Here is a 72,089-nt window from a genome sequence, read left to right as displayed (position 1 = left end):
AAGTCTAGCCATTTGCAACCCTACCAATAAATGGCCCCTTTCGGGTAACCACAATGCAATTTATGTCCTCTCACGGGGTGGTTACTGGTCTTGAGCGCCCACAAATCCACACTACTACCACGGGTTGTTCGGTCTCAATGCCATTCCGATTCGAGTCTGATATGATAGGGATATCCTAGCCAAACACACTAGACAAGTCCTATGTATGTCATCCAATAACCCGGGAAAGCGTCGATGGACATCTTCGGAGAACATCCCATACTATTCCCTCCGATGTCCAAGGACAGAAGCACCAGTAGGGTACTCCTTAATCCCAAGTTATACTTAAGCAATCACATGTCCAAGTTCATCATATCAATTCAAAAGATATAACATCATAGTAAACATTCGATTCATGACATTGACATAATTCATCATATATTGAAATTGATAAACATAATAAGACATTGAAATAAAACTAATGTAAACACAAAGCTACTGTTGAAAGACATATGTAACAAGTCTAACATGATAAGAATATGAGATAGAGACTATGTTCATCAGGTTAGGAACACCAAGTCAAAATTTCACATCCTATGTAGTTATGTCGATAACTATCCTTACCTTGAATTTGAGAAGAGGATGGTCCAAGATCACAAGCAAGTGGCCCAAATAGTCTTAAAACCCTAAACAAGCATATATGAAGGGTTAGAGAAGAAATCAGAACAATCAGAGATCGAACAAATCAAAACTAGGCAAAAGTTGCTGACAGCAACTCTGTTGGTCGATACATTGGGTCGATAGTATCGACCAACAAGCATTGACCAAAAGAATTTCGAACAGCAAGCTGGCTTTTTGGGTTTTGGCCCAAATTTGGTCTTCCGGGTCTCGGATCGATACGAAACTTGGGGAACAATCTAAGCACAATATAGAAACACTAATTATCAAGGAATTAACATAATCCAATGGTCCATTTAGAAATCCTCAAATTGGCATATCAAGGTCAAGAGTTGATAATCATGGCATTGGCTACATCTTAAAGCAAATTGGGGGAAAACATAGTGGATTAGGTAGGGAATCACTTAGGAGAAATATTGAAATCATATGCAAGGTATAGATTAGGTTAATCATAGGCTTCATCTCAATTTTGGTAAATAAAGCAAGTTGGTGAATAACAAATCATGGAAATGCATGGTTAATGATCAAGAGGTAAGTAAATCATAGCAAGATTGGAGAAAACATCAATGTATAAGGTATAGAAGGCTCATGGCAAGGTGTTTGCAAGGTTGCAACACCTTGGCCATGGTCCCAACAGTAAAATAAGAGAAAAGATGAGTGAGAAAGTGACTAGGAGAGAGAGTCATACCTTGAGAGTAGAGCAAGAGAGTGGAAGTTAGTGGTTGGCAATGATTAATGGGGAAGATGCTTCACCATTACCAAGGAGGAGTTCTTGAGAGGCTCTTCCACGTTCTCAGATGTTGCAATCGTTGGAATAGGGCTCCAATCTCGAGGAATAAATAAATAGAATGAAGAATATTCCAGAGAATCTTTAAACCTGGGTTCAGCAATACTGTTGATTGATACACTAGGTCGATAGTATCGACCAATTCATGTTTCTGCAAAATTTGTCAGAATAGTTCAGCAACTTTAGGTGTGGACTTGGAGGGCTATACAAGGTCAAATTGCATGGGGTTTTCTCCTACAGTTCACTCAAGAGGTCTAGTTTCAGGGAGTACCTTTGGATTGTGCACAGGAGTCTGTTTGATACCTCAATTGTCTCACTCTTCATCAATGCGCAGATTCTAACTTAACACTGATAATGTGCTCAAGGAAGGAGCAGCATCATCAATGTCCATAGACTGGAGTTCCGACACCACGTCATCAACTAGCAGGGCCCATAAGTCCCTTCTACCACCACTTCGGGTCTTCGGACTTACAAACACAACAATGTCCAGGTCGGGTCAAGGTTAGGTAAAAGCTGGATTGACACATAGTGCCAATCTTTCTTACGATAAAGGACCAGCCGAGATCCTAGACAGAAAGGACAAGCAGTTGTGGAATCGCACCATTCCTTTGGTGAAGATTCGATGGAAGAACCATACCCCTGAAGAAGCTTCATGGGAGAAGGAAGAAGACATGAAGGAGAAGTTTCCTCATCTTTTTGGGAGCACAGGTACGCTTTCAATTTTGAGGACGAAATTTCTTTTAAGGGGGGGAGAATGTAATATCCAGCCCTATTCTAACCCTGACCCCAACCCGGATCCACTGTCGCTTTTAGGTCCGAAGACCCGAAGTGGTAGTAGAAGAGACTTATGGACCCTTTTGATTGATAATTATGAGTCGGAGACCAAGCCCATGGACATTGACGATGATATCGCTTACTTGAGTACATTGTCGGTGTTTAATGAAAGTCTGCGCATCGTAGAAGAATGATTTATTTGAAGTACCAAATGAACTCCCGTGCACAATCCGAAGGTATTCCCCGAAACTAGACTTCTTGATTGACTTGTAGAAGAAAACCCCATTCAATTTGACCTTGTATAGCCCTCCAAGTCCCTGTCTGAAGTTGCTGAACTAAACCTGTTTTTCTGCTGAGAAACATTTTGGTCGATCCTCTTTGGTCGATGCCATTGACCAAGGACCATCGACCAAAGTTTCCCAGTCAGACAAGTTAATGATTCTTTGGAATATTCCCTAATCTATTTATACTAGCATCGTGTTTTGAGCCCTATTGCAATCATTTTCACTCCTGAGAATGTGGGGGGAGCTTCCCAAAGCAACTCCTAGGCATTTGTGAAGGATACTCCACCAAAACTCATTGTTAATCATTGTTTATTGTTTCCATCTACAACTACAAGGTATGATTCATCATTCCACTCTCTATTCTATCTTTTTCTATTCTTTTCTATCCCTCTCTTGCTGTTGAGACCTTGGAGATGGTGCTGCAACCTTGCAACCATCATTCCAAGTGTCCACTCTTGCTTAACCTATGATCCTCTTACCTATCTATTGATGCTATGCCCCCATTTCAAGCCTAGCATATACATTCTTTGATTTTCTTCTTAACATCATGCCATCTTGTACAAAACTGAGATATATAGTATGCTATGTACATGTTTATCACTAGCATATGATCCTAATCAAATTTCTATAAGTTTCCGTAGCTAATGCATGCCTTTTCATTGTCAATGCAATCAATTTCAATTCATGTTATGATGCTTGTCTCTTGAACTTAGTAGCTCAATTTGGGGCTTTCTATTTAAACCATTGGATTATGTTAATTCGTTGATTTGTAGTGTCCTCATACTGTTCTTAAGCATTCCTCCAAGTTCCGGATCGATCCGAACCCCGGAAGACCAATTTCGGACCAAAATACCCAAAACCCACTATTCTGTCACGAAGACATTTTGGTCAATCCTCTTTGGTCGATGCCATCGACCAAAGTTACTGCTGACAGCAACCTTAGCCAGTTTTGACCCGTTTAACATCCGATCTTCCCGATTTCTTCTCTAACTTATTATTGATGTTTATTTAGGGTCTTAACATTACTTTTGGACCAGTTCTTGGTAATTCTCGATTCATCATCAACTCAACCTAAGGTAAGGATGGTTATCTCCATAAACATATAGGCCCTAAACTTATGTTTAGTGCTTATACTTACAGAACATAGTCTCTTGATTGCTTTTAATTATTAAAGGACTGTTATACATGTTTTAGAACAGTAGTATTGTAAATTATTATACTCTTGTTAGAATGATTTATTACTCTTGCTATTTGTATTCATGATGGATCAATTCGATATTATGATTTAACTCTTATCATGAAGATGTATTGAATGTATGAGAAATGATGGACTTGAATATGTGATTGCCTAAGTATAACTTGGGATTGGGGAGTGTCCTATTGACGCTTCTGTCCTTGGGCATCGAAGGGAATAGTATGGGATGTTCTCCGAAGGTGCCTATCGACACTTTCCTGGGTTATTGGATGACATACATAGGATTTTCTAGTTGTGTGGCTAGGTTTGTCCTCGTCGTGTCAAACCCGAATCGGAAGGGCATTGAGACCGAACGACCCGTGGTAGTGTATGGTTTGATGGTCACTCAAGACCGGTAACCAACCCGAGATAGGACATAAACCATGCTACAGATACCCGAAAGGGGCCATTTATTGGTAGGTTTGCAAATAGCTAGACTTGGGCTCACGGGGGCTCAAGACCGGTAACCAACTCGTGAGAGGACGTTAGAGCTTCCCGTTTACTATTTGTGGATGACCAATAGTGTGAAACCCAGCCCTAACCTTGACCCGGAAACCTTGTTATTTGTAGGTCCGATGACCCGAAGTAAAGTAAGAAGTCAGCTTTGGGCCATCCCAGTAGAGGACTTGGTGTCTGGCTTTGAATCCATGAAGGTTGATGATGAGGTTCTATTTATGGAAACAGAATCCTGATGAAGATCTAATTAGTTGATGGACTTGGAGTGATCTCTATCTTGGTTTGAAGGCATTTCTACCTACTAGGTAAGTCACTTGACTTGTGTACAAAACCTCTTTAGGTTTGGATTTGATCTGGGCCTTCAATTCCCTGTTTTGGCCTTGCTGTCTGCATTGGTCGACTGATTGGTCGACTGGGCCAGTCGACCAATCCACTCGACCAATGGGTGCTGTCTTTGGCAATTAGGTTGATTCTTGCTCTATTTAAGTCTAACCTCGAGTCCACTTCGTATTTGCTGCCTCCAAACCCTCTGGAACGAACCAAAGACCTCTGCAAGTCATCTCTCTTGCATCCTTGGAGTTTTCTTGGCGGATCTTCGTCGGAACTCTTCTTTTTGCATCAAAAGGTATGTCTACTCTCTCTTCTTCTCCTACATCTTTGTTTTTCTTTCCTTTTTGAGTTGAGACAGTAGAAGAGATGCTGCATTCTCTGTTGCAAACATCTCTGAACATGTTCTCATGATCATCCTAAGGATTTAAGGCTAGAACAATGATCTTAACCATGATCATTGCAAGCTTTTGAAGGATTCATGATCAAACCATGATTTAATCTTTGTTAATTTCCTAATCTGAATTCTGATCTCTTTGGATCTGCTTTCATTGATCATGTTAGTGGTTAATGGTTGTGTTTTCTTTCTATGATTCATAATCCATAGAATTCTAGTTGTTCTCTTCTACCTTACTATGTGTTCTTCATGATGCATGATAGTACATATATGGTAGGTTTTATTTCCTTATTTAGATTTATGCTTCTAAGCCTTATTCTATGAAGACCTATGCATGTTTTCATGTTTTCATTTCCGAAAGCAATGATCCATCCTCCTATTGTTCTTGTCCTTGTTTTCTATTCCAAAATTCATCAAGATCCATGTTTGATTTATTTATGGTAACTTTTTGTTTCCTAATTTGGATCTTGATACCTTGATTTGATTAGTGTTTTGAGGTCCCCTATATGCTAGAATACTACTGATGTAGTCTACCCCTTGATTAGTACCCTTTTGAACCACCAAATTCGGATTTCATATCTCAAAACTCTGATTTTCTAAGCTATCGTCTCCGCATTGGTCGACTGATTGGTCGACTGGACCACTCGACCAATCCACTCGACCAATGAGTACAAAGCAACTCCAGAATTGGTCTGTTTCGGATGTTTTGCTATATTTTCTGTTAGGGATCTTTCCTAATATGTTGTATATACTTGTTTAGGACCTTCTTCTCAAGTTTGCCAAGATCTTACTTGATTTCTTAGGATTCTTTGCGAGTTATAAAAGGTAAGGATGGTTATTTCCTTAATTACATAGATAGCATGAATCTAGTTTCTATATTTGAATATCATTAATATGTTTCTTAAATTAGATTCTTACAGTGATATACTACTGTTGCATAACTTTGATTACAGTAGCATTACTTATTCATATTGAATTGATTCATGTATGATTTACTTACCAATGTTATACAAATGATTGTAAATATTGATTTCTTTCCATATATGGAGTTACCATATATGTGATGATATGAATTGATGCATGTGTATGCTTACGTATGGTTTGGAAAGGAGAGGTGTCCTTTTGACACTTCTGTCCTTGGACTACTACGGGAATATTATGGGATGTTTCCGGAGATGCCCTCTGGACACCTTCCTAAACCGTTGGATGACATATATAGGATTGTCTAGTAGTGTTTGGCTAGGATGTCCTGTTATGTCGACCCTAATCGGAGGGGTATTGAGACCGAACGACCCGTGGTAGCAATGGGGATTCATGGGCGCTCAAGACCGGTAACCAACCCGTGAGAGGACAGGAATCACATTGTGGGGGCCATTTATTGGTAGGGTTGCATATGGTTAGACTTGGGCTCACGGGCGCTTAAGACCGGTAACCAACCCGTGAGAGGACGTGAGAGCTTCCCGTTTACCATATGTGGACAACCAATAGGGTTGATGAGTCCGTAGTCCGAGTTGGTCGGTGCCATAGGATACGCTGACTCTAGTGTGAAGGATACCGGAAAGGATCGTCAGGGGACGAGGAATGGAAGTATCCGGATCTGACTTGATGTAACCAAGTAGAAGACTTGCATTTGGCTAGGTATTACCCCGACATGCGCCAGTACTTATACCAAATGGTTGTGAGAGAGTGTGTTGACTTAACCCCCCGCCAAGGTTTGTCCCGAGGGATGAAGGACCCATTACCAATCGGCTGCTCAAGACCGGTGAAATGATCCGTGAGAGAATCCAAGATATCTTAAATGGTTGAGGATGTGAGTGGACTTTCCTAAAGAAGTACGGTGCTATGACTTAAAGCATGTCTGCCAATAGAGACCAGCATATATAGAGTTAGAATCATTCATTCATTGTTTGTCTCATATCATATTGCATTTATGATTGTTCTGGAATCCTGCCATTTATGTTATTATGGATTTTAATCGCCTTACCGAGTTTCTTTGAAACTCATTCCTTTATTGTACAATGTTGTTAGACTATCCCTGCAGTACGGAATACTATGACGGTCCCTATGAGGAAGCGCAAGGCGAAGAGACATATCTCCAGGAAGGTGATTGCGGTTACCACAATTACTCTGAAGATTCCACGGGTGGTTATGCTCCGTACGATGCTTAGTCCGACCATTGAGTGGAAGCGTCCTTGTGCTATTTATGAGATCTACACCTACAAGGATGTCGTCTACAAAGTGGAGAATAATTTAGTTACCCAATGTACTTGCTACTGGGATTAGCTTTTATCTAGTTTATTCTTTCGAGCTACTTTCCGCTGGATGTAAAGTGGGATTTTTGCTTCACTTTACTTATCTGTTTGACACTCTGATTATATCTATTATTCCGTTTCGTTTATGATTCATTCTTTCATTATTGGATCTATGATTTATCTTCCGCACTCTTGTTATGGTTGTTCATGATTATGTTATTGTTTATGTGGGAGGTTGATCACTCGATACCTGATCTTCGGGCTGTGGATCACACTCTCGGGTATGCGAGATAGGGTACCGGCTGGGAGGGCGTGACAAATAGGGTTTATGAGTCCGTAATATGCGATTATGCTGACTCTAGTGTGAAGGATACCGGAAAGGATCGCCAGGGGCAAGGAAAGGACGTATCTGGATCTGACTTGATACGACTGAGTAGATGACTTGCATTGGGCTAGGCTTTACTGTGACACGCGCCAGTACTTATACCAAACGGTGATGTGAGAGAGCAGTGACCGATTCCCCTACCATGGTTTGAGAGGACTTTACCCAATTACGATTGCATTCCCAAGATACGGAATGGGTTGAGGGAGAGAGACTGACTACCCAAAGAAGTATGGTGCTATGACTTAAAGCATGTCTACCATAGAGACTAGCATTCATAGAGTTAGAATCATATTTGCATCACATGTCTCATATCACATTGCATTATGTTATGTTTTGAATCTGTATGATTTTAAATTATGGAATAACTGCCTTGCTGAGTTCTTTGAACTCATTCCTTTTGTGAAAATGTTTTTAGATTATCCTGCAGGTACCGAAGATTTCTGATGGCACATTCTTCGAGACGGACTTTGATCCCGCATACTACCCTCCGGGTGGTAGCTTCAGTGAAGATCAGAGTTTTGGTGCCGAAGAGGATTACTCTTCGTACCAGAGTTAGCCCCACGATAGTGCGGGAGCGGCAGAGCTAGGCTTTCTTCATCCACACCTATGAGGAGACGATCATTAGGATAGAAGAAACCCTAGTCTAGTGCCCCATTTCCCTGGTTTATTATGGAACAACTGGTTATGTAATTAACTTTCTCTGGATTACTTTTGAAACATGGATTGTAACTGACTTGATTATTACTACTTTTCCGCTGCTCTGAGAGAGTGATTTTCACTTATCCTCTCATCTTTATGATTATACTTACACATTGATATTATCTATTTCCGCACTCTGATTATTTGAATCTTATCTTATTCATGATATCTATTATCTGTTGCTTTTACCTTGATTATTATTGTTCATGATTGTGTTATCATGTATGTGGGAGGCATGGTCCCTCGATTATTGATCCTTGGACTGTGGATCACATTCCCGGGTATGCCAGATAGGGTACCGGCTGGGTGGATGTGACAGTCATACTCGTCAATACCTGCAGAACAATCTAACAAAGATGTTTGCAAAAATGAGTGAGTTCAAAAGAACTCAGCAAGGCAAGTTATATAGCAACTTAAATAACATGATAACACAACACAACACGATGCAAGATGAGATGAGACAGACAATGCATGTATGAATCTAACTCTATGTATGCTGGTCTCTATTGGCAAACAGGCTTTAAGTTATAGCACCATACTCCTCTGGGTAAGGTCTAAATCACTCTCCCTCAACCATCTTGGTATCTTGGGTTCTACGGTTGGTAATGGGTCCTGCATCCCTCTTGGACAATCCATGGCTGGGGCTTAGGTCACCGCTCTCCCATGCCTCCATTTGGTATGAGTACTGACTCATGTCAAGGTCAAACCTAGCCCAATGCAAGTCTTCTACTTAGTTATATCAAGTCAGAGTCAAATACTTTCATTCCTCGCCCTGGGCGATCCTTTCCGTTATCCTCCTCACTAGAGTCAGCATATCTTATGGCTACAAGCAACTTAGACTATGGACTCATCAACCCTATTGGTCATCCACAAATAATAGACGGGAGGCTCTCATTTCCTCTCATAGATATAACTCACCGGTTTTGAATACCCATGAGCCCAAGTCTACTAAATGCGACCCTACCAATGAATGACCCCCACAATGTGATTCATGTCCTTTCACGGATATAACTCACCGGTCTTGAGTGCGCACAAACCCACATTGCTACCATAGGTTACTCGGTCTCAATACCCTTCCGAATCGGGTTGATATAACAGGGACATCCTAGCCAAACACTGCTAGACAAGCCTTAGGTATGACAACCAATAATCCAGGAAAGCGTTAAAGGGCACCATCAGAAATGTCCTATACCATTCCCACTATTGTCCAAGGACAGAAATGTCAAAAGGACATTCCCCAATCCCAAATCATACCTAATAAATCACAATCCCAAATTCAGTCATAACATTCACAACTGATATCTCATCATATAAAAAGATACATAAAGACATGATCAATTGAATCAGTAACATACATGAATAAGTATTCGTATATGATCAGGTAAATAAAGTAAATGCACGGATAAGGCCTACTGTACTTGCAGCAGTAATATTAATAATAGAAATGCAATAACAGTAGCAAATCCATGTGTTTCCCAAATTAGAAACTAAGATTCACGCAATCTATGTTAATATGGAAACAACTATCCTTACCTTAATTAACTTCGATGAATTTCCGAAGATCAAAAGGAATGGTTCCATAGTTAGCAAATAAACCCTAAACAAACATAGATACATCATTAGAAAAAAGGCCTTGAAGATTAGAGGTCAAATGGATCAAATCGGACAAAGAACAAAGCTACTGTCAGCCTTAGTCGATTGGGTGGTAGCTTGGTCCAATTGACCACATGAACAGTGCGCAGCAGAAATCTGAATTTTGATCTGAAACTCATCTTCGGGGATTCAAAACACTCCGAAATTTCAAAGGAACACTAGGAATAGTAATCTAAGACTAACTAGCATAGATTAAACACTAATCAATGATCAAAATCAATACTTTCTAATTTGAAAACATGACTTTCTAATTTGGTAAAAATCATAGTGATATGGAGAAAATATGATCAAACTTGGTTCATTCTTGGTTCGACCCTCGACTCCGGTCAGGACAAAAGGAATTGACTCGCTTTCGAGCAAGCCGGGTCCAGGAGATAGCTTGCTGAGGAAGAAAACTAACTCAGTCACAAGCACGCCCTAATCCGATACTTTCGGAATAGGTTAATCAACCTAATGACAACTAGTAGAATTCGGCGGCTGTCACTCATCGCTATCATACGGATAACCATCAGATAACAATCGGGTTATCCTAGGAGTCATCTACTAGTCCAAACTAGTAGAAGTCTATCACTCAACGGATCTATCTGTTAAGATCCAATGACTACCCGAAGAAGGCTCAAATACATCCAATGAAGGAGATTCGAAGGTACACTCTATATAAGACATCACCTACCCACAAGGTAGGGACAGACAAAAACACTCAGATGCTGACTATCTGAATCGTATTCTTGTTATTCATTCCTTAGCTCTGTGCTCTAGCAGAGCCATTTGTGATTAAGTTCATCAACTAACTTAGCCTTCGAAGATGGACTCCCGATCCCAGCGGTCGGGCCACATCTGACGCTTTATTTTGCAAGTCACTCAGGAGATCTAAGGGCTGAGCATATTTTGGATGCATCACATAGTTTTCAATGAAAACAACTATGAACTCAAGAGAGGAACTAGAGATGATAGATCTCATTCTAGTAGAACATAAATAGTAGATCATGCATGAATCTAACATGAAAACAGATCTAACATACTAGAGAAATCAAATCAAAAGGATGATCATGTTTTCATGAAGAAATCATAAGAGTTATGGCTAAGATCAAGTATAGAGATCATAGCACCATTAGAATGAATGGAGATTGTAGAAAAGATAATTGCAAGGATGCAGTACCTCTTTCATAATCTCAGTAATAAGAATTTGATAATGGCAAGAGTAAATTTGATAGCAAGTAGAGAAGATTACTAACCTTGATTGGAGAAGATGAAAACTTTGAAAACTTGAAGTAGGTCTTCAACAGGCTTTGAGAGGGGTTCTCCTCATTCTCTAAGGGTTTTAAAAACAAAAGAAGCTAAGAAACACGTACTTCTATTATATAGAGCACCAAAAGACCTAAACAGCTGATCTTCCAAGATTTGGTCTGTTGGTCGATTGGCTGGTCGACTAGCCCAGTCGACCAAGCACGTCAACAAGGCCAAACTAGGGACATTAAAGCCCAAATCTCTTCCAAATCAAATGGGCTTCTCCCAACTCAACATATGGCTTACCTAGTATAGCGAAATGCCTTCAAACCAAGTCCAACTAGGCTTTAAGTCCATCAAGTAGGCTCTTCTTCATCCAGGTGCAGTTTCATTTCCAAGGTCAAACACCATGTCTTCCACTGAGATGGCCTTGACTTCTTCCTTCACTTCGGGTCTTCGGACCTACAAACACAGGGTTTCCGGATCAAGGTTAGGGCTAGATTTCACATTCTCCCCACTTAAAAGAAATTTCGTCCTTGAAATTGAAAGCATACTGAGCTTCCAAAAAGATGATGAAACTTCTCCTTCATGTCTTCTTCCTTCTCCCAAGAAGCTTCTTCAGGGGTGTGATTCATCCACCGAATCTTTACCAAAGGGATGGTTCGATTCCGCAACTATGTGTCCTTATCTAGTATTTTGGCTAGCTCTTCATTGTAAAAAAGATCAACACTAAGTCCTTCAGGTGCTTGCTATAGTATGTGTTCCGGATTCTCTATGTACTTCAGAAGCATCGACACATGAAACACATTATAAACTGTAGCAAGGGATGGAGGTAAGGCCAAACTTCCACCCTTTTTAAGAAGCTCAAAAGGTCCTATTGAAGCGAAGTCTAAGCTTCCCTTTAACATTAAATCTCATCACACCTTTCATAGGCGATACCTTTAGGAAAAATTTCTCCCCAACTTGAAATTCCAAGTCGGTCCTTTTATTTGCATAGGATTTTTGTCTTGACTGAGCAGACTTAAGCCTTTCTCTTACTATATCAACTATTGCACTTGTAGCTTCAATCATTTCTGGAACTAAGACTTTTCTTTCACCGGTCTCAGTCCAATACAAGGGTGTCCTACAAGTGTTACCATACAAAGCCTTGAATGGAGCCATGCCTATCGTTGCTTGGTAGCAGTTGTTATAGGCAAACTCAACCAAAGCTAAGTGTTCATCCCAATTGCCACCCATATCCACAATACAAGATCTAACAATATCTTCCAAAATGTGAATTGTCCGCTCAGATTGTCCATCAAACTGTGGATGATGAGCAGTACTCAAATTCAACTGAGTTCCCAAAGCTTTCTGTAGACTATTCCAAAATCTAGAGGTGAACCGGGGGTCACAATCGAAACAATACTGACCCAGCACTCCGTGTAGATGAACCACATTGTCCACATAAAGTTTAGCTAGCCTATCCAAAGTACGAGTGATCTTCATAGGAATAAAATGGGTTGATTTGGTCAACCTATCAACAATTACCCATACCATATCATTACCTTTGCTTGTCCAAGGTAAGCTTGTCACATCCACCTAGCCGGTACCGTATTTGGCATACTCGGGAATGTGATCCACAATCCAAGGATCAAGCATCGAGGGACCATGCCTTCCACATACGCGATAACACAATCATGAACAATAATAATCAAGGTAAAAGTAATAAATAATAGATATCATGAATAAGATAAGATCATATAATCAGAGTGCAGAAATAAATGATACCAAGTGTATAATTGTAATCATAAGAATGAGAAAATGAGTGAAAGTCTGTGAAACCCAGCCCTAACCTAACCCTAACCCTGACCCGAAAACCCGGTTGTTTTTAGGTCCGAAGACCCGGAGTAAAGGAAGAAGCCAACTATGGGTCATCTCAGTAGAAGACATGGTGTTTGACTCTGAACCCATGGATGTTGATGATGGTGTTCCAATCTTGGAAGTCTATGCAGATTTGGAAAGAAAGCTGCACATGTTTGAAGATGAGATTAGTTGAAGGACTTGGAGTGTTGTCTGACTTGGTTTGAAGGCAATTCTATACACTAGGTATGTCACTTGATGTGTGTGCAAAAGCCCTTGAGGTTTACTGTTCATTTGATCCTTCAATTCCCTATTTGAACCTTGCTGACCTGATTGGTCGACTGAGTCAAGAGACCAATCAATCGACCAATGGTGTGTTAAATCCGAGAAAATCCAATTTTAGGGTTTTTCACTCTCTATTTAAACCTACTTCGTGTTTCTTAGTGTCCTCTGCCTCCTAAACACTTTGTGAACGTGGGAAGACTCGTTTGAAACTCTCTTCGGTGATTTCGAAGATTCCTCTGCAGATCTGAAGTCTCTCATCTCCAATTTGTCAATCTAAGGTTAGTATCTTTTCTGAATTGCAAAGTTTTCTTTCTTCGATCTTATTCTTAATCAAGATTGGAAAGAAGATGCTACATTTTTGCAACCATCTCTTCCATAATCTTATTCTTTTCTTTAGGCTTTAAGATCCGCATAGAGATCTCAACCCTAATTCTTGTCAGATCCGTTTGAAACCCTAGTTCTTCTTAGGGATCTGATTTCGTAACCATTTAGATCTAATTTTCATGACATACTTGTGATTAATTCCGATTACCTTTTCTTGGATGAGATCTAAATCATCCCTTGCCCTTGCTGTGATTTCCATAGTGTATTTTATCGAATTCTAGGGTTTTTCTCCCAATTTGGGGAAAACCATGATTTTAATTGAAGGTAATGTTTTTGATCATTATTAGTGCCCAATCCTTACTCCCTTAGTGTTAGAATACTATCCTATAGTTTCCCTCCAAGTTCCGTGAAGTTCCGAACCCTGTAGATTGAGATTCAGATCAGATTTCCTGTACTTGCTTCGTACTGACTCTGTTGGTTGACTGATTGGTCGACTGGGTCAAGAGACCAATCAACTGACCAATGAAGGCAGTAGCTTCATTTTTCGCTCTATTTGATTCGTTTGCTCTCTGATCTTTTAGGCATCTTCCCTAATGTTATATCTATGATTGTTAGGGGTTTATTTGCTAAGTTTGGAGTTGCTCTCTTTGATCTTTGGATTATCTTCGGCGATAATCAATGTAAGGACAATTATTTCATAATAACATAGATTGCGTACTCTTGGGTTTCTACTTTAAGAAACTTTGAGTTTACTTACTATTCTTATATTTTATACTTCTGATGTACTACTGTAAGTACAGTAGCATTTCACTTATGTCTTCTTTTTCATTATTCAAGATTATATGGAATGCTTATTACTGCATATGGTCTAATGATTTGATTATGCTTTTACATTCTCTTTGTATGATGAGTTGTTGATCTTGTATGTCATGGCTGATCTGAGAATTTGTTTGATTAGGTATGATTTGGGATGGGGAAGTGTCCTTTTGACACTTCTGTCCTTGGACATTATCGGAAACAGTATGGGATATTTCAAGGGTTGCCCATTGACGCTTTCCCGAATCATTGGTTGTCATACCTAGGGCTGTCTATCAGTGTTTGGCTAGGATGTCCCTGTTATATCAGACCCGAATTGGAAGGGTATTGAGACCGAACGACCCGTGGCAACAATGAGGATTCACGGGCGCTCAAGACTGGTAACCAACCCATGAGAGGATGGGAATTGTCACATCCTCCCAGCCGGTACCCTATCTGGCATACCCGAGAGTGTGATCCACAGCCCGAAGATCAGGTATCGAGTAATCAACCTCCCACATAAACAATAACATAATCATGAACAAGAACAATAAAAGTGCGGAAGATAAACCATAGATCCAATAAGGAAAGAATGAATCATATATAAATCAGAGTACTAGATAAAATCAGAGTGCCTACATCAGATAAGTAAAGTGAGGCAAAATCCCACTCTACAACCAGCGGAAAAGTAGTTCTAAAAGAGAATAAGCAAGACAAAATCTAATCCCAGTAGCAAGTACAATGGGTAACTAAATTGTTCTCCACTTTATAGACAACATCCCTATAAGTATAAATCTCATAAACGGCACAAGGGCGCTTCCACTCAATGGTCGGACTAAGCATCGTACGGAGCATAACCACTCGCGGGATCTTCAGTGTAATTGTTGTAACTGCAATCACCTTCCTGGAGATATGCCTCTTCGCCTTGCGCTTCTTCATAGGGACCGTCATAATATTCAGTACTGCAGAATAGTCTAACAAACATTGTACAATAAAGGAATGAGTTTCAAAGAAACTCAGTAAGGCAGTTAAATCCATAATAACATAAATGGCAGGATTTCAGAACAGACATAAATGCAATATGATATGAGACAAGCAATGAATGAATGAATCTAACTCTATATATGCTGGTCTCTATTGGCAGACATGCTTTAAGTCATAGCACCGTACTTCTTTAGGAAGGTCTCAATCACTCATCATCAGTTGGTAATGGGTCCGGCATCCCTCGGGACATTCCATGGCTGGGGGTTAAGTCACCATTGTCTCACATCACCATTGGTCTAAGTACCGGCGCATGTCAGGGTAAAGCCTAGCCAAATGCAAGTCTTCTACTTAGTTACATCAAGTCAGATCCAGATACGTCCATTCCTCGTCCCTGACGATCCTTTCCAGTATCCTTCACACTAGAGTCCTCATAGTCCCTGACTACGGACTCATCAACCCTATTGATCATCCACATATGGTAAACGGGAAGCTCTCACGTCCTCTCACGGGTTGGTTACCGGTCTTGAGCGCCCGTGAGCCCAAGTCTAACCATATGCAACCCTACCAATAAATGGCCCCCACAATGTGATTCCTGTCCTCTCACGGGTTGGTTACCGGTCTTGAGCGCCCATGAATCCCCATTGCTACCACGGGTCGTTCGGTCTCAATACCCCTCCGATTAGGGTCTGACATAACAGGACATCCTAGCCAAACACTACTAGACAATCCTAGATATGTCATCCAACAGTTTAGGAAGGTGTCCATAGGGCATCTCCGGAAACATCCCATAATATTCCCGTAGTAGTCCAAGGACAGAAGTGTCAAAAGGACACCTCTCCTTTCCAAACCATACTTAAGCATACACATGCATCAAATCATATCATCACATATATGGTAACTTCATATATGGAAAGAAATCAATAATTACAATCACTTTGTATATACTTGGTAAGTAAATCATACATGAGTCAATTCAATATGAATAAGTAACGCTACTGATATCAAGACAGTACCACAGTAATATATCATTGTAAGAATCTAATTAAGGAAACAAATCAATGATATTCAAATATAGAAACTAGATTCATGCTATCTATGTTGTTAAAGAAGTAACCATCCTTACCTTTTATAACTCGCAAAGGAATCCTAAGAAATCAAGTAAGATCTTGGCAAACTTGAGAAGAAGGTCCTAAACAAGTGTATACAACATATTAGGAAAGATTCCTAACAGAAAAGATACCAAAACATCCAACACAGACCAATCCTGGAGTTGCTGTACTCATTGGTCGAGTGGATTGGTCGACTGGTCCAGTCGACCAATCAGTCGACCAATGCAGACAGTAGCCTGAAAAAACAGAGTTTTAAGATATAAAATCCGAATTTGGTGGTTCAAAAGGGTACTAATCAAGGGGTAAACTACATCAGTAGTATCCTAACATAAAGGGGACCTCAAAACACTAATCCAATCAAGCCATCAAGATCCAAATTAGGAAACAAAAAGTTACCATAATTAGATCAACCATGGATCTTGAAGAATTCAAGATAGAAATCAAACACAAGAACAATAGGAGAATGGATCATTGCTTCAGGTAAATGTATCATGAAAAGCATACTTAGATCTTCAAGGAAATAGGCTTAAAAGCATAAATCTAAATAAGGAAACAAAACCTACCATATATGTAACTATCATGATTCATGAAGAAAACATGGTATGGTAGAAGAGGAACAACTAGAGATTGATAGATCATGGATCATGCAAAGAAAACACAGCAATTGACTACTAACATGATCAATGTAGAAGATCCAAGGAGATCGGAATTCAAATCGGAAGTTAAACAAAGACTAGATCATGGTTTGATCATGATTCCTTTAAAAGCTTGCAATGATCATGGTTAAGATCATTGTTTTAGCCATTAATCCTTAGGATGATCATGAGAGACAAGTCCAGAGATGTTTGCAACAGAGAATGCAGCATCTCCTCTCTGTCTCAACTCAAAAAGGAAAGAAAAACAGAGATGGAGGAGAAGAAGAGAGTGTAGACATACCTTTGATGCAAAAGGAAGAGTTTTGACGAAGATCCGTCAAGAAAATCACCAAGGATGCAAGGGAGATGACTTGCAGAGGTCTTTGGTTCGTTCCAAAGAGTTTGGAGGCAGCAAATACGAAGTAGACTCGAGATTGGACTTAAATAGAGCAAGCAAAACCTAATTGCCAAAGACAGCACTCATTGGTCGAGTGGATTGGTCGATTGGTCCGATCGACCAATCGGTCGACCAATGCGATGACAATTCCAAAACAGGGAATTGAAGACCCAGATCAAATCCAATCCTAAAGGGGTTTTGCACACATAACAAGTGACTTACCTAATAGGTAGAAATGCCTTCAAACCATGATAGAGAGCACTCCAAGTCCATCAACTAATCCGATCTTCATCAAGATTCAGTTTCCATAAATAGAACTTCATCATCAACTCTCATGGATTCAAAGCCGGACACCAAGTCCTCCACCGGGATGGCCCAAAGCTGACTTCTTACTTTACTTCGGGTCACTGGACCTACAAATAACAAGGTTTCCGGGTCAAGGTTAGGGCTGGGTTTTACAGGAATCACATTGTGGGGGCCATTTATTGGAGAGTTGCATATGATTAGACTTGGGCTCATGGGTGCTCAAGACCGGTAACCAACCCGTGAGGGGACATGAGAGCTTCCCGTTTACCATATGTGTATAACCAATAGGGTTGATGAGTCCATAGTCCGAGAGGGAATACGCTGACTTTAGTGTGAAGGATACCGGAAAGGATCCCGAGAGGGGAGGAATGAACGTATCTGGAGCTGAGTTGATGTAACTGAGTAGATGACTTGCATTGGGCTAGGCTTTACCCTAACATGCGCCAGTACTTAGACCAATGGTGATGTGAGAGAGCGGTGACTTAACCCCCGGCCATGGATTGTCTGGAAGGTGTTCCTGTCACATCCCGCCCTAAATCCACCCAGGGGGTACCCTATCTGGGTTACTCGGGAGTGATCCACAGCCCAACAGATCCAGTTTAGGAACGATCATATCCACTTATCACAATAATATAATCAAAAGCAAGAACAATTTATAGTATTCAAGTAATCTAATAATAAAAGTTAAGAAATGATCACAGAAGGATCACAACGAACATCAGAGTGCGGAATAACAAGTACCAAATCAAAAGACAAGCGTGCGGAAGGTAGATCGAAATAAGGTAAAGGTTACAACCAAATCTCCAAAGAAGGAAAATAAAAAGGTAAGCAACTAAGTTACAGTTTCTTCTAACTTATACAATGTCTCCTCAATAACATAATCATAAGAAACTAAGCCAGGCCGGATCTACTTCCGACAAATATGAGTCTTGAACTGATAGCCTTCACCGATGTAATCACCGTAGCCAAAGTGGTATGAGTCACCAACTTAGTCCTCAAAGTGTTGACCGTCACGAGTCCAACGGTAGGAGTACTGCGAGAAAAGTCTAACAAAATATGTTGCAAAAAAGGAGTGAGTTCAAAAGAACTCAGCAAGGAAAGTTATTCCATAATACATAAGCCATATGATATCAATCATGAACTGATGCAGATGATATGAGACATAAGATGCAAATATGATTCTAACTCTAAGTATGCTGGTCTCTATGGTAGACATGCTTTAAGTCATAGCACCATACTTCTTTAGGTAGTCTCAGTCACTCATCACCGGGGGGAAGTTGGGTCCTGCATACCTCTCGGACAAATCCATGGTTGGGGGTTTCGGTCACCACTCTCTCACATCACCATTTGGTCTAAGTATTGGCGCATGTCAAAGTAAAGCCTAGCCCAATGCAAGTCATCTACTTAGTCATATCATGTCAGTTCCAGATACGTCCATTCCTCCCCTCTCGGGGTCCTTTCCGGTATCCTTCACACTAGAGTCACGGATATTACTCACCGGACTCATCAACCCTATTGGTCATCCACAAATGGTAAACGGGAAGCTCTCACGTCCCCTCACAGATCATTTCACCGGTCTTGAGTGCCCGTGAGCCCATGTCTAGCCATTTGCAACCCTACCAATAAATGGCCCCTTCCGGGTATCCGCAATGCAATTTATGTCCTCTCACGGAGTGGTTACCGGTCTTGAGCGCCCACAAATCCACATTACTACCACGGGTCGTTCGGTCTCAATGCCCTTCCGATTCGGGTCTGATATGATGAGGGGGCATCCTAGCCATACATCTAGACAAGTCCTATGTATGTCATCCAATGATCCAGAAAGCGTCGATGGGCATCTTCGGAGAACATCCCATACTATTCCCTCCGATGTCCAAGGACAGAAGTACCAGTAGGGCACTCCCCAATCCCAAATCATACCTAAGCAATCACATGCTTATTTCCATCCATTACATATCAACAATACATTATCATATTGAAAACATGTCATAACATCTCATAATACAGTATATAAATAAATGACAAGAATAAGTAAACATGATAAATCAAGTAATTAAGCATGGTGTTACTGTCATAAGGTAACTACAGTAGTCATATGATGTCTAAAATCAATTAATAAGTTAAGTCTACTAAGTTACCAACAGCAGTGTAAAAGTCATACAGTCTATGTTATATGGCAATAACCATCCTTACCTCAAATTGTGAAGAAGATGATCCGAAGTCACAAGAGAATGGTCCAATTATAGTCTTAAAACCCTAAACAAACATATATGAAGGATTAGAGAAGAAATCAAAACAATCGGAGATCGAACGGATCAAAACTAGGCAAAAGTTTCTGACAGCAACCTTGTTGGTTGATACATTGGGTTGATGGTATCGACCAATAGTATCGACCAACAGAGTCTTGGACAGCAAAATGGGATTTTTGGGTTTTGGCTCAAAATGGGTCTTCCGGGTCTCGGATCGATATGAAACTTGGAGGGATGCTTAAGAACAGTAGCAGGAGACTACGTAGAAAGAATTAACATGATCCAATGGTCGGATTGAAAACCCCCAATTTGAGGTCCTAGGTTCAAACTTGCAAGAATCATGTTCTTCAATGAAATCAATTGCAATTGCAAGAGAACTTAGGAATTTAAGCAATAGAATGATGAACAACAGAATATAGACAATTACTAACATATAATCAGACCTAATTGAAAGAGAAAATCAGATTAAGAGATGAATTCATGTTGTAAAAAAGAGGAAAATCAAAATAAGAAAGCAAGAACATCATGTATGAGAATCATAGCATGGAAAGAATGAAGAGAGGTTTAATCAACCCAAGAGAGCTTGTAGAAGAGGTGGTTGCAAGGTTGCAGCACCTTCTCCACGAACTCAGTAGCAAGAACAAGATGAGGTAGAAGTAGATTAGAGAGAGAGTGAGAGATTACATACCTTGGAGAAGAGATTAGAGAAGAGAAACAATGATTCTTGTAGAAGATCATCACCCAAGCCAAGGAGGAGGCTTAGAGGAGCTTTCCCACGTTCTCAGATGTTGAAATGAGTGAAATAATGATTTAGGTTCGAGGTTTCACTTAAAAGGACAAAGGAATATCCAAACAGCATCTTTTTCACGATTTCGGGCTTGTTTTGGTCGATACCTTTGGTTGATAGTATCGACCAATAGTATCGACCAACAGCAGTTTCAACAGAATTCTCAGGAATAGTTCAGCAACTTCGAACAGGGATTCGGAAGGCTATACAAGGTCAAATTGAGTGAGGTTTTCTCTTAAAAGTCAATAAAGAAGTCTAGTTTCCAGAAATACCTTTGGATAAAGCATGGGAGTTCATTAGGTTTATCAACTAAGCTCACCTTCTTCGATGCGCAAGCAGGATTTGCCAGACATAGTTCAGCAACTTCGGACAGGGATTTGGAGGGCTATATGGGGTCAAATTGGGTGGGGTTTTCTCCTACAAGTCCATCAAGAAGTCTAGTTTCGGGAAATACTTTTGGATTGTGCACAGGTATTCATTAGGTCTACCAACTAATTCACCCCTCTTCGGTGCACAGATTCAAAACTAACACTGACAATGCTCTCAAGTGAGGGGCATCATCGTCAATGTTCATGGGCTTGGGCTCCGACACCAAATCATCAACCAAAAGGGTATACAAGGACTTTTCCCACCACTTCGGGTCATTGGATCAACAGACAATACAAATTCCGGGCCGGGTCGGGGGTAAGGATAAGGCCGGATATGGCCTCCTAAGGCTTTCAAGGATAACAACATTGAAATCAAGGTCCAACTTCAAGGTCTAACATTAAACAAGTCTTTCTTTATCCCAAAACAAATAGGGTATCCCGGGCTAGGTTTGGGCTGGATGTCACATTCTCACCCCCTTAAAATAAATTCGTCCTCGAAATTGGGAGAGTACTAGGATTCTAAGGAGATGTAGGACATTGCTTTTATCTTGACTTTTCTTCTCCCAAAATCTTCGGAAAACAATTAACAATAAAAATTTTGTAAGAAAACAAGGGATAAATCTAGCATGCCTTGAAATCAAATCAAAAGTATGATAATGGCTTCATGAAGACTTCACAAGGATCATGGCAAAGACCAATATGAAGATCATAAAACCCTAAGAATGAAAGGAGATTGTCGAAGAGATGGTTGCAAGGATGCAGCATCTTCTTCATAGTCTCAATCACAAAGAATAAAACATAGTAAGAGTAAAGTAAGATCATGGCTTTATGAAGATTTCATAAGGATCATGGTAAAGATCAATATGAAGATCATAAAACCCAAAAAAATGAAAAGAGATTGTAAAGAGATGGTTGCAAGGATGCAGCATCTTCTTCTAAATCTCAATCACAAAGGGTAAAACATAGTAAAAGTAGATCAATACAATACAAGAGAGATTACTAACCTTTGATTGAGGAACAGGGGATGAAAAGCTTGAAGTCTTGAAATAATTAGAAGGAATAACAAATCATGAAGATCACACTTGATTTCCCTTGGGAAATCATCATGTGGGGAAAACACAAGGTTATAGGGTGTATGGAGGTCCACTCTAGAACGGAAGGGATAGGAGGATCAGTCATGGGAATTACTTAAGATCACCCTCCTATCAAAGGTAAATAAAAGGCACAAGAAGAAATTGAGAGGAGAAAAGATCAGCTTCGGGGTGAACTTCTACCAAACAAAACTAGGCAACTCATACGACAGTCGACAGAGAATAAATCGAATAATGCATATGGTAGGTATGGATTTGGCACAGTAGCAAGGTTAGGATTAGGCGGGATTTCACGGTTCCTACCCACTACCAACTGGAGCCGAGTGGCGAGACCTTCCCAAAGAAGTATGGTGCTATGACTTAAAGCATGTCTGCCAATAGAGACCAGCATACATAGAGTTTAGATGCATACACACATAATCTGTTTCATATTGCATTGCATCTTATTATGATCTGCTGTATGTTATTTATGTTGTTATGAGTTAACTTGCCTTGCTTTGAGTTCATTCGAACTCACTCCTTTTTGTACAATCTTTTTGTTAGATTATTCTACAAGTACGGCTACTATGAAGGACAGTACGATAAAGCACAAACCGAAGAAGCGTACTACACGCAAGGTGCGGCAACTATGAAGATAACCCCGATGATCCCTCGAGCAATCAAGTTGCGTACTACGATTAGACATACCATAGTGTTGGAACATCTATGCCGGATTGATGAAATCCACTATTTTGAAGATGTCATCTATAGGATAGAAAACTAGTAGTTTTGTTTGATTTTCTTTCCTTAGTTTTCTTTAGAATCATTGTAATTCTTTTTAGAATTACGTGCTACATTCCATTGCAACTGTGGAGTGAGTTTCCGCCTCACTCTACTTCTTTTTTATGTGATTACATCTGGTATCATTTCCGCACTCTAATTATCTTGATATTCATTTCTGATTTGAATCTTTTGTTTATAATATTAAAACCTTGATTATTTCATGTTTATGATTATGTTATTGTATATGTGGGAGGATGTTTTCCTCGATACTTGATCTTCGAGGCTGTAGATCACACTCCCGGGTACGCCAGTTAGGGTACCGGCTGGGGGATGTGACAAAGTCACTCTCTCAAGGCAACGGAAAAGTAGTAAAAATCATGTTAAGTTACAATCCCATATTTAAAGAGTAACTCAAAGAAAGTTAATTACATATCCCAAATGTTTAACAATAATCCAGGGAAATGGGGCACTAGGCAAGGGTTTCTTCTATCCTAATGATTGTCTCCTCATAAGTGTGGACGAAGAAAGCCCAGCATAGCCACTCCCTCACCATAGTGGGGCTAACCCTGGTACGTAGAATAATCCTCTTCGGTACCATAACTCTGATCTTCACCGTAGCTACCACCCGGAGGGTAGTATGAGGGATCAAAGTCCGTCTCGTAGAATGTGCCATTAAGTCTTCAATACCTGCGGGAAAATCAAACAACATTTGCACAAAAGGAATGAGTTCAAAAGAACTCAGCAAGGCAGTTATTCCATAATTTAATATCACGTAAATATAAATCATAACATAATGCAATGTGATATGAAACATATGATGCGACTATGATTCTAACTCTATGAATGCTAGTCTCTATGGTAGACATGCTTTAAGCCATAGCACCGTACTTCTTTGGGTCGTCAGTCACTCTCCCTCAACCAATTCCGTATCTTGGGACTGCCGTAGTAGTTGGGTAAAGTCCTCTCAAACCATAGTAGGCGATCCAACCACCACTCTCTCACATCACCATTTGGTATAAGTATTGGCGCATGTCAAGGTAAAGTCTAGCCCAATACAAGTCATCTACTTAGTCGTATCAACTCAGATCCACATAAGTCCATTCCTCGCCCTGGGCGATCCTTTCTGGTATCCTTCACACTAGAGTCAGCGTAATCCTGGATTACAGACTCATCAACCCTATTGGTCATCCACAAATAGTAAACAGGAAGCTCTCACTGTGAAACCCAGCCCTAACCTAGACCCGGAAACCTTGTTGTTTGTAGGTCCGATGACCCGAAGTAAAGTAAGAAGTCAGCTTTGGGCCATCCCAGTAGAGGACTTGGTGTCTGGCTTTGAATCCATGAAAGTTGATGATGAGGTTCTATTTATGGAAACTGAATCCTGATGAAGATCTAATTAGTTGATGGACTTGGAGTGCTCTCTATCTTGGTTTGAAGGCATTTCTACCTATTAGGTAAGTCACTTGACTTGTGTGCAAAACCCCTTTAGGTTTGGATTTGATCTGGACCTTCAATTCCCTGTTTTGGCCTTGCTGTCAGCATTGGTCGACTGATTGGTCGATTGGGCCGATCGACCAATCCACTCGACCAATGAGTCTTGTCTTTGGCAATTAGGTTGATTCTTGCTCTATTTAAGTCCAACCTCGAGTCCACTTCGTATTTGCTGCCTCCAAACCCTCCGGAGCGGACCAAAGACCTCTGCAAGTCATCTCTCTTGCATCCTTGGTGTTTTCTTGACGGATCTTCGTCGGAACTCTTCTTTTTGCATCAAAAGGTATGTCTACTCTCTCTTCTTCTCCTCCATCTTTGTTTTTCTTTCCTTTTTGAGTTGAGACAGTAGAAGAGATGCTGCATCCTCTGTTGCAAACATCTCTGAACATGTTCTCATGATCATCCTAAGGATTTAAGGCTAGAACAATGATCTTAACCAAGATCATTGCAAGCTTTTGAAGGATTCATGATCAAACCATGATTTAATCTCTGTTAATCTTCTAATCTGAATTCTGATCTCTTTGGATCTTCTTTCATTGATCATGTTAGTGGTTAATGGTTGTGTTTTCTTTCCATGATCCATAATCCATAGAATTCTAGTTGTTCTCTTCTACCTTACTATGTGTTCTTCATGATGCATGATAGTTACATATATGGTAGGTTTTATTTCCTTATTTAGATTTATGCTTCTAAGCCTTATTCCATGAAAACCTATGCATGTTTTCATGTTTTCATTACCGAAAGCAATGATCCATCCTCCTATAGTTCTTGTCCTTGTTTTCTATTTCAAATTCATCAAGATCCATGTTTGAGTTAATTATGGTAACTTTTGTTTCCTAATTTGGATCTTGATATCTTGATTTGATTAGTGTTTTGAGGTCCCCTATATGCTAGAATACTACTGATGTAGTCTACCCCTTGATTAGTACCCTTTTGAACCACCAAATTCGGATTTCATATCTTAAAACTCTGATTTTATAGGCTCTGTCGCATTGGTCGATGATTGGTCGTTGGACCACTCGACCAATCCACTCGACCAATGAGTACGGCAACTCCAGAATTGGTCTGTTTCGGATGTTTTGATATATTTTCTGTTAGGGATCTTTCCTAATATGTTGTATATACTTGTTTAGGACCTTCTTCTCAAGTTTGCCAAGACCTTACTTGATTTCTTAGGATCCTTTTGCGAGTTATAAAAGGTAAGGATGGTTATTTCCTTAATTACATAGATAGCATGAATCTAGTTTCTATATTTGAATATCATGAATATGTTTCCTAAATTAGATTCTTACAATGATATACTACTGTTGTATAACTTTGATTACAGTAGCATTACTTATTCATATTGAATTGATTCATGTATGATTTACTTACCAATGTTATACAAGTGATTGTAATACTGATTTCTTTCCATATATGTAGTTACCATATATGTGATGATATGAATTGATGCATGTGTATGCTTACGTATGGTTTGGAAAGGAGAGGTGTCCTTTCGACACTTCTGTCCTTGGACTACTACGGGAATATTATGGGATGTTTCCGGAGATGCCCTCTGGACACCTTCCTAAACTGTTGGATGACATATCTAGGATTGTCTAGTAGTGTTTGGCTAGGATGTCCTGTTATGTCGGACCCTAATCGGAGGGGTATTGAGACCGAACGACCCGTGGTAGCAATGGGGATTCATGGGCGCTCAAGACCGGTAACCAACCCGTGAGAGGACAGGAATCACATTGTGGGGGCCATTTATTGGTAGGGTTGCATATGGTTAGACTTGGGCTCACGGGCGCTTAAGACCGGTAACCAACCCGTGAGAGGACGTGAGAGCTTCCCGTTTACCATATGTGGATGATCAATAGGGTTGATGAGTCCGTAGTCCGAGTTGGTCGGTGCCATAGGATACGCCGACTCTAGTGTGAAGGATACCGGAAAGGATCGTCGGGGACGAGGAATGGAAGTATCTGGATCGACTTGATGTAACCAAGTAGAAGACTTGCATTTGGCTAGGTTTTACCACGACATGCGCCGGTACTTATACCAAATGGTTGTGAGAGAGTTTGTTGACTTAACCCCCTGCCAAGGTTTGTCCTGAGGGATGAAGGACCCATTACCAATCGGCTGCTCAAGACCGGTGAAATGATCCGTGAGAGAATCCAAGATATCTTAAATGGTTGAGGATGTGAGTGGACTTTCCTAAAGAAGTACGGTGCTATGACTTAAAGCATGTACGCCATTAGAGACCAGCATCCATAGAGTTAGATTCATTCATTCATTGTTTGTCTCATATCATATTGCATTTATGTTTGTTCCGGAATCCTGCCATTTATGTTATTATGGATTTTAACGCCGCCTCTTTGGGTTTCTTTGAAACTCATTCCTTTATTGTACAATGTTGTTAGACTATCCTGGCAGTCTTGAGTACTATGACGGTCCCTATGAAGAAGCGCAAGGTGAAGAGGCATATCTCCGGGGAAGGTGATTGCGGTTACCACAATTACTCTGAAGATCCCGCGAGTGGTTATGCTCCGTACGATGCTTAGTCCGACCATCGAGTGGAAGCGTCCTTGTGCTATTTATGAGATCTATACATACAAGGATGTCGTCTATAAAGTGGGGAATAATTTAGTTACCCAATGTACTTGCTACTGGGATTAGATTTTGTCTAGTTTATTCTGTAGAGCTACTTTTCCGCTGGATGTAAAGTGGGATTTTTGCTTCACTTTACTTATCTGTTTGATACTCTGATTATATCTATTATTCTGATTCGTTTATGATTCATTCTTTCATTATTGGATCTATGATTTATCTTCCGCACTCTTGTTATGATTGTTCATGATTATGTTATTGTTTATGTGGGAGGTTGATCACTCGATACCTGATCTTCGGGCTGTGGATCACACTCTCGGGTATGCCAGATAGGGTACCGGCTGGGAGGGCGTGACACTCACGTCCTCTCTCGGGTTGGTTACCGGTCTTGAGCGCCCGTGAGCCCAAGTCTAGCTATTTGCAAACCTACCAATAAATGGCCCCTTTCGAGTGTCCGTAGCATGGTTTATGTCCTCCCCCGGGTTGGTTACCGGTCTTGAGCGCCCATCAAACCATACACTACCACAGGTCGTTCGATCTCAATACCCTTCCGATTCGGGTCTAACACGACAATGACAATCCTAGCCACACAACTAGACAATACTATGTATGTCATCCAATAACCCGGGAAAGTGTCGATAGGCACCTTCGGAGAACATCCCATACTATTCCCTCCGATGCCCAAGGACAGAAGAGTCAATAGGACACTCCCCAATCCCAAGTTATACCTAGGCAATCACATACCCAAGTCCATCATATCTCATACATTGATACATCATCATGATAAAAGTTAAATTATAACATCGAATTGATCCATCATGAATACAAGTAACAAGAATAATAAATCATTATGACAAGAGTATATGAAATCATAATACTACTATTCTAAAACATGTATAGCAGTCCTATAATATTCAAAAGCAATTAAGAGACTATGTTCACTAAGTATAAGCACCAAAACATAAGTTCATAGCCTATGTGTTTATGGAGATAACCATCCTTACCTTAGGTTGAGTTGATGACGAATCAAGAATTACCAAGGAATGATCCAAAAGTAGTGTTAAGACCCTAAACAAACATAAATAAGAAGTTAGAGAAGAAATTGGGAAGATCGAATGTCGAACGAGTCAAAACTGGCTGAGGTTGCTATCAGCAACAAGTTTGGTCGATGGTCTTGGTCGATGGCATCAACCAAAGAGTGTCACGCCCTCCCAGCCGGTACCCTATCTGGCATACCCGAGAGTGTGATCCACAGCCCGAAGATCAGGTATCGAGTGATCAACCTCCCACATAAACAATAACATAATCATGAACAACCATAACAAGAGTGCGGAAGATAAATCATAGATCCAATAATGAAAGAATGAATCATAAACGAAACGGAATAATAGATATAATCAGAGTGTCAAACAGATAAGTAAAGTGAAGCAAAAATCCCACTTTACATCCAGCGGAAAAGTAGCTCGAAAGAATAAACTAGATAAAAGCTAATCCCAGTAGCAAGTACATTGGGTAACTAAATTATTCTCCACTTTGTAGACGACATCCTTGTAGGTGTAGATCTCATAGATAGCACAAGGACGCTTCCACTCAATGGTCGGACTAAGCATCGTACGGAGCATAACCACCCGCGGGATCTTCAGAGTAATTGTGGTAACCGCAATCACCTTCCTGGAGATATGTCTCTTCGCCTTGCGCTTCCTCATAGGGACCGTCATAGTATTCCGTACTGCAGGATAGTCTAACAAACATTGTACAATAAAGGAATGAGTTTCAAAGAAACTCGATAAAGCGATTAAAATCCATAATAACATAAATGGCGGGATTCCGGAACAATCATAAATGCAATATGATATGAGACAAACAATGAATGAATGAATCTAACTCTATGTATGCTGGTCTCTATTGGCGGAGACATGCTTTAAGTCATAGCACCGTACTTCTTTAGGAAAGTCCACTCACATCCTCAACCATTTAAGATATCTTGGATTCTCTCACGGATCATTTCACCGGTCTTGAGCAGCCGATTGGTAATGGGTCCTTCATCCCTCGGGACAAACCTTGGCGGGGGTTAAGTCAACACACTCTCTCACAACCATTTGGTATAAATCTTTGGCGCATGTCGGGGTAAAACCTAGCCAAATGCAAGTCTTCTACTTGGTTACATCAAGTCGGATCCAGATACTTCCATTCCTCGTCCCTGACGATCCTTTCCAGTATCCTTCACACTAGAGTCAGCGTATCCTATGGCACCGACCAACTCGGACTACGGACTCATCAACCCTATTGGTTGTCCACATATGGTAAACGGGAAGCTCTCACGTCCTCTCACGGGTTGGTTACCGGTCTTAAGCGCCCGTGAGCCCAAGTCTAACCATATGCAACCCTACCAACAAATGGCCCCCACAATGTGATTCCTGTCCTCTCACGGGTTGGTTACCGGTCTTGAGCGCCCATGAATCCCCATTGCTACCACGGGTCGTTCGGTCTCAATACCCCTCCGATTAGGGTCGACATAACAGGACATCCTAGCCAAACACTACTAGACAATCCTATATATGTCATCCAACGGTTTAGGAAGGTGTCCAGAGGGCATCTCCGGAAACATCCCATAATATTCCCGTAGTAGTCCAAGGACAGAAATGTCAAAAGGACACCTCTCCTTTCCAAACCATACGTAAGCATACACATGCATCAATTCATATCATCACATATATGGTAACTCCATATATGGAAAGAAATCAATATTTACAATCATTTGTATAACATTGGTAAGTAAATCATACATGAATCAATTCAATATGAATAAGTAATGCTACTGTAATCAAAGTTATGCAACAGTAGTATATCATTGTAAGAATCTAATTTAGGAAACATATTAATGATATTCAAATATAGAAACTAGATTCATGCTATCTATGTAATTAAGGAAATAACCATCCTTACCTTTTATAACTCATCAAAGAATCCTAAGAAATCAAGTAAGATCTTGGCAAACTTGAGAAGAAGGTCCTAAACAAGTATATACAACATATTAGGAAAGATCCCTAACAGAAAATATAGCAAAACATCCGAAAGCAGACCAATTCTGGAGTTCTTTGTACTCATTGGTCGAGTGGATTGGTCGAGTGGTCCGTCGACCAATCGATCGACCAATGCGAGACGATAGCTTAGAAAATCGAGTTTTGAGATATGAAATCCGAATTTGGTGGTTCAAAAGGGTACTAATCAAGGGGTAGACTACATCGGTAGTATTCTAGCATATAGGGGACCTCAAAACACTAATCAAATCAAGGTATCAAGATCCAAATTAGGAAACAAAAAGTTACCATAAATAAATCAAACATGGATCTTGATGAATTTTGAAATAGAAAACAAGGACAAGAACAATAGGAGGATGGATCATTGCTTTCGGTAATGAAAACATGAAAACATGCATAGGTCTTCATAGAATAAGGCTTAGAAGCATAAATCTAAATAAGGAAATAAAACCTACCATATATGTACTATCATGCATCATGAAGAACACATAGTAAGGTAGAAGAGAACAACTAGAATTCTATAGATTATGGATCATAGAAAGAAAACACAACCATTAACCACTAACATGATCAATGAAAGAAGATCCAAAGAGATCAGAATTCAGATTAGGAAATTAACGAGAGATTAAATCATGGTTTGATCATGAATCCTTCAAAAGCTTGCAATGATCATGGTTAAGATCATTGTTCTAGCCTTAAATCCTTAGGATGATCATGAGAACATGTTCGAGAGATGTTTGCAACGAGAGGATGCAGCATCTCTTCCACTGTCTCAACTCAAAAAGGAAAGAAAAACAAAGATGTAGGAGAAGAAGAGAGAGTAGACATACCTTTTGATGCAAAAAGAAGAGTTCCGACGAAGATCCGCCAAGAAAACTCCAAGGATGCAAGAGAGATGACTTGCGAGAGGTCTTTGGTTCGTTCCGGAGGGTTTGGAGGCAGCAAATACGAAGTGGACTCGAGGTTAGACTTAAATAGAGCAAGAATCAACCTAATTGCCAAAGACAGCACCCATTGGTCGAGTGGATTGGTCGTTGGCCCGATCGACCAATCGGTCGACCAATGCGAACGCAACAAGGCCAAAACGAGGGAATTGAAGGCCCGAGATCAAATCCAAACCTAAAGGGGTTTTGCACACAAGTCAAGTGACTTACCTAGTAGGTAGAAATGCCTTCAAACCAAGATAGAGAGCACTCCAAGTCCATCAACTAATTAGATCTTCATCGGGATTCTGTTTCCATAAATAGAACCTCATCATCAACCTTCATGGATTCAAAGCCGGACACCAAGTCCTCTCTTGGGATGGCCCAAAGCTGACTTCTTACTTTACTTCGGGTCATCGGACCTACAAATAACAAGGTTTCCGGGTCAAGGTTAGGGCTGGGTTTCACATTCTCCCCCCTTAAAGAAATTTCGTCCCGAAATTGAAAGCGTACTGTGCTTCCAAAGAGGTAAGGAAACTTCTCCTTCATGTCTTCTTCCTTCTCCCAAGAAGCTTCTTCAGGGGTATGGTTCTTCCACCGAATCTTCACCAAAGGAATGGCGCGATTCCATGCTGCTTGTCCTTCCTATCCGGGATTTCGGCCGGTTCTTCATCATAGGTCAAATCAGCACTAAGTCCTTCGGGTGCTTGCTTGCAAAATGTGTTCCGGATTCTCTATGTATTTTCGGAGCATCGAAATATGAAACACATTGTGCACACCAGCAAGAGGCGGAGGTAATGCTAATCGATACGCAACGAGGTCCAACCTTTTCCAAAATCTCGAAAGGTCCAATGTAACGAGGGCTAAGCTTTCCCTTAACATTGAATCTCATCACACCCTTCATTGGTGAGACCTTGAGAAAAACTTTCTCTCCAACTTGAAATTCCAAATCGGTCCTTCTCTTATCGGCATAAGATTTCTGTCTCATTAGGCGAGACTTAATCCTTTCTCTTATCATATCCACCATAGCACTTGTAGCTTCAATCATCTCGGGACCTAAGACTTTTCTTTCACCTGTCTCGAGTCCAGTACAAAGGTGTCCTACAAGTACTACCATACAAAGCCTTGAATGGAGCCATGCCTATTGTTGCTTGATAAGCTGTTGTTATAGGCAAACTCAACCAAAGCTAGGTGTTCATCCCAATTACCACCCATATCCACCACACAAGATCTGAGCATGTCTTCCAATGTCTGAATTGTCCGCTCGGATTGTCCATCGAGCTGTGGATGATGAGCTGTACTCAAGTTCAATTGGGTTCCCAAGGCCTTACGCAAACTGTTCCAAAACCTTGAGGTGAACCTAGGATCACGATCCGAAACAATACTCAAAGGCACACCATGCGGACGAACCACATTATCCACATAAAGCCTGGCTAGCTTATCCGGAGTATGAGTGATCTTCATAGGAATGAAATGGGCTGATTTGGTCAACCTATCAACAATCACCCACACGGTGTCATTGCCTTTACTTGTCCGAGGCAAGCTAGTCACAAAATCCATGGAGATATCTTCCCACTTCCAACTAGGAATAGGAAGGGGTTGAAGTAATCCAGGATGGAGGTTGTCGGACGGCTTTCACACGTTGGCAAGTCTCACACTTGGCAACAAAATCATCAACATCCGCCTTTAAACCAATCCACCAAAAATGTTCCTTCAAGTCCTTGTACATCTTGGTGCTTCCGGGTGTCTGAAAGAAGCGACTGGTGTGCTTCCTTCAATATTTCATTCTTAACTTCATCGTTTGCGAGGCACACGGTCTTCCTCTAAACAACAAAGCACCATCCATGGATATACCAAAGTCGGGGTCCGACTCGGGATTCGAAGAAATCTTCTCAACTTTGGTCAAAAACTCTTGATCGGAACTCTGTGAGCAACAATCTTATCTCTAAGACCAGATCTTGCCGTCATGGCGGAAAGAATAAAATCAGAATTCTCGGGGACGATTTTCAAACCAAAACTCTCAATAGAAGACCACAATGGTAAACTCAAAGCATTTAAATCCAAAGTCTTCTTCTGGTTCTTCCTACTAAGAGCATCGGCAACAACATTTGCTTTCCCGGGATGATCTTGAATATCACAATCATAATCGGAGACGAGTTCCAACCATCTCCTTTGTCTCATGTTCAACTCCTTTTGGGTAAAGAAGTATTTCAAACTCTTATGATCCGTGAAAATGGCAATCTTCTCACCGTAAAGATAATGTCTCCAAATCTTCAAAGCAAAGACAACGGCGGCAAGTTCTAGATCGTGAGTGGGGTAATTCCGCTCATAATCCTTCAATTGCCGAGAAGCATAGGCTACGACCTTGCCATGTTGCATCAGTACACAACCCAAACCAATCTTTGACGCATCGGTATAAACTGTCCATACCACCGGAACTATCGGGTATAGTCAAAACCGGGGCACTTGTCAATCTATCCTTCAACTCTTGGAAATTCTTCTCACAGGCGTCAGACCAAACAAACTTCTCTTCCTTCCTGGTCAACTTAGTCATAGGAGCAGCCAACCGAGAAAAGTTCTCAATAAACCTTCGGTAGTAACCCGCCAATCCAAGAAAACTTCTTATTTCCGTTCTCGACTTCGGTCTCTCCCAATCAGCCACAGCTTGGACCTTTTCAGGATCGACACGAATACCTTCGGCTGAAACTACATGACCAAGGAAAACCACTCTCTTAAGCCGGAAATCACACTTGCTAAACTTAGCAAACAACTTCTTTTCCGCAACCTTTGCAAAGTGAAACTTAGATGACTCGCATGCTCTTCTTCGCTCTTCGAATAGATCAAGATGTCATCAATGAAAACAATCACAAACTTATCAAGCACATCATGAAATACTCGGTTCATGAGGTCCATGAACACCGCAGGAGCATTGGTCAATCCGAAAGGCATGACTCTAAACTCGTAGTGACCATACCGCGTTCGGAAAGCTGTCTTGAAGATATCACTCGACTTCACTTTCAATTGGTGATATCCGGACCTTAAGTCAATCTTCGAGAACACAACTGCACCCTTCAACTGATCGAAGAGATCATCGATTCCGGGCAGCGGATATCTATTCTTGATAGTCAACTTATTCAACTCACGGTAGTCGATGCACAAGCGCATACTACCGTCTTTCTTCTTGACGAACAAGACCGGAGCTCCCCAAGGTGACACACTAGGCTGTACGAAACCTCTATCAATGAGCTCATTCAACTGATTTTGCAACTCTTTCAACTCGGTAGGAGCCATCCTATACGGAGCTTTAGATACCGGAGCGGCACCGGGGACGAGATCAATAGAGAATTCGACATCTCTGTCCGGAGGCACTCCGGATAGATCATCGGGGAAGACATCAACAAAGTCGCAGAGACAACTCGACTTCGCCGACTCTTTTCTCCACTATACCCTTGCCTTCGGATGAAGCATCATCCACTAGGGCATAGACTTGCATCGGTCTGCGAGACGGCACCTTCTTACAAACCCTTCTCTTTTCACCTTGAAATTCAAAGACCGGACTTCCACAAATATGGAACTGAATCTTCTTTGAGGAACAAAGGAACACGGCTTTGTGGGCTGTCAACCAATCAATTCCCAAAATAACATCGAAGTCCTTCATGTCAAGAATCACAAAATTGGCTTCCAAGTTCTTCTCACCAATCAACACGGGACATTTAGATAACCCCTTATCTAGTTTCACAACAGGACCAGTAGGTGTACTAATCAATAAACAACTAGACAACTTCTCGGGGATTAGGTTAGTCTTCTTGATGAATGCGAGATGACATGAACGAATGAGATGCACCCGTATCAAATAAGACAAATGCAGAAATAGAAGCGACTAACAATGTACACCGTAATCACATCATGGCTTGGATCCTGCTCGATCGTGGAAATACTGAAAACTCTACCGAGAGGGAGGAGCGGGAGCACTCTTCACCACAGGGCGAGGCTGCTTGGGCGAGCCGGCCGCCGGACAGAGCACGAGCAAAATGACCAGCTTGCTTGCGGTAGAAGCAAACGAGGATTGCTTTGGATCCAACGAGGGGTGGCTGCAACGAGAGGACTTCGAACAAAAGGCCTTGCACTCGCACTTGCACTTGCACTTGCATTTGCTGGTGGTCGGTTTCCGCCATCTTTTGTTTAAGCTGGCCGGGCTGCTGAAAACCCGTGTTCGACCTACACTCTTAGCCCGAAAGGTAGGAGTGGGGTAGGGTGTAGGTCTCACATAACGACGGTCATTACGATCCACCAAACCAGAATTCCTTGAGCGCCAAGGCTTCGCACACGAGCACTTTCCTTCTCTGTTTCTTCCAACTTCTTCGAGTTACGCACCACTTGAGCATAGCTCACTATAGGCTGGATTTGTGAGATAAGCTTTAATGGCGGGCGCAGTCCTTTGAAGAACTTCTTTGCTTTGGCGAGGTCTTCCTTCAAAGAATCTGGAGCAAAGAAATGGAGCTCCTCGAACTTCGTTGATACTCCAACACGGACAAAGTTCCTTGAGTCGGAATCATAAACTCGGCTTCCTTTGCATCCTTCACCGCCTCGGGAAAGTAGTTCATACAAAAAGCCTCTTTGAATAACTCCCAAGTTACAACTCCTGCATGCAAACCTTCCAAAAACAGGACGAGTGGAGATCCACCATGCATCAGCTTCTTGTTGCAACTTCGCTCGGCAAACAAAATCTTCGAGCTTCCGAGCATTGCAGATGCCGGAAAGCCTTCTCCAACTCACGAAGCCACTTGTTAGGAAACAAGGGGTCCTTAGTAACTCCGGTAAAAGTGGGTACTTGCATCTTGCGAAAACTCTCCATCGGGGCGAGTATGAGGAGTTCAGCTAAACCTCCCGCATTCGGGACTGCGGCATGAGGATTCACATTAGCACCAGCCCGGGTCTCATTATGCGAGTCATGAAACCCACCAACATCTGGTTGAACCGAGCTGCTTCTTTGTTGCATCATATTGCCCATGATATTGGCAATATCTCGAAACTTCCAACATTCGGGGCACCGGGGATCTCATGAGTACCCCGATCAGCATTTGGTATCTCACCACCTCCATGAGGTACTTCACCACCTCCCCGAGGTATTTCACCACCTCCATGACCACTGGATTCACCACGCCCACTTCTCAGAGTAACCATTCTGCAAAACCGAGAACATCAAAATACCGAATTTTCGAAGATTCAACATAAACCACAAGTCCAAATGATTTGAAAACTTAAATCATGCTCAAATATATCCATATAGTCATCAAACAATATTCCATAAGGCAAAAATCACATTTTCCAAAAATTCAACAGCAAATGAGGTCATTGTGACCATTGGTCGAGTGGTTGGTCGAGTGACCCAGTCGACCAATCGATCGACCAATGAAGACAGAATACTGAAAATTCGCATTATAAGCCTCATTTCCACATTCCAACCTCATTCTAACTTCTTCCAAAGGTGAGAGAGCTCTAGGGAAAATATCCAAGAGTTCCCACAAGTGATCTTGAGGTGATTTAGTGCTTCAACAACAACAACACAACACACCATCTTCACAAACAAGGTAAATCTCTCATTCTTTCTTCCATTTTCATCTTCTCATGCTTGCATTTCAATAAAACCATGCTTTACTTGTATCCAATGCTAGAAATCATGCTTAGGAATGCTTAGAAACATATTCCCTAGGTTTTAAACACAATGACATGCATGGACAACAAGGTTTAACACATTTGGTGCTCATCTCGCAAAGTTTTATATCGAAATCGATATCTTTAGAAAAATTTCGTTTTCTCTCAAACCGCTTGAAATTTTCGCACGAGATCAAATGCTACATGCTCAAGATGACATTGTAGATAGGTCCATACAATTTGATTTAACCAATTTCAACTTTTCAAAAATCCAATTTTGACCTAAATTGCAAAATCCCCAAATTTCTTCTTGCTGAATTTTTCGCTTTAATCCATGTTTTCGATCGATTTTCATCAAAACAACTTCATAGACATGAAATTCCAAGTATTGTGCACATGCTAGTATGTTCAAATCAAATTTCCCCCAAATTTGAAATTTTCCGAAAAAATTACGAAAATACCCTTTTGGCTCAAATCTTGAAATAGCACTAATTGGAATTGTCTCTTGTCTCTTCCCACGGATACATCATGCGAGAGGGGAGGACGAGGAGGAGGTAGAGGTAGAGGTCGCATCGTAGGTGCTCTCGGGGGCGGAGGTCGGGTTCCTTTCGAGCCCCAGAGAGGAGGTTAGGAGACCGGACCTATTTGACACACCTCGGGCCGAGTTTGCGTACGAGGCCTACTTCAGCTATTGTAACATCGAGATGGGGCGTCTACTTCACTTACGCCAGCTCGGAGCCTTCGGGGGATCCGGCAGAGGTTCGACACTTTACGGTGGACTCACCTCTTCACCGAGGATTTGCCGGTATACCCGGAGCTAGTGAGGTTGTTCTTCAGCAACCTTACTTACACAAAGGAGGCTCGGGGCCGGGGACATCCACTCGGACTTGTCCTCGGGAGCGGGGTCCACCGGACTCGGATTCGCTTCTCTACCCGGACAACGGCCGAGATCTTGCAGGTCCCTTACTACCCACACAGCGGTGTGTGTGGATACCTGCCGGAGCAGACACTGGACAGCCATCGATGCCGTACGAGCTTCGCGAGATATGCTCTACGCTATGGGATAGCCGCCGATGCTTCACACCGTGGACTAGCGGACGGATGACGGGTTCTGCACGTATTATCGGTCGCATAGTCGGCCGAAACATCATGCCGAAAGCCGGACATCACCATCGGGTCACGGTGATGGAGGCCTTGGTCATTTACCGCATCTACATGGGCTTCGAGATCGATCTTTCCTACATCATTCAGCGGGTCATGCTTTGGACTTAGTTCTGCGGCCTAGCATGCGGAACCTTTGCTATGGGAGGCTTCGACTTTGATCTTCGGGCATTTCGGGGTGAGTTTCGAGGATACTCCGATGGACACTAGATCACGGGGATACCCCATTGGGACTCGGACCATTCGACGGATGAGACTACATCGGTTAGAGAGATCTCCTGGTCCGGAGGGTGAGGATGATGATGAATCGAGAGGATGAGGATGAGGGATCGAGAGGATGGAGGAGAGGATATCGGTCTGATAGTGATGATCGGGCCGGAGATGATCTGAGATATGCGCGAGGCTGAGCACGTGCATCACGAGTTTCCTTCATCACACTTCGAGGCGGGTGGCCCTTCACATGCGGTTCCGGAGACTTCGGATCTTGGTGCACAGATGAGATCGATGACTTCCATGCTAGAGAGGATGGAGGTCGGACAAGAGCAGATGTACGAGAGGATGGAGTCTCGACGAGGACGAGGATAGAGCATCGGGTGACTCGGCTAGCGAGAGGAGTTCGGAGCATATAGAGATCGAGTAGATCACCTAGATAGACTGTACTTTAGGATTTTCCATTTATGCTTTTCGGATGTAATCATTGTAAAAACTTTTGAAATTAATGAAGTTCATTTTGTTTCTCTTTAATTATTGTATATTATGCACTTTTATTTTCCTTGCATTAGTGTCATTTGTTCAAGTATAATTATGGTATGTTATTCGAAATGTTCTGTTATGCCTCAAAGTTCAAGTTTCTAATTCGGTGTTCTATTATTCACTTCTAAGAGTAGAAGAGTCATTTCGGATCAATGACTCGGGAATGTTCAGTTGTTGCCTTTTGTGGTTAGGATCTCCTCGAACCTTGGGCTCCGATACCAATCTGTCACGCCCTCCCAGCCGGTACCCTATCTGGCATACCCGAGAGTGTGATCCACAGCCCGAAGATCAGGTATCGAGTGATCAACCTCCCACATAAACAATAACATAATCATGAACAACCATAACAAGAGTGCGGAAGATAAATCATAGATCCAATAATGAAAGAATGAATCATAAACGAAACGGAATAATAGATATAATCAGAGTGTCAAACAGATAAGTAAAGTGAAGCAAAAATCCCACTTTACATCCAGCGGAAAAGTAGCTCGAAAGAATAAACTAGATAAAAGCTAATCCCAGTAGCAAGTACATTGGGTAACTAAATTATTCTCCACTTTGTAGACGACATCCTTGTAGGTGTAGATCTCATAGATAGCACAAGGACGCTTCCACTCAATGGTCGGACTAAGCATCGTACGGAGCATAACCACCCGCGGGATCTTCAGAGTAATTGTGGTAACCGCAATCACCTTCCTGGAGATATGTCTCTTCGCCTTGCGCTTCCTCATAGGGACCGTCATAGTATTCCGTACCTGCAGGATAGTCTAACAAACATTGTACAATAAAGGAATGAGTTTCAAAGAAACTCGGTAGAAGGCGATTAAAATCCATAATAACATAAATGGCGGGATTCCGGAACAATCATAAATGCAATATGATATGAGACAAACAATGAATGAATGAATCTAACTCTATGTATGCTGGTCTCTATTGGCAGACATGCTTTAAGTCATAGCACCGTACTTCTTTAGGAAAGTCCACTCACATCCTCAACCATTTAAGATATCTTGGATTCTCTCACGGATCATTTCACCGGTCTTGAGCAGCCGATTGGTAATGGGTCCTTCATCCCTCAGGACAAACCTTGGCAGGGGGTTAAGTCAACACACTCTCTCACAACCATTTGGTATAAATACTGGCGCATGTCAGGGTAAAACCTAGCCAAATGCAAGTCTTCTACTTGGTTACATCAAGTCAGATCCAGATACTTCCATTCCTCGTCCCTGACGATCCTTTCCGGTATCCTTCACACTAGAGTCAGCGTATCCTATGGCACCGACCAACTCGGACTACGGACTCATCAACCCTATTGGTTGTCCACATATGGTAAACGGGAAGCTCTCACGTCCTCTCACGGGTTGGTTACCGGTCTTAAGCGCCCGTGAGCCCAAGTCTAACCATATGCAACCCTACCAACAAATGGCCCCCACAATGTGATTCCTGTCCTCTCACGGGTTGGTTACCGGTCTTGAGCGCCCATGAATCCCCATTGCTACCACGGGTCGTTCGGTCTCAATACCCCTCCGATTAGGGTCTGACATAACAGGACATCCTAGCCAAACACTACTAGACAATCCTATATATGTCATCCAACAGTTTAGGAAGGTGTCCAGAGGGCATCTCCGGAAACATCCCATAATATTCCCGTAGTAGTCCAAGGACAGAAATGTCAAAAGGACACCTCTCCTTTCCAAACCATACGTAAGCATACACATGCATCAATTCATATCATCACATATATGGTAACTCCATATATGGAAAGAAATCAATATTTACAATCATTTGTATAACATTGGTAAGTAAATCATACATGAATCAATTCAATATGAATAAGTAATGCTACTGTAATCAAAGTTATGCAACAGTAGTATATCATTGTAAGAATCTAATTTAGGAAACATATTAATGATATTCAAATATAGAAACTAGATTCATGCTATCTATGTAATTAAGGAAATAACCATCCTTACCTTTTATAACTCGCAAAGAATCCTAAGAAATCAAGTAAGATCTTGGCAAACTTGAGAAGAAGGTCCTAAACAAGTATATACAACATATTAGGAAAGATCCCTAACAGAAAATATAGCAAAACATCCGAAACAGACCAATTCTGGAGTTGCTGTACTCATTGGTCGAGTGGATTGGTCGAGTGGTCCAGTCGACCAATCAGTCGACCAATGCAGACAGTAGCTTAGAAAATCAGAGTTTTGAGATATGAAATCCGAATTTGGTGGTTCAAAAGGGTACTAATCAAGGGGTAGACTACATCAGTAGTATTCTAGCATATAGGGGACCTCAAAACACTAATCAAATCAAGGTATCAAGATCCAAATTAGGAAACAAAAAGTTACCATAAATAAATCAAACATGGATCTTGATGAATTTTGAAATAGAAAACAAGGACAAGAACAATAGGAGGATGGATCATTGCTTTCGGTAATGAAAACATGAAAACATGCATAGGTCTTCATAGAATAAGGCTTAGAAGCATAAATCTAAATAAGGAAATAAAACCTACCATATATGTACTATCATGCATCATGAAGAACACATAGTAAGGTAGAAGAGAACAACTAGAATTCTATAGATTATGGATCATAGAAAGAAAACACAACCATTAACCACTAACATGATCAATGAAAGAAGATCCAAAGAGATCAGAATTCAGATTAGGAAATTAACAGAGATTAAATCATGGTTTGATCATGAATCCTTCAAAAGCTTGCAATGATCATGGTTAAGATCATTGTTCTAGCCTTAAATCCTTAGGATGATCATGAGAACATGTTCAGAGATGTTTGCAACAGAGGATGCAGCATCTCTTCCACTGTCTCAACTCAAAAAGGAAAGAAAAACAAAGATGTAGGAGAAGAAGAGAGAGTAGACATACCTTTTGATGCAAAAAGAAGAGTTCCGACGAAGATCCGCCAAGAAAACTCCAAGGATGCAAGAGAGATGACTTGCAGAGGTCTTTGGTTCGTTCCAGAGGGTTTGGAGGCAGCAAATACGAAGTGGACTCGAGGTTAGACTTAAATAGAGCAAGAATCAACCTAATTGCCAAAGACAGCACCCATTGGTCGAGTGGATTGGTCGACTCGCCCGATCGACCAATCGGTCGACCAATGCGACAAAGCAAGGCCAAAACAGGGAATTGAAGGCCCAGATCAAATCCAAACCTAAAGGGGTTTTGCACACAAGTCAAGTGACTTACCTAGTAGGTAGAAATGCCTTCAAACCAAGATAGAGAGCACTCCAAGTCCATCAACTAATTAGATCTTCATCAGGATTCTGTTTCCATAAATAGAACCTCATCATCAACCTTCATGGATTCAAAGCCAGACACCAAGTCCTCTACTGGGATGGCCCAAAGCTGACTTCTTACTTTACTTCGGGTCATCGGACCTACAAATAACAAGGTTTCCGGGTCAAGGTTAGGGCTGGGTTTCACAAAGAGGATCGACCAAAATGTCTTCGGGGCTGCAGAATGGGTTTTGGGGATTTTGGTCCGAAATTGGTCTTCCGGGGTTCGGATCGATCCGGAACTTGGAGGGATGCTTAAGAACAGTATGAGGACACTGCAAATCAAGGAATTAACATAATCTAATGGTCTAAATAGAAAGCCCCAAATTGAGTTACTAAGTTCAAGAGACAAGCATCATAGCATGGATTGAAATCAATTGCATTTGCATTGGAAAGGCATGCATTAGCTAAGGGAACTTATAGGAATTTGATTAGGATCATATGCTAGTGATAAACATGTACATAGCACACTATATACCTTAGTTTTGTACAAGAAGGCATGAAGTTAAGAAGAAAATCAAGGAATGCATATGCAAGGTTTGAAATGAGAGCATAGCATCAATGGACAAGGGAGAGAATCATAGGTTAAGCAAGAGTGGACACTTGGAGTGATGGTTGCAAGGTTGCAGCACCATCTCCAAGGTCTCAACAACAATAGAAGGAGTAGAAAAGAATAGAATAGAGAGTGGAAGTGATGAATCATACTTTGTAGTTGTTGATGGAGGCAAGGAACAATTATTAGCAATGATTTGGGTGGAATCTTCTTCACAAGTGCCTAGGAGATGCTTTGGGAAGCTCTCCCCACGTTCTCAGGAGTGATAATGATTGTAATAGGGCTCAAAACACGAGGCTAGTATAAATAGAATAGGGAATATTTTAAAGAATCATTAACTTTTCTGTTTGGGAAACTTTGGTCGATGGTGAGGATCGACCAAAATAGAATTCAACAGAAAATCAGGTTTAGTTCAGCAACTTCAGGAAGGGATTTGGAAGGCTATACAGGGTCGAATTGGATGGGGTTTTTTCCTAAAATTCAATCAAGAAGTCTAGTTTCGAGAAATACCTTCAAATTGTGCACAGGAGTCCATTAGGTACTTCAACTAATTCACTCTTCTTTGATACGCAGATTCTCACTAAACACCGACAATGTACTCAAGTAGGGGTATCATCGTCAATGTCCATGGACTCGGACTCCGATTCATAATTATCAATCAAAAGGGTCCACAAGTCTCTTCTACCACCGCTTCGGGTCTTCAAACCTATAAACAACAGTGGATCCGGGTTAGGGTCAGGGTTAGGATAGGGCTGGATTTTACAAAGCTAGTCACGAAGTCCATAGTAATGTCTTCCCACTTCCAACTAGGTACAAGAAGGGGTTGTAGAAGTCCATATGGAGGTTGTCGAATGGCCTTCACACACTGACAAGTTTCACACTTTGCCATGAAATCTTCCACATCAGCCTTCAAACCAAACCACCAAAAATATTCCCTTAAATCCTTGTACATCTTAGTACTTCTTGGGTGTACAATAAATATAGATTGGTGTGTTTCCTTCAAAATCTCCTTCTTGATTTCATCGACAAAGGGCACACAAAGGCTTCCCTTAAACACCATCCATAGATATACTGAAATTAGGGTTCGAATCAGGATTCGAAGAAATCTTCTCAATCTTCTCCTTCAATTCCTTATCAGAAACTTGTAGAGCAACAATCCTATCTCTAAGGGTGGATCTTGTCGTCATGGTAGAGAGTACAAGTTCCGAACCTTCATGAACAATTTCCAAACCAAGTTCCGAAATCGAAAACAGCAATGGTTGACTCAAAGCATTCAAATCCAACTCTTTCTTCTTACCTTTCCTGCTAAGAGCATCAGCAACCACATTTTCTTTACCAGGGTGATACTGGATGTCACAGTCATAGTTAGAGACCAATTCTAACCATCTTCTTTGTCTCATATTCAACTCCTTTTGGGAGTGGGTTAATTCCATTCATATTCCTTCAATTGCCCAGAAGCATAGGCTACTACCATGCCATGTTGCATGAGAACGCAACCCAATCCAATATGTGTTTTGGATCATGTGATTTATGTATTATGGAATAACTACCTTGATTAGTTCTTTTGAACTCATTCATTTCTGTGCAAATGTTTTGTTAGATTATTCCACAAGTACTGAAGAATTTGATGGCACCTAGCTACTCCGAGACTACCGCCGATGATGCAAATTACCCTCAGGTACTGGCTACCATGAGGATTACTATGAAGATCCCGAGGGTGATTACGCTACGTTCCAGGATTAGTTCGACCCTGGTGTGGGAGCGGCCGTGCCTAGTTTCTTATGTTTACACTTATGAGGACATTTTGTATAAGACCGAGGAAACAGTTGTTTAGATATTCATCTTGTTATTTCTCCTTTTAAGACTTGGATTTGTAACCTTAACTATGATTTGATCTACTTTCCGCAGCTACTGAGGGAGTATTCGCTTACTCTCTTCCTTTTGGATTATATACATTGGTATCTTTTATTTCCGTGCTCTGCTTATATTGTTCTTATCCTTATCATGATTTCAATGTTTATATGCTATGACTAATTATATTATTGTTCATGATTGTGTTATCATATATGTGGGAAGCATGGTTGCTCGATACTTGATCCTTGGAACTGTGGATCACATACCCGGATATACCTGATAGGGTACCGACTGGGTGGATGTGACAAACATGATCGTCTATCTTGAGTTTAACAGGATCCGTCTCCTTCTATGATTATCTGAATGGTTTGACCCAGTCAGATGCTATTTTTCAATACCGTTTCCCAATCACGGTATTTTTCAAATTGCCGACTTGGCAAGTTGATAGATTATTAAATATTGAGAACTGGAATTGATAACATGTACTGGTCAACATTTTTTGCAAATTGACCCATCTGGCAAGTTGATTGGATTATTAAATATTGAGAAAACATGTTTCGTAATATAATCAATCATACAGGTTTGGATTAAGCGTACTGGGTTTGATAATATGTCCAGACCATCATTTTTTTGTTTTTAATTGGCGATCGACTAGACAACTTGATGGATTATTAATTATCGAGAACACCTATTTCGAAAAATACAATGAATTATACGAGATCGAATTAAATAATTATATTTAATAAAACTGTATATAGGTCACTAAATAAAATATGCCCGAATAAATGTGCCAACCCAGCTGGCTTATGACAGAAAGATCACCTATACATAACAAAAAGAAGATCTATCACAACCAAAAAGTCCCATTATAAAAAGACCTCCATTAACAAATCTGCACTGATTAATTTTTCTATTCTCTTTATTTTAAGATTGTCGAAAAGTCCTCATGTGCTTCACCACCCAAATCAATAAATTAGAAAAAGGTAGATAACCTTACACACCACGTAGTTAGCAAGTATCGAGACAAAATAACTACTAATATTTATTTTGTTTTTTCTAGAGCTAGAGGTGCTCGCATCTTTTCATCGAGGATAAAATAATATTAGATGGAAATCTTCAGAATATTCCTAGATAATTAGTAAAAGAAAACAAACCTCAAAACTAAATTAAATTAGTAACTATTTTCAAAATGTCTCTTATACTTATAAAAAAACATTATTAAAAAATTAAATAAAAGTACATTTAGTTAATAAATTCGGTTAAGTCATGGTAATAATTTCATAATTCCATTATTGCTCTTCAATTCTTGTAATTTTATGGTGTTACTCTGAGTAAAACAAAAACTTAAATTTATCTCTTTTCTTCATTCATCATGTTGGTGCAGAATTTGTCGAAAATCTTGAACCGCGGTCTTAGCACCAAACTAACTCAGATCTGGATCGATCTGGCTTGCTTAGTCCTCAATCAGTCTCTTATTCCTGAAAGATAGAACACCAGTGAAAAACGGAGCCGATCATTTTGATCGGCGTCATGTCTCCGACGGTCTAGTCAGAATAATGAAACGATTCTTCAGAGCTCGTAGGAGCTTCTGAGTTTCCGAGGTGTTCTAATGGAGTCAAAATCAGAAAAGTATTAGTGTTCAGGTTGATCTGAGAGACTTACCTCAACAAACTCATCATTCCTTCTTATATAGATTTCCCGCCCGATCTGCTTTTAATTGTGACCGTCGGATCATAGTATAGAATTGGATGGCTATGATTAGGCCTTCTTCCTAGCTCCTGAGCGGATTCATAGATTGCTTTATTTAATCGACTTAAACCAATCATATTAGATTTTGACCGGAGTGAACCACCATGAACCGAGGTTGAGGTATTTTATTCATAACATCATGTATAGCAGCCCATTTCAAGCTTCCGGCTACACATCATGCCAAGATAAAACAAGCCATTACTCATTTCTATTTGGGGGGAGCAGAGCATCCCAACAAGATATGTTTTTGAATCTGAAGAGCTTATATATAGGGTGGGGGGAATATTACTAATATAAGTGCCGCCAGATGTAGAGTGGCTTGGATAAGATGTGCAAATCCAAAGAAAATGATGCACTGCCCTTTAGAGTCTTCTATTCAAGATAAAGTGCTATTAACTAAACCTGCTTGGAGGTTATGGACATATCCAACTATAGCATGGGCCCAAATTTACAAGAAGGTTTACTTCCCCAATTGCACCTTGCTTGAAGCTGGACCTAGGTCAAACTCTTTGTGGGCCTGGAAAGGAATCTTGGACGGAAGGAGATATTTAGTGATGCGCTTGTTGGTGGGTAAAGGAAACCCAATCCAGATTTGGAATGACAAGTTGTTTACAACCGGCCCATCTAAGAGAATTCAACAGGGGGAGTTCCAGAATGAGGATCTAAGGCATGTCTTAAACACCTGGAAAGAAGACTTGATTAGGCAATCCTGTCATGAAGAAAATGTTGCATCCATTCTACGATGCCTCTAGCCCTATTCCCTAAGTGAAGACAACCAAATTTGAGGAGAGACCAACAATGGGGCATTCAAAATTAAGTAGGCTTATCACATGATTTGCAACCACGTTGATGAGATTCCGAATACAAGGCAGTTTGGGGTCCAAAAGAAGACATGGAAAAATCTGTGGGGACATATAACCAAGCCAAAGATTAAGACTCTTTTATGTAGAGCTTGTTGGAATTGAGTTGCAACTGTCGAGAGCTGCCTTCGATGCCCAAGTTAAGCTAGATCCTCTATGCCCAAGATGGGATGAAACAACAGACTCTTTTATGTAGATCATGTCTTGCTTGATTGTAGTTTTGCAAGGGTGATGTGGCTATTGTTCCCATTGGGCTACATACCTCTAGCAAATCGTAGTCTACATAGATGCATTGAGGATTGGAGGGTTATATTTCTGGACAAGGAAAGAGATCAAATTTAGCAGGAATGGTGGCATTCATGTGCTAGTTACTATGGAAAGAGAAACAATTTGGTCTTGGAAAGAAAATTGGGTTCACCATTAAATATAATTTACTGGGCCTTAATTACAAGAATGGAGGAGCTTCATTAAAGCCCAGGAGCATGAACGTATTTCAGCCCAACTAGTTAACAAGTCTTTCCGACATGAGGTTAGTTGGAGCCCATCACCAATGCCTTTGTTACGTAGATGAAAGCTCAAAGAAGGATTCATCTAGAGTGGCCTGGTTTCATCATTCGGTCTCACAGTGGGTAGGTTATAACTATTATCTTTCCTTTTCAATGTACCTTCTTTTCCTCAACACCCCCTCCTCTTTTGGTTCTTATTTCATGATCCTTAAAATATGACTAGGTTTTAATTTGTGTTTTTTTTTTTTTTTTTTTTTTGTGTATTGTGAATTAACCATTTATGGGTTTTGAATCCGTGAATTATAACTATGAGTTACTTGATTGTAACATACCTTACATTGATTTGTTATTTTGGTTAGGCATAGAGATATGGCAGCTGATGGTGCAGACGTTATGCTTCTACACAAAGTCATAAACAATGTGAACCTAATATGGCTATTCCACTGTGTGATGATGAAAGTGATGATGATTGGGTTTACAATAGTCAAGAAGATATTAGAGGGCAGTGGAACGAGTGACATTGATACTAGTGAAAGTGATGGAGGAAGTGCTGATGAAGGCATTATGACAGTGGAAGGCCGAACTAATCAAGATATGATATTGGTTGCTCCTGTTGACTTAATGATTATGATACAAATCAAGAGCATATTGAGGGATTTGCAGTTCAGAAAGTGCAGCATGGAGATAAGGAAATTATATTAGAGTTTGGTTTGGTGTTTCAAGATGTTACACATTTTTGGAGAGTGCTAAGGGAGTATGGTGTACATGAGGGGTTTTAGGTTATGGCAGTGAAAAATGAGAAGCTTAGGGTCATAGCAAGGTGTGGTAGTGATGGTTGTCGGTGGAGAATTTATGCTTCCCCAAAAAGTGAGGGCATGGGCTTCATAATTAAGTCCCTCAACCCCAGCCATACATGTTCTAGAGATACAACCAAAGTCTATACCTCTTACAAATGAATTGCGGACAAGCTATTTGAAGAGTTGAGAGCTGACCCGAATATGTCTACTGGTGCAATGGGAGCTATATTGAACAAAAGATATGGACTTCAAGTGCCATACATGAAGTTGTGGAGGGCAAAAGGCAAGCAAGTTTATGGAATCTAGGTAACCATTTGGAGTCTTATGCATGGTTACCTGCATATGGCAAGGAGGTTTCTAATACTAATCCAGGAGTGTGTTCAACCTACAGTATGAGAGGAGGAATTATATGAACATTAATCCAATGTTCCTAAGATGCTTTATTTGTTTCGATGCTTGCAAATAGGGTTTGTTCAAGGTTGGAAGTTTATCGGCATTGATGGTTGTCACCTAAAAGGCATATTTGGTGGTATCTTATTGTCCACAGTCTCACTTGATGGGAACAACCGATGGGAACAATGGGTTGTTCCCATTGGCATATGGAATAGTGGAGGTTGAGAACAAAGAAAGTTGGTCTTTTTTCCTACAAGCTTATGTCTTGCATTACAGGATACAAGTAATGATCCTTCCTTGACATTCATGTTTGATGCACAAAAGGTATACAACTATTACTAGGTCTCTTGTTTAAGTTAAAATTCAGTTGATATTGTAACAACCACCGTAATTCTAACCCGGGATCCATATAGCAAGTCTGATAACCTGAAGATCCAACCGGAATAAGTTGTGGAGTATTTGGATTAAAGTCCATGATCCATACCCTGAATCCATGGATTTGGATTTTGCTAATGAAGAACTTGCCTTACTGGGGAATCGAAGAAGAACTCGTAGAAACTTTGATGGACTGGAAAAGTGAATCACCAGTCGGAGTCAAAATGTGATTGAAGATGTCCGAAATCAAGGTAAGATCACCCCTACATGTTGTATAGGGTTAGGTCTAAGTTGGGGATCAACCCCTTAAGCAAAGCACCGAAGAACTGAAAAGTACTAGGGGGAGGTTTCTTAAGGCGGTTGATTGACCAATTAACCGCCCCAAGCGACCGCTAAATTTGCTTGTGGGGTTTTAACCTAATTTGCAGTCTTATATATATATATAGAAAATCCCGACCTTTTACTCATTATTCTATTCGGGATTGATGTTGTGGACAGTTAGGAGGCAGAGAACATGTGCTGGAAGGAGAGACAAACGTGATTGGTGAAGAAGATCTAATCCTTCATTAGTTTAGTGCATCAATTGGAGGTAGGTTGATCTCACACTCTCTATTTTCTTTCATCATCTCTTTGAATAGTGTAGATCCATCCTCCATGTGTTGGTTGTGAGTTAATTGTACTGGTTCTATTCCCCATCTGTGATCTTGATTAGATCATGTCCGAAAACGGATCCTTGCATTCGAATAAAGGACAGATCTAACTGAAGGAGATGATATGAATATTGAATAATTAGAATTGTAGGGTTTCGTTTTGTGCTTGTGTTCTAGGCTCCTTAAGGACGAAATTCGGATTTAGATCATCCCTAAACAGATTAAAATTGGGAGATCAAAAGTCAAAATTTTGGACTTAGAAGCAGTTTGGAACAGGGGCGGTCACTTGGCCAACCAATCGCCCCAAGCGGCCGGCCAAGTCATAGCAGCTCTGTGAAGTTGGTTATTGCTATGATTTGACTCCTGCACTTAATGTAACTTTGTAAATCTATATTTAGGTGATTTCTGAGGTTCTCTAGAACTATTGTGGGTGAGGTCTATTTGCAATTTTAGTAAGCTTTTTACATATCTACAGGTAAGGACACACTCTTTTGTGTGTGTGTGTGTGTGTGTGTGTGTGTGTGTGTGTGTGTGATGATATGCTCTATGATGAACTGTTTGATTTCTTACATATACCATTGCTCTTATAACTTGCTGTAATTGTATAATTCAATGATTAGTAGTCAAATATATGCTAAAAATGATGTTTATATGTACTTTATTGTTTTGTGATATAGAATGGATGGTTATGTAATAATGGTTGGTGATGTGATGTAATTGTGATGGAATGGGTGTCCATTTGGGTATCTATTGCTTGGGATATCAGAAGGCTGTGGTATGGGACAATGTCTATTGATGCCCCCAGCACTATCATGATTGTTGGATGGCATACCTAGGGAGTCTAGATTGCATGGCTAGGTACTCATACATGCTACTACCTTTTCAGTAGGGGAATTGAAGTCGAATGATTCGTGATAATAGTGATGTGACTCTGTTTCATCCTACAGCGGTAACCAGTCAGTGCGGAGATTCAGTGGTCAATTGTTGATCATGCATTGGTAGGGTTGCATATGTTAGGGTTTGGACTCATGGACATCCAAAGAGCGGCCAGGAGTCGTGAAGGATCATGAGAGCATCTGCCCCAACAATATGTGGATGCCCATAGGGTTAGGGAATGGAGTCCAAAAACAGTAACTAGTCAGTGAGGGTTCTCATTCCTAGGTAGGGAAGGATACTAAACCGAGTTGGTTGGTGCCATAAGGGAAATATCTGGACTACATGTAGTATGTCACCGTATGACCTCGCATTGAATTAGAAACCCCAATATGCGCCAATACTCATGCCAATGGTTGTGGTGAGAGAGTGTGGGCCTAACCCCTAGCCATGGATGATTGACGAGGACTGAACCCCTTTGCCCGGGATCCCAACAGAGGTAACCAATCCGTGAGGGATTAGAGTGACTAAACCTACCCAAAGGAGGGCTGGTGTTATATCTTAAAGCATGTCAACCATATAGAGACTTGCATAGTTAGATTTATATATGCACCCATATATTTGCATATCATTCTTTATATATGTGCTTACCCTGATACACTGTATATATGTATGTGAGATGTGTTTTCCTTACTGAGTTTGTTAGAACTCATTCCTTTTCTTTGTATGTTACATTATATTATACATATGTGTATACTGGATCAGGAGAAATTCCATATGACTGGAGCAACTCTTGTGAAGAGGATGTGGCAGCATCAGTGGGTGACGAAGATGTATGTCATAAAACCTCCTACAGATGCATGGAGTGCACTTATAGCAACCATTGATGGCAAAAGGAGACAGATCGTTTGGCATTTTGAGAAGTCTTTGGAGCAAAGTTGGATAGCTCCCATCATTGCTAGAACTTAAGCAAAGGCTTTAGCCCAAAAGCGAGCTAAAAGAATAAAATTGTACTAGATTAATTTTACTTCTGCTGAACTAGATAAATTTTGGAATTTGATTTCTTTATTCCCTTGTTTTTGATTCATCCCTTTGGAGTATTTGGACTCATGTAATTCTTTTTAATTAATTGATTAAACTATTTCTTGCTTTTGATTATTATTGTCTACATTTATTATTATTGATGATAAAACCGTAGATCATGTGACGGATCGCACCTATGGGTTGTCAAAAGGGATCGATACTGATGGGTGGGGTGTGACAGATATGATTACAAAGGACTTGCACTTACACATGTTTGTTTGAATTGTATGCGTATAGGGGTTGGTAGACATCATAAGTCAAATTTTTCCTGATGCAAATATTAGGTCATTGCAAGACATTTGTATCAAAATTTTAAGAAAGTATACCCCAACCAGTTACTTAGGAGGCATTATTGGGCAACTCCTCAAGCATCTACTTTAACTTTAACCAAGCAATGGAAACCATCAAGTCAATTGATAAGCCAACATATGAGTGGTTAAGTAAGAAGCCACCTTCATTATGGTCTAGGCATGCTTTTCATCTTGGATGCAAGAATGATGCTATTACCAACAATATGAGTGAGAGCTTTAATAATTTGTTAGGTAAATGTTGGGGCAAGCCTATACTGACCTTGATTGACAACATTAGGATGAACATGATGGAGAAGATACACACAAGGTATCAAACAAGATGTATATATGAGGGTCGATTAACTCTGAAGGCAAGACTAAGATTCAAAGATTGCAACAAGATGCAAGGCATTGTGATGCATCCAAAATCTGCTCAGCCCTTGGATCTCCACGTGATGTCCTACAAAACGAAAGCGTCAGATGTGGCCCGACCGCTGGGGTCGGGAGTCCACCTCCGAAGGCTAAGTCAGTTGATGAACTTAATCACAAACGGCTCTGCTAGAAGCACAGAGCTAATGAATGAAGAACTGGGAAAGGTGATCTAGATAGCAGAACGCTGATAGTTTAGGTCTATCAGTATGTATCTGAACCTGAGTCTCAGATAGTATTCTTTTTGATCGATTGATCCCTCCCTCACCTTGTATGGTAGTGAGGTTTATATAGAGTGTACCTTCGAATCTCCTTCGTTGGATGCACTTGAGCCTTCTTCGGGTAGTCATTGGATCTTATCAGTTAGATCCGTTGAGCGATAGACTTCTACTAGTTTGGGCTAGTAGAGGACTCCTGAGATAACCTTTAGGTTATGCGATGGTTATCCCTTCGATAATGATTATCCGCAGCCGTCAGTTTGAGTCTGCCATCATTAGGGTGATTACCTTAATCCATAAGTAAGATTAGGGCACGCTTGCAGCCGAATAAGCTTTATTCTTCAAAGCAAGCCATCTTCCGGATTCGGTTCTCTCGGGAGCGATTCGGTTTTCTCCGTCTCGACCGGGGTCGAGGGTCGGACCAGGTATGAACCCGGTCTGATCATAAACTCTCCATATCACGAGCCCCCCAGACCAAGCGTTCGGTCGATCCCGAGGGCTTGGTTTTTAACTGGGTTCGTCGTCAGGTGATGATCTCTGCGTGCTTCATTAAATGTCATATCACATTTAATGCGGTGGTCACTTTTCCTCGAGCATTGTGAGTGTAAGGCCACATATCTCGTTGCAGTTGATCTGTCGTGGCTCACGTCATCCAAGCGACGGTTTCCGAACGCCTATTTCGGATTTGTGAGTTCAAACTTTCAAAACGTCTTTCAATCTTGATCGTCGATTTTGAATCAATCTCAATCGTTCAGATTCCCGAACACTCGTGCGGGAGTTTTAAAAGCGGTTCGTTGTCTTCGTAGGTTTCATTCTTCCTGTCTGGAATTTGAACCTTTGTTGTTCGCCTTCGCGCCTTCCTGCTCTCAAGCTTCTGTCTCATTGAATCAGTAAGTTTACTGGTCTTTTCTTTTTATAGTTTACTGAAACGAGTAATGGCGGACGATAGGGCTTCTTTAGTACCCCATACTGGTAATAGCAGTGATGCTTTTGCTTCTCCTGCTCCCGAACAGTCGGATAGTGATAACAAAACCCTAACCGTCCTCTGGCAGGAGTTCGCTGAAGTTTCTCAAAAAGGTTTTGAAAGAAAAACCGAAACTTCTCCTGTCCTTCTCGAGTCTGGATCTTCCAAGATTGTCGAGTCTTCTAGGCAGCCTCAAACCTCCGGGTCCAATGGTGGACCTGGCTCTGTTCCCTCCATTTATAATGAGGAAACCCTTCTTTCAGTTGTTCAGACCCGATATAAGTAATCTTTTTCTCGTCTTCGGTACATAGCTGGATTTGCTCCAGTTTCTCCACTGGTTCGGGCCTTTGCATCTCTGTCTCTTCCCGATCATCTCGAACTTCTATGGGGAGGGCAGTAACCTTCCTCAGACCCTCCTTGTCTTTTAAATAGGCAACATAGCACTGCCGAGAGATCTTCTGGTCAGAGGAGACTTGACCAATTCCCATATCAGTCGGGAATTTTATCTTCAGGTGTTTTGTCGAAACAATAGCACCTATCTTGGATAAAGATGGTCGCCCGAGAATCATATTATAGGCTGGTAGTTCTCGAACCACCAAAAAATTGATTCGGACAGTTGTTTCCTTAGGAAAACTTCCAATGGATAGATCCAACTGAACCGATCCTTCAGCTACTGCAGATGACCCTGCAAAACCATATAGGTGTGTAGATGAAGGTTTCATCAAGTCCTGATCCACCTTCAATTTTTGATACACTTCGTAGGAAATTAGGTCAGCTGCAGACCCTGTATCAATCAATACTCTATGCACTTCCCGCCGTGCAATCTCTACCTTGATGACTATAGCATCATCATGAGGTAAACATACGTCTCTTTCGTCTTCCTCGCTAAAGGTGATAGAATCTTCACCATTCAGCTTCTTCCGCTTCTGCGCCTCTCCGGCTCCAACAAATTTGGATTTTGTTTTCAGACTCCGGAATGATTCGGGTTCTGGCTACTTGTTCATCCAAGTTTTCTATCTCCATCGTCACTTTGTTGAATCTTTTCAGAAACTCTCTGATCGATTCGCTCTTTCCTTGTTTGACAGTAAACAAGGTTTCTTCTGTTTTCTTGACCTGTATCCCACTCTGGAATCGCCCTATGAATTGGCGCGCCAATTCGTCAAAGTTTACTATTCTTCTAGAGGGGAGGTTAGAAAACCACTTTTGTGCCGCTCCAGTTAGAGATGAACCAAAAACCCTGCATAGAATTTCATCAGAATTAACTGAAACTGCCATGGTCTGTTGGTAATAGCCGATGTGAGCTGTTGGATCTCCGGAGCCATCGAATGTTGAGAAGGTAGGCAAACGGAAGTTATGGGGAAACCGATATCCCGCAATTGGCTCAGCAAAAGGAGTCTACCGAATGACTGAGTAAATATCCTCAGTTATTCTTCCCTTAGCCAACTGCCCTAATTTCTCATTGATGTTGGCCAATTCTTGACCAATCTGGGTCGAGTGATCTTTAGCAACATGATCAAGACCTTGATTAACACGATCATCCCGTGCTACTCGATCATCACGAACAGCCCGTCCTTCCCGAACATTCCTCTCGTCACGAACTGCTCGATCATCACGAACGGTTCTTCGACGATGGGTGAGTGAGTTCTTACCCCTGTATCCAACCTTGTATTTGAATCAGTTGTACTCTCTTGCGGTCTGTCGAACCGATCGCCTCGTCTCGGTTGATCATCGATCCTCCGAAGTCCTCGGTCTCCTTCACGGAAATTCTGATCAACATTCCGGTCTTCAGCCATTCTCTGGTCACGTGGCAATGCACGTCTCCCTGAATCGCGTTGATCAGGCTCTTGTGGTAAAACCACTCGTCTGGTGAGCACGCGGAGTGCTTGGCTCACCTCCAAGAGTTGAATCTTTACCTGATCCAATTGATCTTGGATTGTATCAGGAGGAGGATTACGTCCTCCCTGGCCATCATCCACTTCGATAGGATTTTGGCTTTCCTGGGGAATAACTGGATTATTCACTCCAGGTATCTGAACACCGGAATTGCGTTGTGCAGCGGCTGTTGCGGCTGCTGATCTAGTCACCATGGCTTTTCAAGTCGTTTCCCACAGACGGCGCCAAATGATGCGTCCAAAATCTACTCAGCCCTTGGATCTCCACGTGATGTCCTACAAAACGAAAGCGTCAGATGTGGCCCGACCGCTGGGGTCGGGAGTCCACCTCCGAAGGCTAAGTCAGTTGATGAACTTAATCACAAACGGCTCTGCTAGAAGCACAAAGCTAATGAATGAAGAACTGGGAAAGGTGATCTAGATAGCAGAACGCTGATAGTTTAGGTCTATCAGTATGTATCTGAACCTGAGTCTTAGATAGTATTCTTTTTGATCGATTGATCCCTCCCTCACCTTGTATGGTAGTGAGGTTTATATAGAGTGTACCTTCGAATCTCCTTCGTTGGATGCACTTGAGCCTTCTTCGGGTAGTCATTGGATCTTATCAGCTAGATCCGTTGAGCGATAGACTTCTACTAGTTTGGGCTAGTAGAGGACTCCTGAGATAACCTTTAGGTTATGCGATGGTTATCCCTTCGATAATGATTATCCGCAGCCGTCAGTTTGAGTCTGCCATCATTAGGGTGATTACCCTAATCCATAAGTAAGATTAGGGCACGCTTGCAGCCGAATAAGCTTTCTTCTTCAGCAAGCCATCTTCCGGATCCGGTTCGCTCGGGAGCGATTCGGTTTTCTCCGTCTCGACCGGGGTCGAGGGTCGGACCAGGTATGAACCCGGTCTGATCATAAACTCTCCATATCACATTGTAAGGTGTTCTCTTCTTCGAACTTTGAATGTGAGGTGCTCGATAAATTTGGAATAAACAATGTTGTGAAGTTGAATGAATGTAGTTGTAGTTGTGGCCTTTGGCAACTAGTTGGCATTCCATGTTACATACTGTTGCAACAATTAGTCACTTTTGATATAATATTGAACAATATGTCGATGCAACATACCACCTGGATAAGTATACTCTTACATATGGTTATATGATCCACCCTATACCAGATGTAGAGCAACTGGAGAGCAAAGAGTCAGAAATGAGATTGTACAACCTCCAACTCTAAGAAAGGAGCAGGTCGACCTCGTAAGAATAGAAGAAGCGACCCTGATGAGGGATGTGCTCCTGAGTTTTGAAAGAGGACAAAGAGTCTTAGATGTAGCACCTGTAAGTAGATTGGGCATAATATGACTACTTGTCAAAGAGCTGTAGTGAAAGAAAAGAGAGCTTCAACTAGTAAGGTATGCAACTCAACTAAACTGGTTTTTTCTACAAAAAAACAATATGCTCAATTTACTTATCTATTTTTGTTATTCATTGTTAAGCAGAGGCAGAGAAAATCAAAGGACCAACACACTGGGGATAGTTCCCAAACTGTAATTTTATATCACAAATTTTCAATATTTGTTTTTCATCATTTTATCATTAATCTCATAAATATGCCTTCTTTTTTTAATTAATGCAGACAAATGTTAATCTTTTCCAACTAGATTAGGTCAACACATCACAGAGGGTCACCAGATCCCAAGTTGCTTCAACCACCATTGCTCCAATTAAATCAGCCGAGGAGAAATTTAGAGCCAAAAGAAGAAGACAATGGGAAAGGAAGAAGGCTTTGAAGGACAACTAGATGACTTTATATGTTTTAGAGCATATTTGAATAGTATGGTTGAGTTACTTATGGTTAGATATTTTTCACTGTTAATGTATTTTGGGTCAAGAGACTAAGGGTGTGAATTGAACTATTAAGTTGAATATTTTGTTTATGTTGAAAACAATATTTGTTAATACTTATGGAGTCTATCAATTTTTTGAGAGTTCGGTATTGGAATTGAATGTGTTGACAAAAAATTGTGTTGTTCCATTGGTTGAAGATGAAGGTGTTGTCATTGGTGGCAACTTAAGTGAGAATATTGAGATGGTTAAGTGGTTCAATAGTTGGGCTCAAATCAACTTGGGTCAACCAAGTATTAGAGCTGGTTCAACCAATGGTTCTTTGATATGGGCCTTGATATGGTACAGCAAGCACAATAGAAAAAGTGTTAAAAAAAAAAAAGAAAAGGGGTTTTGGCAATCCTTTTTAAGATTCAAAAAGAGAGGGTTTTCGTTGGGAAATAGAAAACCCATCTTCTACCTTTTCAAGATCTACAAAAATTAGAAAGTGTGTGAGAAAGAAAATAGGAGAGAAACAAGAAGCTGTTACTCCAAGGGTTCTGAATCATTTTTCCTCAATATCTTCTATTGCTGAAATTTTAAGAGAGAAGATGTGAAGAAAAGCAAGAAGACGAAGCTGCTGCTCAATTGAAAAATAATAGCCAGCCTTTCTTAGAAAAGAAGAAATTACCTAAGTATGTCTTCTATCGTTGAACAAAAGAGTAAGAATGGAGAGAGAAAGAAAGGAAGCTGCTGCCAGTGTGGGTTTTAAGGAGAAGAAAAATAGTTGCTGTTAGCCTGTGTTTTGAACAAAAAGAGGAAGAAGAAGATGTTGTGCTAGGGATTTGGAATCGAGTCTTCTTTTGCTAAACAGGAGAGAAAGTGAAAAGAGAAGGAAGAAGAAGCAGCAGGTATTTGAAATATCATTTTTTTCAAAGAAAACAAGTATTCTATGGTTGAGTAATATTGCTGAAAAATAGAGAGTGAGAGAAAAAGGAGAAAGAAAACAGGAAGAAGATGCTGTTGCATTCTATAGTCAAGAAGAAAAATAGAGGGAAAAGGAAGCAGCTATGGCTGCTCTTTTTTTAAAGAAAAGTGTTGTTGTCCTGCAACTACTACTCTGTGATTGGAAGAAACAAAAAGAAAGAAATTGTTCTGCAATTGAAAAAAAGAAAGAAAAGAGAGTTGTTGTTGTGTACCTTCAAGAAGAAAATCAAGAGAAAATGCTATTGCTGCCTAATTTTTAAGAAGAAGAAAAGAGGGCTGCTGCTGTCCTGTGTTTGAGAAGAAAAAAATACAACAAGGCCGCATTTGAAATAGAGAACAAAGGTGCAGCAATTTTGTGTTTCAAAAAGAGGAAAACTGAGAAAGATTGAAAAGAGAAAGAAGAATTGGAGACAAAAGAAAAAAAAAGTCTTGTTTCCATGCATCTTACACAAGTTAAGGTAACCCATATTCACAAGTTTTTGTTTATTATTTTCTAGGCTATGTTTTACTAATTAAAATCCTAGATCATGAATGTAATTTGGGGAACTTGAATTATTGTTTTACATTGTAACCTAGCAAGTTGGAGCTTGTCTAAGGGGTTGGGGTTGGCATCCTTGTCTGAATTGCATTTTAGAATAAAGTAGGGATTGGTGTTCTTGGACTGTTGTAGCAATCAAAATATCTAAGAGTGTATTGAGTAATATACAAAACCCTGGGTATGGTGGGTATTACTCTGTGGACGTAGGCAGCTTGGCCGAACCACATAAACTCTGGTGCATTGTGTCTTTGGTTTAATTTTCTTTGTTGCACATATTGGAGTGTCTTGATTGCAGAGTGGTGGTACACTGTCTGGTAGACCCAGCCACATTGTGGTGTGTGGTGGACGTGTCCTTGTGTAGTTGATAGCTACGAGATTATTCTTATCAATCTTGTTTTGAGATTAAAGAAGCTTTATATCAAAGCGAATTTTTGAAGACACTAATTCACCCCCTTCTCAGTGTCAACCTGAGAATAACAAATTGCATCAGAATCAACTAAAGGTCCACTTCTCATCTCAACTATACATGGTTTTGTGCATGGCATTCCAACAACCAGGTCCAACCATCTCTAACAAATTCTAATCTGAGTGGCCTTTATGGCCTAAAGCCTTGGGCAGGTTCTCCACAACCCAAAATTTGTGAAGAGTTTGACGTCTCAATTCTTATTCTTGATGTGGAATTACCCTCTTCAAAGTACTTGATCACGAGGAAGGGATTAACGTTGTCACAACATTTAGGTTCATCTAATATTTGTTGTCCGTTTCAACTAAAACTTGAATATAATCCTTTGAAGTACCCAATGTAACCAATAGAAGCAAATGATAATTTGAAAGAACATTAAGGCACTTGGTAATGCACAAGAATGAACCAATGAAAATTTCTTTAGCCTTTGTTTGTCCATACATTTTTATGTTGGAAACAAAATTTAATGAAAGGAGAAAATCTTAAATAACCCACATATTTCACCTTATTTACAGGTGCTAGCAGAATACAGAAACTCTGCAATTTTTCCCCTTCTCTGCGATTGGCAAGAGCTGAAACCCAAGGAGAAAACAAACACAGGTCTAGAGGGATTTGGATATGGTAAAGAATTGAAGTAAGGAATTTCAAGATTGGCTTTCATCTCTCTTGATAATTAGTTGGTAATTTGGATGGTAAGAAGGTTATTTGTTTTCAATGTAATCAAGTCTTTGCGCCAAGATGCGTTTAATTATGTATGAATGAGATGACCGTAGCAAGGATGAGCAGGACGGGTTCATCCATCGCATGGAACTCATTGCTTTCATCTCTCTTGCTAATTAGTTGGTAATTTGGATGGTAAGAAGGTTCTTTGTTTTCAATGTAATCAAGTCTTTGCGGCCAGATGTGTTTAATTCTGTATGAATCAGATGATTGTAGCAAGGTTGAGCAGGACGGATCAGGACCATCCATCGCATGGAACTCATTGGAAACAATGCTCTTTTCCCACATGCTACTGAGAAACGAATATAAAACATCATATTTTCAAGAGGAGAAGGTGTGTTAGATTTTTTATTAAAATCTATATTAAGTTTCAAAATTAGTTTTTTGCATTTCTTTTATTTAATTATTTTGTTAGTGTGTGGGACCCATGAGGAAAGGGTGGTAATGAGGCATCATGAGTAAAGAAGACCCTTCATGACCTTGGTTATGAGGCTCTTCATGACAATGGTCATGGGTCTTAAAGGTCTTGATCATGATGATGAGGTGGGCTTACTTGAATTATGGAATTTACTCAAATTCTAACTCTTGACCTTCATTTCTCATTTCAACTTCATGACCATTCATGGCCATTACCATGAGTGGGGTTAAGGTCTTTGAATGGATTAAATCATATTCATTCCAAAGAAGTGAATATGAGAATTACTTCTCCAAGTAGTGGGGAGGTTAGGTCAATGTGGTTTATTCTCATTAGTGGAGGAGGGACAAACCATTGATTCTCCATTAGTGGAGATCCTAAGGGGTGTAAGGTGAGGTTTGGGCCTATATAAACCCAACTTTCCTTGCATGTGGTGTGCAATTGAGACACACACTTCTCACACTTGCATAATTTGTGTTACAAAGTTAATTTCTTTCTTCTTGAATTTGTCTAAGTGTTGTGCTCTAGCTTTTGGCTCCTTGAAGGGACTAGAAGAACTACCTTATATTTTAGTTGGAGGTTGCTTTATCTTGGAGGTGGTGGTGCGAAGAACCCTTGGTAGTAGGGTGCATCAATTACCTTAAAGACAGCACTCAAGGTGTGACTCAACCTCATTGATCGGTGGTTTGTTCGGTTGCAACTCCATTACGTGTCCAAAGCCTTTTGTTCTTCCTGGCATTAGCTCTCCAGATTTACTAAAGATCTTCATCTCTCAATTGTATTGCAATTTCAATTTTGTGTGTTTGAAGAATTTGTAATACAATTACCCCAACAAGATGTGAACCCAAATAAGATTTGAACTTTGCCATTTTTTAATTCAAAATAAATGAATTTTAGGATAAATTTGACATTTAATCGGGTTTTTATAAATGGGGGTAGCATCATGTTCTAATTTGTTAATTTTAATGAAAGACAAAGTAGACATTACATTTACTCAAATTTAATGGCTACTTAACACCGTCATAAGGAAGGGGGGCAATAGTAATTTTGTAAAGAATAGGGTTTATTAGTAATAAAAATTAAAGTACAAGAGAGCAACAATAATTATCCCTAAATTTTAATACATTCATTTTGTAAAGCTTTGAAAATAAAAATCAATATCTCTTCACTTTCCTTAGTCTTTGTAATATTCTCACAATAAAACAAAGTATTATTCTTACTTTTAATTCTTAATTTTTTTTTTAACTTAATAATTATATAAACTCACTCTTCATATTCAAAAGAATAGTTACCATCTTAACTCCCTTATTTCTCTTAATTCAATCAATTATTAACAAGTCTAAATCTTTATGCTCTAAAGCAAACATTTTATCTTCTTAAACCTTCTCCTTGTCCCAAAAATCTCTCATCCACTTAGGAAAGAAATCATGAAAATCTTTGTAAATGTATTTAGATCTTCTTTTTCTTCCAGAATTTTCATGCATCAGTTATAGTTGTTATTGACTTAGGGTTATCTAAAAGAAAATATTCATTTATGATTCATTTTCTTTATTGGTTCATAATCCTTCTATTTCTTAAAAATCTTTATAAATGTATTTAGGTCTTTGTCTTCTAGAGTTTTAATGCATCGGTTAGAGTTGTTATTGACTTGAGGTTATCTAAAAGAAAATATTCATTTATGATTCATTTTCTTTATTAAATCATAATCATTTATCTTTCTTTCTCCCATCTATATCTTATTATAAATTATAAAATAAGAAAAGAAAAATGTAACTTTCTAAATCCGATCACATCATGTTTCTGTCGCCACCGAAGCTCCTCCACTAAGAACGATCAAAATCTACCGACAGCAATGATTTGACGTGTCTACAAGAAGTTCCGTTCTACTTCATTTGAGAGGATCTCCATAGTTTCTCTTGACATTAATAGTCATTCTACCGCTAGCCCTAACAGTATCTTCAAGTCCTTATTGTCAACTTTACAAAGAGAAGTTTTGAAATATCGTCATCATCATGTCTATCATCCGACTCCACCATGAAATAACAGTGGAAGCTAGTTATCATTGAACTCTCCTACAAACTCATCTAGACCACAAGAAAGAGAGATGAAGCTATTTTCAAAGCATCTAGGCTCAAGCAATCAATTAAGTTGGAAAATAAGCTCAACAGCTTCACATCTACTACCAAAGCATGGAATTAGGATCTCTAATAAGTTAGCTTCTCATATTTTATTCTTAAAATAGAAAAAATTAATGTATAAAACTTATTAATGCTTATTTTAATTTGTTATTGATAAACATTCTCTTAATATAATACCACCCAAAAAATAACACATATTTCTGCTTACCCGTCGTGCATTAGGTGGAACTTTACTAATGACTAAAGAAATCTTTTGATAAAGTGAACATCTATTCTTTTTCTTCTTATAGAATAAGTAAACTAAGCCAATGCAGAGCTGTTTTAGTGGTGAAACCAACACCTCTTAATAAAGAGGTCGTGGGGTTCGACTCTTATTAAGGCATATTAATATCCCCATACCCCGGCTTAATAAAACCCCTTTGTACCAAAAAAAATAAAAATAAATAACTAAACTAACATTAACATCCAAAGGTGTAGTTGGTTCATACATCAATTACCACCCTAGAGCTACAGCCAAACCCATATTCATAGTGTATGCCCAAAAAAGCTACATCTTCTGAAAAACAAACTACCCCAGATGTTATAAAAGATGGCATATTTTATTATTTATATATTCACTCTCTAATGATGTGACAATCTTTTATTAATGCACTATAAACTAAGCTTTTCTATTAAGAAATTGAAGTTACGAATTCCTATGGCAACATCCAAACACAACATGAGCAAGTAAAGATGAATTATTTACTAGCATGATTGAGCAATCTATGTGTGATTGACACTTGAAAACTAGAAGGAGATTGGTTTTCAAGTTGACAGGATTGGTAAACTGACCCAATAAACCCCATAAACAAAGAAAAGAAAAGAGAAGACAATGGTGGAACAACCAGCTTGGGCCACGCCATCCCATCTGATTGATCCTTAAAAGATCTGATCTTAGCATATTATAAGCTCTTTTTGTCTTGAAGAGAAATATTGAAATTGCTTAAAAGCAAAAAGAAATTGAATTGATGTAGCCTTTTTGGGCTACATCTTCTGAAAAACAAATTACCCCATCTTGGGAAATGGATTCCTATATACTAATCTTACCTTTATTTTTGGGTTCAAACTAGTACTTTTAATCATATGTGTTGTGAATAAAATATCTTAACTCCGGTTCAGGCCGGTTCGCTTTTTAAAGCCATTTCGATTGATTTAAGCTGATGAGGCAAGGCTATCAATGGGTCCACCTAGGAACTAAGTGAAGGCCTAATCATAAGTTTCATAACCATCAAATTCATCATTACAATATGACGATCACAGTTAAAAGGAGATCAGGTGGGAAATCTATATATAGAGACAACATATTCACTTGAAAGTTAAGAGACTGAGATCTACGGAAACTCTCGTTACTTCTTGTCTTCTTCCATTAAAGCTCCTCGGAAGCTCTGAAACCCAACTCCTTTCCAATCACTAACTAGATCATCGGAGACGCGATGCCGATCCAGCTGATTGGTTCCGTTTCTAACGACATTCACGCAGGCGCTAAGAGTTCAACTCGGAGTTCAGTTCAATTTGGTTTAGATCAATCCAGATCTGATAGGTTTGGTGCTAGATTCACGGTCTAAAGATCACGGCAAAATCTACACCAACAATATGGTAAATAGTGGTAATCAAATTCCATTTTATATTTCTTTATCCTATTGCCTCGTGATAATATATAATCGTAATGTATAATTTTATTCTTACATCGCTCATGTTGAAAACCCTCTTCGTATTGAAATATGACAATAATATGTTCAAGACAAATTTAAAAAAAAATATATTATAAATTAATATGTGTTTTAGGAAAGGGAAAAATGGTGACACACACCATTCCACCAACCGATCCCAAACCCCGGACTCCACGGATGTCCGCAAAAAAGCGCGATGGGCCCGCGGGGGCGGGAGTCCCCCGAAGGCTAAGTTGATGAACTAATCACAAACCGCGCAGAGCAATGAATGAAGAAACGGGAAAGGTGACTAGATAGCAGACCGATAGTTGGATCATCGATGATCCGAACCGAGTCTCGGATAGTATCTTGATCGAGATCCCTCCTCACCTGTATGGTAGTGAGGAAAGAGGACCCGAACTCCTCGGGATGCACTCGAGCCTCTCGGGAGCGTTGGACTATCAATAAGATCCGTGAGCGAAGACCACAGTTTGGGCAGTAGAGGACCGGATAACCGGGCGACGTTATCCCTTTGATGATGATTATCCCAATCTTATCCATGCTCGTGATATTACCCTAATCCATAAGTAAGATTAGGCACGCTCATGTAGAATAATCTTTCTTCTTGAAATATGACCATCATATGTTCAAGACAAATTTTAAAAAAAATATATTATAAATTAATATGTGTTTTAGGAAAGGAAAAAAAATGGTGACATCTACATCCATTTTACATTGCCAACCATAACAAATTGTAATCCCACCATATGTATAGATAATTTTGTCGCTCAACCATGAGTAAATACTTATTATTACTGTTGTAATGTGTCTCCTAACAATTACAAGTGAAGAATAAAAATATTTTAAAATTTTAGAAAATAAATTTTTAACGAAAAACATGGTTTTATAAATAATCAATTTGACAAACACGAATTACAAACCAAAGTTCAATAGAGTAGGATTATGTATCATATAATTTTTTGACTATTTCAAAAGATAAACACAAAGATCTAGTGTTCATCCATCCACAAAGAAATAAATTTGATTTCATCAATAGGAATAGAAGGTGATCATGTAATAATGACTCAAGATTCTAATCCTAATGTCAGAATCTCACCATGAAAAGAAGTGATACTTCCTTTGCCGTTGACGAAAAAAAAAAAGAAGAAGATTGATAATAATGATGTTATCGCAGTTTAGGTAAGGCTGGAGCTAGCTTTAGAACCTGGACCACCTTTAATTAGTTTAATTTTCATTTAATCATGTTAGAGATTTTGATGTTGTTTTAACATAGTAGGCGAATAGTTGTTAGGTGGGGACCTTACATACTTTTAACTTTTAAGATAACAAAAAAAGAGTTTTAGCTAAATTTGATCTCTTCAATGAGTTCAAGTGATCTGTTTAATTGTGGTAGAAATATTGTTGTTGATTGGTCCTTTTGTAGATTTAGTAGGTAAAGCAGATTGAGCATTAAGATATATGTTTTTCTTTTCTTAGTCATCATCAATTCGGTTATAAGGACTAGAGGCCTTTAGGCTGGCGGATGGAAAGGAGGGAGGAGGGAAGGTATAGAGGAACGGAATTTCGAAGCCCAAGACTTTCTTGGTCTTACTGCTTCTAAAGAGAAGATTGTCACTATTGCATTAGAAGCACATTCACAAAACCTATAATAATTTCGACAACAACAATTTTTTTAAAGAATTCTAACAGTAACATTAACAATCCCAAACTCTCCCACTGGTTTGCATGCTTGGGTCAATCTAGAACTTCTTTTCGTTTGAGGAATATCACCCCATTAATATTCAAAATGGATTCCTTTGTTTAAGGAGTCTTATGATCAGCAACTTGTAAGAGAGTTTGGTTAATTTTTTCTCTTTTTCCCCTTTTAAAACAAGTTATTTTTTTACATGTTTAGAGTGAATAAGTATTACTATACAATCACGGAGAGTTGGACTCTAACATTTTTACTAAAAAATGTTGGTTATTACCAACTGAGCTAACTCTTTTGTGGTAATTTAATTAACTTTCACTAACTAGTTCTGTAATTTATGTATAAAATCTTTTTTTGGTAAAAAAAAAGATCATTGAGTAAGAACTTATATAAAGAGTGGTGTCTACCTTGTATAATTAGTGAAGACGAAACCTGCAGCTCTATTTGTAGACCTTGGAATAAAATTGGTGACAAGAATTAGAAGATTGTTTCAGTCATAAAATTTGTTTGTGGATAGAAACATTTTTAGATTTTTATTTTAAAATAAAATAATAATTTAATATAATATACTATTTAGATAAGTTTCAAAACATTAAAACTCTATCTCCCTAGTTTTGTTTTAGGACTCTTGTTTAATTCTTACTCTATAGGACTCTTCTGGATGTGTTGGCAATTCGGCATATATTTTAGGTAATTTAATTTACCATATGTGTTTAGTCCCACATCGGATGGAGCTAACGATTATATGGTTTATATATACATATATAACTTCTAAGTGGGGTGTATGCCGGTAGAGAACTAAGTGTGGATCACACGCATGCATCGAGTTGGACCGAGTTAGGCGTGGATTGCGGTTGTGGTCCGTAGACCCTAGTCTAACCAGGCCATGGGGCACTATAATATAATATAAATAATATTAAATGTTTATGATGGGACTTGGGTCCAAAAAACCTGGTTTTGGGTTTTGTTATAGGGAGGTGACTGATCATACAGTCACAACTCTCTGAAGGTGACCTTACGTACAAATGTAGCTCTCTGAAGGTGTCCATGTGAGCCTATAAATAGAGGTGAAGTTCTGAACAAAAACCTCACTTTGATTTTGGAGAAAAAAAAAATAGAAATTCGTATTCTAGAGTTAGAAAAATTCCGTTTTTGTTTTCTTCATTCTGTCGCTGTGTACTACTATCGTATCTCCTTAGCAAGTAGTACATGTTGGAGTGCTAGCCTTCAAATCTAGGAGTTGTGTGTATCTTGGAGGTGAGAACGTCAAGGTCAAACCCAGTTTGCATTAAATGGGGCGTTCAAATACCTTAAGGAAAACTACTGTACGTACACTTCAACCACCCTGTTCGAGTTCGTACTGATTTTCCTTCTCTTTTTCTACTACATTCGGGTAAATGATTCTGACATAAGGTATATTTTATATATTTGTTTATCTTTGTCTAATATTGGTCTGTCTATACTGTGCCTCTGGTCTTCTGGTTCTAACAAAACAATCTCAATGAGAGGATAAGAGATGGATATCTACGTAAATGAAGCTAGCCTTGTGTCTTTAATGTCATTAGTAAATATTTTATTTGAAAAAAAAATCATTAATTAGTGGTGTGATCCTTATTTAGAAAACAGGATCATGTGAGATTATGTTCTCTCTTCTCAATGAAATTGAAAACCTCATTTATTCAGATGCTCTTGCACCCGCTCATACGTGCACTACATGACCAATTAGTATTGAATCAGATAGTGTTTAAGGGTCTCATGATGGATTTCATGTGATTGGTTCATAAAACATAGACATAGACCGAAACACAATTGGCTTCCGAAATCTATCATTCTTATGATCAATATTGATATTACTACAAGGAGAGGGCAAAGGAAGAAGAACAACAATACACTAATGGGATTTGATTACCTTGAGATTTTTTTTTTCCATAATAGATTTCATTCAGAAAACAGAAAGACTGAGAAGATATGAACACAAAGCTCAATCAAGGAGTGAACATGGGTCAATCTAGCTTACTCAATGTAGGTAGAGCCTGCCTTAGCTATATTGTCTACTACAAAGTTGGAGTGTCTAGGGATTCACAGTGAAGATGCAAGGTTAATTGTATCCTAGACAATAACAACCACAGTTTTGATTCTCAATAATCCATTGGATTACTTCCTTACAATTGGACTTGATTATAAGGTCTTTAATGCTGAACTTCTTGCCCTCGATAAGACGACCACTTGGGATTGTCAATGCTTCCCGGTGCTTATATACTCAATAGGGGTTTGCGATGGATTGCCACTACAAGAAATAGCCCTATAAGAGTCTTGGATGACAAAAGCAATCCCTATTTTCCTCAATTTAGGATCTTCTAAAGCATCGTAAGTAACCTTGAGAGCTAGTTCGATTGGGGGAGTCCAACTAGATTGTTGGCAGTTCCTTTTCGCTGTTGTAACATGGGCAACCACTCTTAAAGCTAGAGACTCTCTTGTAACTTTAGCTGTAGTAGCAAGAACCTCCTCAAGAGACCATAAGGTCCATACTTCTCACATAATGTGTGAGCAGACAGGATAACATCACCTCTAACATTCAGATTCTCTCCCTAAATATGTGATGTAGATTTGTGATTAAGTAAATAATGAAGATAGGAGAACAGATTTTTTTCTTAATAAAAAGAAAGAGCAAATTGTACAGGCACCCCAAAATGGAGGTCTAAAAGCATTGACATCTCACTTTACGTTTGAAAAGCAAATGAGTCTTATTACATTAGAATGGTTAACTATACAATCTTAAAGATTAGTATACCCTTAAAAACTTTTTTATTTGACACTCAAGGACTTCAAAATATCAAATTTACAAAGATGAACCTGTTCAAGAATGACCAAGTGTGGCCGTAACTAGGTGGTGATGGAGGTGAGGCAGCAAAAACGATCTCGCCAAAGACCAAATCAACATTCTCCTGAGGTTCACCAATGATCTGATGCAAAATGTTGGAGCCAGTCAACTAATCCTTAAAAGAAAACTCCATGATGGTTCCTCTGGTAGGCACAACTTGTTTGTCTCATCTGTTAGATAAAGCCTTAGAGATCCAGTGTTTACATGTAAAAAAAATTTCTTTTAGCTTGATTGCAGAAACGTAAAAGAATATAACAACTTAAAATTTCTGTTTGATTCATAAAAGTTACAATACTATTTCATTACCTGTAAAGAGGTATATAGCAAAGAAATTTTGTTTAGAGCTGCTACCACCGCTGTTTAGAAAACCCTTCTCGCCCACCTTTCCTTGTTTGTTGCGAGAGATTTCATTTTTATCATATAAGACAAGCAAACTTTATCTCAGCGGCCATGGATGCATCTTGTTGCTCACTGCACACATAGATCCATTTAGTACGTCGCCTAACCATGGCCGCAAGGTGTTTGTGTTTTTGACTCTGAGATAGATGAGTAGTGTCTCAGACTCTTACGATATTGATTAAATCACATTTCATATTTGGATTAGGGTATTTTGGGAATTAAAAAAATTATAAATAGTGAATTAACGGTGTTTGTAAACAAATTGGAATAAAGTGTTAATGAAAACTCAAAAGTGAGGTGTCTTTGTTTTTCAAACATAAAGTTGGGTGCCAGTGTTTTTAGGCCTCCATTTTGGGTGCTGTACAAATTGTTCTAAAAAAAAATCGAAATTGAAGCCTTGATTTGTCTTTCTTGAAAGTGATTTTAAATGAGTGTTCTCCCAACGTCCAACTCCTTGAGCACGTGACATTTAACTGTCTACTGGGCCCACTTTTTTACACTTCATCGGTTGTCCAATGGCAAAAGCTAGCTTGGGGATTACTCTGGCACATTCACAACTCACAAGCCAAGAGTTGCGTAGTCCCTAATTTATCCGTCTTCTTTTTTTTAATCTCTAGTTGTCTTAAAATTTTTTTAATGTAAAAATATTTTCTTTCCTTACACCAACAATTTTCTTTAGGCATCTACAGACTAAATCATCAAATTGGTGGGCCAACTACCTCTTGATCAACTACCATTAATGATGATGAATGCCAAAGTTAATATGATCGGGCCCACCTTTGGATCTACAGGGTTCAGATGCCAAAGCATGGATTCTAGTGCGGTAGCTTGTGGCATATACTTTTGCTCACCCTGTAAAGTCTACAGTTTCTCATCAAGACATCACTCATTACACTTCTTTCTGAGATTTTAGTATTGAAACTTTTGATGATTGTTTTCATTCGTAAGAGCAACGCCCGAAGAAAATCCAATGTTCTCATCACGCTCTGTAGTTTAGAGATTCTAGGGTTTCAAAGGGTTATACATTAACAAGGTATCTTCACGGAATCTCAATTAAAGTCAGTTTTTCACTGCTTTAATTTTTTTTTCTTTTCCTTCTTTGATCAATAGAGCAGAAATTTTGTCGGTGTTGTTACTGTGGAAGAAGATTTCCTCCCGACACAATCGATGAAGTCGTTACTTCTTAGAAGCTTTGATAATCTAATTCGAGTTTAGTCTGGATTTGAGATCGAACATGTGAAGAAGTTGGATTGATTGGACTGAAATAGTTTGGTTTTTTGTGAATTTTTTGTACTGTCTTTTGAATGTTGGGACTTGTACTTGTCCAAGAAAGGAAAAGGAGGGATTTAGTGGAACTGCTTTTTTGGTAACTTATTTGTGAAGGAATCCGACTGAATGAATTTTTTTGACCGTAGTGGACTTCTTTTGGTGGAATGCTGATGCGGATGTAGTGCTCTTATGCGTTCTTTTATAGGGGGGGGGTGATTGTTTGGAATTCCTCTGTGGAGTTCATTAATGGCGACTTGATGTTGTTTTAAATAGAAGTTTCTGAATCTTCTTCTCTTGTTTGTTTGGACCTTGGAGAGGGACGCCTGAAAGTGAAGTGCTTGGGTGGTTGGCGAGAGCTTGCAGATCAGCAAGTTGAGTGCAGGATCGAGCTCTGCTTATATTCAGTTTATGTTTTAGCATCTTCAACGGCAATGAAGAAACTATGAAATCTCGAATTCTAGTAGTCAGAAGACTCAGAACTGGTTGTGGATTTGTATGGAATTCAGATAATAATGTTTCAGTATTCTGACATCTGAGCTTTTTGGTTAAGATATAGGAAAATAGTAAGAGCCGTGGTCGTAGGATTTTAGGTTTATGTTATGGAGGATATAGGGCTGTTCAAGCAAGGATGGAAATGGATACAGTCACAGAAGCAACTTTACCCAAGTACAAGAACTGCAGTGAGCTGCTTCAGAGACAAGATTTTCTTTTTGGTCGATCGCCATTGGCCGATGGTTTGCAGTGGGATTTTGAAGATGGTGAAATTTCTGATGATGTTGTTGTTACAGTGGAAGGATTGTATTGTCAGGGGTTTTAGGTCCATGATCAGCCTGGGTTCTGCAGGGTTACTTGTTATAATGTGGAGTTGCTTTCTTAGTTTGACATCTATTAATTGCTTGGTATATGTACTTATAAGTTTGGTAAGTTTACTCAGCCTGAGTAATTTCTTTTTTTCTTTTGATATTTTCTGGTCAAGTGTATCGAATAATATGAGAAGAAACATGTTGTATTCCATCCTTATCTTCTGAGGAACTTATGGTTCAGTTTCTGTTGGGATTTTGGAGGGGCTAAATTTGCAATGTTCTACGGGGGATATTAACTACCAGTTGTTCACAGTCAACATGAAAAACCGAAAAAAGGGCCCCTAGTACGAAGTAAGACCTTCTAGGTTGTCCAAATTCATGGATTTACACAAAGCAACATATGTAGATTTTGAAACCTTCAGAATTCCATTTGTTCAGTAGTTTGAATCATCTAATCTTTTGGATACTGTTGCTGGTAGTTAGTTCTATTTGATAGTGATCAATCCAGTTACCTAATATCTAACCACTATTCTTCCTGGATTATATGCTGCTGAATAAAGAAGTCTCATCATGTGTGACATAACCATATGATGATTCATGTAGGGACATATTTGTACATGGAATTTTATTGGCTCAAGGGTTTATGCTAATTACTATTCATATAAATCTTCATGTTGGAGCTTGTTTATTTTAATGAGAATGTTCTAGGAAATTCATTTTTTTTTTGGGGGGTGGGGGTAGGGAATGGTAGATGTTATATACTGAAATTGCTTATGTTTTGGAGTCATGCACTTTATA

The 72,089-nt window shown here is 39.9% G+C and overlaps 1 protein-coding gene across 2 annotated transcripts in view; it reads left to right on the top strand.

Moving 5' to 3' along the window:
• The first annotated feature begins 69,999 nt into the window (after positions 1–69,999).
• Positions 70,000–72,089, top strand: part of LOC149005385 (uncharacterized) — a 29,082-nt gene continuing 26,992 nt past the window's right edge. The window contains exon 1 of one of the 2 annotated variants that reach the window (XM_089169552.1): positions 70,000–71,408. In XM_089169552.1, coding sequence (XP_089025678.1) covers positions 71,088–71,408 — 321 coding nt within the window. In that variant the 5' untranslated portion in view covers positions 70,000–71,087. The remainder of the gene's footprint in view (positions 71,409–72,089) is intronic. The other variant, XM_089169553.1, reaches the window with a different exon arrangement.

This window comes from Hakea prostrata, chromosome 9 (assembly GCF_041222555.1).
Source record: "Hakea prostrata isolate BN-2017 chromosome 9, UWA_Hpros_2, whole genome shotgun sequence".
Lineage (NCBI taxonomy): Eukaryota > Viridiplantae > Streptophyta > Magnoliopsida > Proteales > Proteaceae > Hakea > Hakea prostrata.
This window is presented reverse-complemented; position numbering and strand designations above follow the sequence as displayed.